At 34.3% G+C, this 72,089-nt stretch overlaps 3 protein-coding genes, 4 long non-coding RNA genes and 1 pseudogene across 13 annotated transcripts; 4 read left to right on the top strand and 4 right to left on the bottom strand.

The window, feature by feature from the left end:
* Positions 1–15,156: 15,156 nt before the first annotated feature.
* LOC146905781 (uncharacterized) lies at positions 15,157–19,737 on the top strand. 3 transcript variants are annotated; one of them, XR_015019563.1, is made up of 5 exons: positions 15,157–15,415; positions 15,657–15,791; positions 16,512–16,592; positions 18,368–18,690; positions 19,101–19,737. It is a non-coding gene; the product is annotated as an uncharacterized LOC146905781 (long non-coding RNA). The 3 variants fall into 3 exon arrangements; XR_015019564.1 differs by having other exon boundaries at positions 18,368–18,474; XR_015019562.1 differs by having other exon boundaries at positions 18,368–19,737.
* Positions 19,738–20,290: 553 nt separating this feature from the next.
* LOC146905782 (altered inheritance of mitochondria protein 32-like) lies at positions 20,291–23,047 on the top strand. Its single transcript, XM_085724517.1, has 5 exons — positions 20,291–20,519; positions 20,885–20,970; positions 21,647–21,952; positions 22,239–22,322; positions 22,440–23,047. Exons 1-5 carry the CDS (start codon positions 20,295–20,297, stop codon positions 22,684–22,686), a joined length of 948 nt encoding a protein of 315 aa, XP_085580643.1. The 5' UTR covers positions 20,291–20,294; the 3' UTR covers positions 22,687–23,047.
* An 827-nt stretch (positions 23,048–23,874) lies between these two features.
* LOC146905783 (protein kinase PVPK-1-like) lies at positions 23,875–35,386 on the bottom strand. The gene is made up of 3 exons (XM_085724516.1): positions 34,790–35,386; positions 30,304–30,692; positions 23,875–24,477 (listed from the first exon to the last, which is right to left on the bottom strand). The coding sequence occupies exons 1-3, from the start codon at positions 35,116–35,118 to the stop codon at positions 24,044–24,046; spliced, it is 1,152 nt and encodes a 383-aa protein (XP_085580642.1). The 5' UTR covers positions 35,119–35,386; the 3' UTR covers positions 23,875–24,043.
* On the top strand, positions 24,487–30,159 carry LOC146905784 (uncharacterized; annotated as a pseudogene).
* Positions 31,736–34,237, top strand: LOC146905785 (uncharacterized). Of its 2 annotated transcripts, none has more exons than XR_015018128.1 (6): positions 31,736–32,309; positions 32,663–32,801; positions 33,032–33,120; positions 33,321–33,387; positions 33,747–33,833; positions 34,003–34,237. It is a non-coding gene; the product is annotated as an uncharacterized LOC146905785 (long non-coding RNA). The 2 variants fall into 2 exon arrangements; XR_015018127.1 differs by having other exon boundaries at positions 31,742–32,250.
* A 12,137-nt stretch (positions 35,387–47,523) lies between the features above and the next one.
* LOC146905786 (uncharacterized) lies at positions 47,524–57,459 on the bottom strand. Of its 4 annotated transcripts, none has more exons than XR_015018609.1 (7): positions 57,195–57,459; positions 53,734–54,293; positions 53,446–53,520; positions 52,326–52,434; positions 52,018–52,150; positions 47,887–48,132; positions 47,524–47,763 (listed from the first exon to the last, which is right to left on the bottom strand). It is a non-coding gene; the product is annotated as an uncharacterized LOC146905786 (long non-coding RNA). The 4 variants fall into 4 exon arrangements; XR_015018608.1 differs by having other exon boundaries at positions 53,734–55,796; XR_015018607.1 differs by having other exon boundaries at positions 54,547–57,459.
* Positions 57,460–66,251: 8,792 nt separating this feature from the next.
* LOC146905787 (uncharacterized) lies at positions 66,252–67,088 on the bottom strand. The gene is made up of 2 exons (XM_085728639.1): positions 67,028–67,088; positions 66,252–66,598 (listed from the first exon to the last, which is right to left on the bottom strand). The coding sequence occupies exons 1-2, from the start codon at positions 67,086–67,088 to the stop codon at positions 66,252–66,254; spliced, it is 408 nt and encodes a 135-aa protein (XP_085584765.1).
* A 717-nt stretch (positions 67,089–67,805) lies between these two features.
* On the bottom strand, positions 67,806–68,857 carry LOC146905788 (uncharacterized). Its single transcript, XR_015018974.1, has 5 exons — positions 68,787–68,857; positions 68,612–68,693; positions 68,423–68,518; positions 68,223–68,336; positions 67,806–68,068 (listed from the first exon to the last, which is right to left on the bottom strand). It is a non-coding gene; the product is annotated as an uncharacterized LOC146905788 (long non-coding RNA).
* Between the last annotated feature and the right edge of the window lie 3,232 nt (positions 68,858–72,089).

Below are 72,089 nucleotides of genomic sequence, written 5' to 3' on the forward strand. Positions count from 1 at the left end.
AAATGGATTATCGTTTGTTAGTGATATTAGGTTAACGTGCTTAAACCTTCAAAGATTATTAGACCACCTAAGGGATTAGGGGTTGTAATTTGAGAAGAGGATTCTAACTCAAGGGATTGATTAGGACTATTTTGTTAACTATCGTTGAACTAGAAAATCATTCTTAAGAATAGGTGCGATATACAAATTAGGGGAACATAGATGATTCGAAAGACCTGATCTCATCTCTCTCTTATTCTTTACAACCAATCTTTGTTTTCTGTCATTAATTTTATGCAATCAAACCAATCAACTCCCTAGTGGCAAAACAAAATAACCTTTATTCATCCTATTTAATAACGTACTAGAATTGTTGAGATTAAAAACAGTCCTTGTGGGAACGATAATTTTACTACTTCGATATTTTTGGTACACTTGCCAATTGTCTATCAAGTTTTTGGAGCCGTTGTCGGGGGGGACTGTTGATCTATTTCAAGAAGGAAATTGCGCAATAATTTAGGATTTCTGCAATTTATTTTCTGTTAAAAAAATTCTTTTATTGTTTCAGTGTTCATTAATTACTTTGTATCGTGCAGTGCTTCTAAGGTATTTGTTGTTTATGCGAGGTAGACGGAGTTCAGACGATCTAGAATACAATCCTGAAATTGAAAGGACTGCAAGAGCCAATTGGAAAGTTTTCTGGTTGTCGAAGTCAGTTCCACCGAGTGCACGAGAACCGATACCAAGTCCGACATTTACTGAAACTGAAACAATCTCTTCTCCTAAATCTAGCACTATGGGAGAACCACAAGAAAGACCCAAGTTGGGAGACTATGGGTTAGCTAATCCCTGTGGTCGCCTAACTCATACTTTCAACCTGCTAATCTTGTGGCTTTTAATATCAAGACATCTATTCAGAATGGGTTGAAGGAGAGACAGTTTGACGGGACCGATGCTATAAGTCCTTATGAGCACTTGAGTCATTCTTGCATACACCATACTCAGATATTTCATAGAACTTTGGTTTCCTTGATATCTATTTTTCAAACTACTTTGTATAACTAACATGAAAAAACTAACAAGAGATGGACGATCCCAACGACAATGTGGAATGTTGGTTTAGGTGTGACTGGCGGCTAGTGTTCTTTGTGAGTATAAATAAAATAGAGTGTGAGTTATGAGATGAAATGATGATGGGAGAAAGTAATATATCAAGGAGTATTTTATGTTGGACTTTAATTTTTAGCATAATCATAAATGTGTGTGAGAGGGGATAATATTACTTAAATGATGAGTGAGGCTAGCATTGGTTCGGTTCATCGGTTCACTGGATATCAAAATTAAAATCCGAGAACCAAACAAAACTAGATCAGTTTAAGTTGGTTTGGTTTGGTTTTGAACCGAACCAAACAAGGTCGGATACTTTTTCGGTTTTGTTCGGTTTGAATTTTCAGTTTCATCGATTTTGTCCGAACCACTTAAACCCCTAAGAGTGTATATTTTAATTAAAAGACGAGGCAGTCCCTGTTAGCACAGTTGATATGGTCCAAAACTTGTCACGATTTGAGGAAACCCTAATTCAGCTGTTTATTATTCAAAGGAAAATGTGTCACAATTTACTTAAAACGTGACGTGATTTTGGGCGAATTTATGTGCCTATTTCAGCTGAAGTTTATTCTAAAGACAAGGGTTACGATTTTAGAAGAGCAAAGTGCGATTTCGAGACTACAAGATGGCTAGAAGAGCGATTTCTTCAACCTTTTACCAGTTCATGTATGTATTGATTCCTATATTGATTATGCTATTTGTAAACTCGATTATGAGTAGCTAAATCTCTTAGAGATTAGGTCTGAGACGATTCTTTGTAACCCAAATTGATCCATGTTGATGTGAAACTCTATTTATTGTGAATGACAATCTAGTTTTTATTCAATTCAATTGTTCTTTATGCTTTTTATATCTTGATCAAATATAAATATGATTTAGAGAGAACGAATGACTACTGACCATAGCTTTCGACTTAGACCTAATTGAATTGTTCTAATAAACATGGTTACTTTAGAAATGGATTATCGTTTGTTAGTGATATTAGGTTAACGTGCTTAAACCTTCAAAGATTATTAGACCACCTAAGGGATTAGGGGTTGTAATTTGAGAAGAGGATTCTAACTCAAGGGATTGATTAGGACTATTTTGTTAACTATCGTTGAACTAGAAAATCATTCTTAAGAATAGGTGCGATATACAAATTAGGGGAACATAGATGATTCGAAAGACCTGATCTCATCTCTCTCTTATTCTTTACAACCAATCTTTGTTTTCTGTCATTAATTTTATGCAATCAAACCAATCAACTCCCTAGTGGCAAAACAAAATAACCTTTATTCATCCTATTTAATAACGTACTAGAATTGTTGAGATTAAAAACAGTCCTTGTGGGAACGATAATTTTACTACTTCGATATTTTTGGTACACTTGCCAATTGTCTATCAAGTTTTTGGAGCCGTTGTCGGGGGGGACTGTTGATCTATTTCAAGAAGGAAATTGCGCAATAATTTAGGATTTCTGCAATTTATTTTCTGTTAAAAAAATTCTTTTATTGTTTCAGTGTTCATTAATTACTTTGTATCGTGCAGTGCTTCTAAGGTATTTGTTGTTTATGCGAGGTAGACGGAGTTCAGACGATCTAGAATACAATCCTGAAATTGAAAGGACTGCAAGAGCCAATTGGAAAGTTTTCTGGTTGTCGAAGTCAGTTCCACCGAGTGCACGAGAACCGATACCAAGTCCGACATTTACTGAAACTGAAACAATCTCTTCTCCTAAATCTAGCACTATGGGAGAACCACAAGAAAGACCCAAGTTGGGAGACTATGGGTTAGCTAATCCCTGTGGTCGCCTAACTCATACTTTCAACCTGCTAATCTTGTGGCTTTTAATATCAAGACATCTATTCAGAATGGGTTGAAGGAGAGACAGTTTGACGGGACCGATGCTATAAGTCCTTATGAGCACTTGAGTCATTCTTGCATACACCATACTCAGATATTTCATAGAACTTTGGTTTCCTTGATATCTATTTTTCAAACTACTTTGTATAACTAACATGAAAAAACTAACAAGAGATGGACGATCCCAACGACAATGTGGAATGTTGGTTTAGGTGTGACTGGCGGCTAGTGTTCTTTGTGAGTATAAATAAAATAGAGTGTGAGTTATGAGATGAAATGATGATGGGAGAAAGTAATATATCAAGGAGTATTTTATGTTGGACTTTAATTTTTAGCATAATCATAAATGTGTGTGAGAGGGGATAATATTACTTAAATGATGAGTGAGGCTAGCATTGGTTCGGTTCATCGGTTCACTGGATATCAAAATTAAAATCCGAGAACCAAACAAAACTAGATCAGTTTAAGTTGGTTTGGTTTGGTTTTGAACCGAACCAAACAAGGTCGGATACTTTTTCGGTTTTGTTCGGTTTGAATTTTCAGTTTCATCGATTTTGTCCGAACCACTTAAACCCCTAAGAGTGTATATTTTAATTAAAAGACGAGGCAGTCCCTGTTAGCACAGTTGATATGGTCCAAAACTTGTCACGATTTGAGGAAACCCTAATTCAGCTGTTTATTATTCAAAGGAAAACGTGTCACAATTTACTTAAAACGTGACGTGATTTTGGGCAAATTTATGTGCCTATTTCAGCTGAAGTTTATTCTAAAGACAAGGGTTACGATTTTAGAAGAGCAAAGTGCGATTTCGAGACTACAAGACGGCTAGAAGAGCGATTTCTTCAACCTTTTACCAGTTCATGTATGTATTGATTCCTATATTGATTATGCTATTTGTAAACTCGATTTTGAGTAGCTAAATCTCTTAGAGATTAGGTCTGAGATGATTCTTTGTAACCCAAATTGATCCATGTTGATGTGAAACTCTATTTATTGTGAAGGACAATCTAGTTTTTATTCAATTCAATTGTTCTTTATGCTTTTATATCCTGATCAAATATAAATATGATTTAGAGAGAACGAATGACTACTGACCATAGCTTTCGACTTAGACCTAATTGAATTGTTCTAATAAACATGGTTACTTTAGAAATGGATTATCGTTTGTTAGTGATATTAGGTTAACGTGCTTAAACCTTCAAAGATTATTAGACCACCTAAGGGATTAGGGGTTGTAATTTGAGAAGAGGGTTCTAACTCAAGGGATTGATTAGGACTATTTTGTTAACTATCGTTGAACTAGAAAATCATTCTTAAAAATAGGTGCGATATACAAATTAGGGGAACATAGATGATTCGAAAGACCTGATCTCATCTCTCTCTTATTCTTTACAACCAATCTTTGTTTTCTGTCCTTACTTTTATGCAATCAAACCAATCAACTCCCTAGTGGCAAAACAAAATAACCTTTATACATCCTATTTAATAACGTACTAGAATTGTTGAGATTAAAAACAGTCCTTGTGGGAACGATAATTTTACTACTTCGATATTTTTGGTACACTTGCCAATTGTCTATCAAGTTTTTGGAGCCGTTGTCGGGGGGGACTGTTGATCTATTTCAAGAAGGCAATTGCGTAATAATTTAGGATTTCTGCAATTTATTTTCTGTTAAAAAAATTCTTTTATTGTTTCAGTATTCATTAATTACTTTGTATCGTGCAGTGCTTCTAAGGTATTTGTTGTTTATGCGAGGTAGACGGAGTTCAGACGATCTAGAATACAATCCTGAAATTGAAAGGACTGCAAGAGCCAATTGGAAAGTTTTCTGGTTGTCGAAGTCAGTTCCACCGAGTGCACGAGAACCGATACCAAGTCCGACATTTACTGAAGCTGAAACAATCTCTTCTCCTAAATCTAGCACTATGGGAGAACCACAAGAAAGACCGAAGTTGGGAGACTATGGGTTAGCTAATCCTGGTGGTCACCTAACTCATACTTTTCAACCTGCTAATCTTGTGGCTTTTGATATCAAGACATCTATTCAGAATGGGTTGAAAGAGAGACAGTTTGACGGAACCGATGCTATAAGTCCTTATGAGCACTTGAGTCATTCTTGCATACACCATACTCAGATATTTCATAGAACTTTGTTTTCCTTGTTATCTATTTTTCAAACTACTTTGTATAACTAACATGAAAAAACTAACAAGAGATGGACGATCCCAACGACAATGTGGAATGTTGGTTTAGGTGTGACTGGCGGCTAGTGTTCTTTGTGAGTATAAATAAAATAGAGTGTGAGTTATGAGATGAAATGATGATGGGAGAAAGTAATATATCAAGGAGTATTTTATGTTGGACTTTAATTTTTAGCATAATCATAAATGTGTGTGAGAGGGGATAATATTACTTAAATGAAGAGTGAGGCTAGCATTGGTTCGGTTCATCGGTTCACTGGATATCAAAATTAAAATCCGAGAACCAAACAAAACTAGATCAGTTTAAGTTGGTTTGGTTTGGTTTTGAACCGAACCGAACAAGGTCGGATACTTTTTCGGTTTTGTTCGGTTTGAATTTTCAGTTTCATCGGTTTTGTCCGAACCACTTAAACCCCTAAGAGTGTATATTTTAATTAAAAGACGAGGCAGTCCCTGTTAGCACAGTTGATATGGTCCAAAACTTGTCACGATTTGAGGAAACCCTAATTCAGCTGTTTAATATTCAAAGGAAAACGTGTCACAATTTACTTAAAACGTGACGTGATTTTGGGCGAATTTATGTGCCTATTTCAGCTGAAGTTTATTCTAAAGACAAGGGTTACGATTTTAGAAGAGCAAAGTGCGATTTTGAGACTACAAGACGGCTAGAAGAGCGATTTCTTCAACCTTTTACCAGTTCATGTATGTATTTATTCCTATATTGATTATGCTATTTGTAAACTCGATTATGAGTAGCTAAATCTCTTAGAGATTAGGTCTGAGATGATTCTTTGTAACCCAAATTGATCCATGTTGATGTGAAACTCTATTTATTGTGAAGGACAATCTAGTTTTTATTCAATTCAATTGTTCTTTATGCTTTTTATATCCTGATCAAATATAAATATGATTTAGAGAGAACGAATGACTACTGACCATAGCTTTCGACGTAGACCTAATTGAATTGTTCTAATAAACATGGTTACTTTAGAAATGGATTATCGTTTGTTAGTGATATTAGGTTAACGTGCTTAAACCTTCAAAGATTATTAGACCACCTAAGGGATTAGGGGTTGTAATTTGAGAAGAGGGTTCTAACTCAAGGGATTGATTAGGACTATTTTGTTAACTATCGTTGAACTAGAAAATCATTCTTAAGAATAGGTGCGATATACAAATTAGGGGAACATAGATGATTCGAAAGACCTGATCTCATCTCTCTCTTATTCTTTACAACCAATCTTTGTTTTTTGTCCTTACTTTTATGCAATCAAACCAATCAACTCCCTGGTGGCAAAACAAAATAACCTTTATACATCCTATTTAATAACGTACTAGAATTGTTGAGATTAAAAACAGTCCTTGTGGGAACGATAATTTTACTACTTCGATATTTTTGGTACACTTGCCAATTGTCTATCAAGTTTTTGGAGCCGTTGTCGGGGGGGACTGTTGATCTATTTCAAGAAGGCAATTGCGTAATAATTTAGGATTTCTGCAATTTATTTTCTGTTAAAAAAATTCTTTTATTGTTTCAGTATTCATTAATTACTTTGTATCGTGTAGTGCTTCTAAGGTATTTTGTTGTTTATGCGAGGTAGACGGAGTTCAGACGATCTAGAATACGATCCTGAAATTGAAAGGACTGCAAGAGCCAATTGGAAAGTTTTCTGGTTGTCGAAGTCAGTTCCACCGAGTGCACGAGAACCGATTCCAAGTCCGACATTTACTGAAGCTGAAACAATCTCTTCTCCTAAATCTAGCACTATGGGAGAACCACAAGAAAGACCGAAGTTGGGAGACTATGGGTTAGCTAATCCCTGTGGTCGCCTAACTCATACTTTTCAACCTGCTAATCTTGTGGCTTTTGATATCAAGACATATATTCAGAATGGGTTGAAGGAGAGACAGTTTGACGGGACCGATGCTATAAGTCCTTATGAGCACTTGAGTCATTCTTGCATACACCATACTCAGATATTTCATAGAACTTTGTTTTCCTTGTTATCTATTTTTCAAACTACTTTGTATAACTAACATGAAAAAACTAACAAGAGATGGACGATCCCAACGACAATGTGGAATGTTGGTGTAGGTGTGACTAGCGGCTAGTGTTCTTTGTGAGTATAAATAAAATAGAGTGTGAGGTATGAGATGAAATGATGATGGGAGAAAGTAATATATCAAGGAGTATTTTATGTTGGACTTTAATTTTTAGCATAATCATAAATGTGTGTGAGAGGGGATAATATTACTTAAATGAAGAGTGAGGCTAGCATTGGTTCGGTTCATCGGTTCACTGGATATCAAAATTAAAATCCGAGAACCAAAGAAAACTAGATCAGTTTAAGTTGGTTTGGTTTGGTTTTGAACCGAACCAAACAAGGTCAGATACTTTTTCGGTTTTGTTCGGTTTGAATTTTCAGTTTCATCGGTTTTGTCCGAACCACTTAAACCCCTAAGAGTGTATATTTTAATTAAAAGATGAGGCAGTCCCTGTTAGCACAATTGATATGGTCCAAAACTTGTCACGATTTGAGGAAACCCTAATTCAGCTGTTTAATATTCAAAGGAAAACGTGTCACAATTTGCTTAAAACGTGACGTGATTTTGGGCGAATTTATGTGCCTATTTCAGCTGAAGTTTATTCTAAAGACAAGGGTTACGATTTTAGAAGAGCAAAGTGCGATTTTGAGACTACAAGACGGCTAGAAGAGCGATTTCTTCAACCTTTTACCAGTTCATGTATGTATTGATTCCTATATTGATTATGCTATTTGTAAACTCGATTATGAGTAGCTAAATCTCTTAGAGATTAGGTCTGAGATGATTCTTTGTAACCCAAATTGATCCATGTTGATGTGAAACTCTATTTATTGTGAATGACAATCTAGTTTTTATTCAATTCAATTGTTCTTTATGCTTTTTATATCCTGATCAAATATAAATATGATTTAGAGAGAACGAATGACTACTGACCATAGCTTTCGACTTAGACCTAATTGAATTGTTCTAATAAACATGGTTACTTTAGGAATGGATTATCGTTTGTTAGTGATATTAGGTTAACGTGCTTAAACCTTCAAAGATTATTAGACCACCTAAAGGATTAGGGGTTGTAATTTGAGAAGAGCGTTCTAACTCAAGGGATTGATTAGGACTATTTTGTTAACTATCGTTGAACTAGAAAATCATTCTTAAGAATAGGTGCGATATACAAATTAGGGGAACATAGATGATTCGAAAGACCTGATCTCATCTCTCTCTTATTCTTTACAACCAATCTTTGTTTTCTGTCCTTACTTTTATGCAATCAAACCAATCAACTCCCTAGTGGCAAAACAAAATAACCTTTATACATCCTATTTAATAACGTAGTAGAATTGTTGAGATTAAAAATAGTCCTTGTGGGAACGATAATTTTACTACTTCGATATTTTTGGTACACTTGCCAATTGTCTATCAAGTTTTTGGAGCCGTTGTCGGGGGGGACTGTTGATCTATTTCAAGAAGGCAATTGTGTAATAATTTAGGATTTCTGCAATTTATTTTCTGTTAAAAAAATTCTTTTATTGTTTCAGTATTCATTAATTACTTTGTATCGTGCAGTGCTTCTAAGGTATTTTGTTGTTTATGCGAGGTAGACGGAGTTCAGACGATCTAGAATACGATCCTGAAATTTAAAGGACTGCAAGAGCCAATTGGAAAGTTTTCTGGTTGTCGAAGTCAGTTCCACCGAGTGCACGAGAACCGATACCAAGTCCGACATTTACTGAAGCTGAAACAATCTCTTCTCCTAAATCTAGCACTATGGGAGAACCACAAGAAAGACCGAAGTTGGGAGACTATGGGTTAGTTAATCCCTGTGGTCGCCTAACTCATACTTTTCAACCTGCTAATCTTGTGGCTTTTGATATCAAGACATCTATTCAGAATGGGTTGAAGGAGAGAGAGTTTGACGGGACCGGTGCTATAAGTCCTTATGAGCACTTGAGTCATTCTTGCATACACCATACTCAGATATTTCATAGAACTTTGTTTTCCTTGTTATCTATTTTTCAAACTACTTTGTATAACTAACATGAAAAAACTAACAAAAGATGGACGATCCCAACGACAATGTGGAATGTTGGTTTAGGTGTGACTGGCGGCTAGTGTTCTTTGTGAGTATAAATAAAATAGAGTGTGAGTTATGAGATGAAATGATGATGGGAGAAAGTAATATATCAAGGAGTATTTTATGTTGGACTTTAATTTTTAGCATAATCATAAATGTGTGTGAGAGGGGATAATATTACTTAAATGAAGAGTGAGGCTAACATTGGTTCGGTTCATCGGTTCACTGGATATCAAAATTAAAATCCGAGAACCAAAGAAAACTAGATCAGTTTAAGTTGGTTTGGTTTGGTTTTGAACCTAACCAAACAAGGTCAGATACTTTTTCGGTTTTGTTCGGTTTGAATTTTCAGTTTCATTGGTTTTGTCCGAACCACTTAAACCCCTAAGAGTGTATATTTTAATTAAAAGACGAGGTAGTCCCTGTTAGCACAATTGATATGGTCCAAAACTTGTCACGATTTGAGGAAACCCTAATTCAGCTGTTTAATATTCAAAGGAAAACATGTCACAATTTACTTAAAACGTGACGTGATTTTGGGCGAATTTATGTGCCTATTTCAGCTGAAGTTTATTCTAAAGACAAGGGTTACGATTTTAGAAGAGCAAAGTGCGATTTTGAGACTACAAGACGGCTAGAAGAGCGATTTCTTCAACCTTTTACCAGTTCATGTATGTATTGATTCCTATATTGATTATGCTATTTGTAAACTCGATTATGAGTAGCTAAATCTCTTAGAGATTAGGTCTGAGATGATTCTTTGTAACCCAAATTGATCCATGTTGATGTGAAACTCTATTTATTGTGAATGACAATCTAGTTTTTATTCAATTCAATTGTTCTTTATGCTTTTTATATCCTGATCAAATATAAATATGATTTAGTGAGAACGAATGACTACTGACCATAGCTTTCGACTTAGACCTAATTGAATTGTTCTAATAAACATGGTTACTTTAGGAATGGATTATCGTTTGTTAGTGATATTAGGTTAACGTGCTTAAACCTTCAAAGATTATTAGACCACCTAAGGGATTAGGGGTTGTAATTTGAGAAGAGGGTTCTAACTCAAGGGATTGATTAGGACTATTTTGTTAACTATCGTTGAACTAGAAAATCATTCTTAAGAATAGGTGCGATATACAAATTAGGGGAACATAGATGATTCGAAAGACCTGATCTCATCTCTCTCTTATTCTTTACAACCAATCTTTGTTTTCTGTCCTTACTTTTATGCAATCAAACCAATCAACTCCCTAGTGGCAAAACAAAATAACCTTTATACATCCTATTTAATAACGTACTAGAATTGTTGAGATTAAAAACAGTCCTTGTGGGAACGATAATTTTACTACTTCGATATTTTTGGTACAATTGCCAATTGTCATTGACTTTTAATTGATGCACTTTTCAGGTATAACAATACATGGAACTTTTTTTTTTTTTTACATCGTTGTTACCCTAAAATACAATATTTACATTAGACCATTGGTTTTGTAAAAAATAAAAACAAATAACAATCGGCGTTTCTGTAGCCCAAACTATATTTATACACATCCGTAAAAAAATTAACGTTTGCATTCACAGACTAAGTGTATACATCTGACACTGACTATTATATAAAAAAATACAAATTTTTTAGTTTTTATGATTTATAAAATACATTATGTCAAAAAATAATAATATACAGTACGTCGGCGTATTTTTGCAAAAATATTATATATGGTAAGTTTAACAATGAGTACATCTTATACTACAAATAATTAGTATAAGTATAAATCCAAATACTTTAATCGTTCTGTGCAATGTATATATATTTCAAAATATATACAAAATTAACAAAATTAAGATGATATTTTTTCATATCAAATTTAAATTATAACCACACTTATAACTTTAAGATAACATAATATAAAATCTATATATTTGATCAAAAAAGTTTTTTATTTCCCCGTGCTTGGCACGGGTCACTATACTAGTAATATCCAATAACTAAGATGGGTTTATAATTAGTCTAAAGTAGTGATTTATGAAGCACGAATACGAACACGGACACCAAACACGACACGGACACGCCGATATAGTTAATAATTTGAAAAAAAAATCATATAATTCAGTGTAACTACAAGTGTTAGTGTCGTGTCGATGTCGGACATGTCACCTGTGTGACACCGGGACACGCCTAATTCCCTAATCTGAAGAGTGTTCGCGCTTCATAGTGATTTATGAACAGTGGTGACCGGGAAGAGTGTGCATCAACACAAAATAAAGCAATACATTATAGAAAAGCTTAGGAGTTCCTTTTCTGCTGGTGCCCTAACCTAATAAGGGAACAAGGAGATACACTCATGATATAACTTTTTTCTACTGTTGAACACCTCTCCTGAACATTCTATCCCATCTGCCACACACCAAGCCACGACCCTCTCATGAATGTATTTGTCTCTAGTCAATGTAGCAAGGGTTACACTTGAAGCCAATAAAGGAAACATAATCAACGCAATACTCGCATCATTATACAAGGCATCACCGAATGACTGGAAAAATAAAAACAAATAAAACATTACAAAAATCAATCCAAATCCAAAACAAAAGTACAAAACAGTAGAAAGCAAAGAAAGAATTGAGTATGAAATACTAATACAAGTTGTTGTTGGGTGGAAGGGTTTCCTCCTATCTTGGGAGCAAGGCCAAGCTGGTTGTTGCATTGATGCACAGAGAAGATCCTTCTTTGCTGATTGCGGATGAGTGTCGTGAGACCAAAGGCGGGATTTGAGAAGGTGGGAAAGAGACATAGTTACCTAAGCAGAAATCAAATTGAGATCCACAGAGCGAGAGATGAAAACCAGATTGAGATCCGCAAAGAGAGGGAATGAGAATGAACAAAAGAATCAGGGTTGCTTCATTTTTATAATGAAATATATATTTTTCATATCCTATAAAATATATGAAAAATATATATTCCTAATATCCTATAATACTTTGTTTTGGATGTGATTATGATCAAGTAATGATATAGTTTATTGTTTACTTCTAGTCTAAAAATTTAAGGAGTCATCATGAGTATAATAAAATTTTACAATTTATTTAACTATGATGATAATATTTTAATCTGTGTAGTGGTTTCAAGAAATAAATCCAAAATATTTTAAGATGTAATATTTAATTAAAAGTACGTAAAGTATATAGAACAAACAATTACATGTTTCATTAACCGTAAATATTATTTACTTCAGATTTTAAAATGAATGGTTCACTTTGGTCATTCAATTTGGATACAAAAAACTTAGCTAATTTGACTTGTGACATTTTTTTCTGGACTTGTGACATTTTCAGAGTTAAAATTGTGTAATTCTGGGTAACGTGTGTGTTAAGACACTCCTTAAATATGGAAATATTTTATTAGAAAATGTGTGTTTTAAAATAATTGCAACCTTGAATATTATTATTTTTAATATTTTTTCTGCAAATAACATAGGTAGTCAAATATTTGGAATTGAAACAATCATCCTAGATTCTAATAATCATCTAGAAGCCATTGACATTATGTCATGACCTTGTCCAGGACATTTTTCATTTTAATACATAAACTTATATAGAACAAATAAATATGTTATAATAATTTGAATAATAATAATAATAATAATAATAATATGAAATAAAAATGTTGACCGACAAGTTCAGAGAGAGGGCCTTGAAAATTGTAAGTTATAAGTTATAACATGACACATTTCCTCTCCAAAAAAAAAAAAAACATGATACATTTTAAATTCTATTCACATTTAACTAACTAATATTCAAATTAATTAATTCAAAATTATCGTTTGTCATCGCATAATCAAAAGCATACATAGTTTACAAAGTTATTTTATTTAAAATCAATAAGTACACGCGGAGCTCTTAAGTTTTCTTTTAATGACAAATGTTAGTATTTAGTTATTAAATTGATATTTACTCATTCATTCGAGTTTTTGAGCATTTATCATGGACTGACTCTCGCTATGAATCAAGGACTGAGACAAGTGATTATTGAGGGTGATGCTCTTAAGGGCTATCAACATCCAAGGCGGTGTTCCTCCGTCTGGTACCAATTACCAGATTGGTCGCTAAATCATTGACATTAGTTGTGTAATTCGTGACGTCAAATAAAAACATGTGGTTCGTGAAACTAAAAGTAGTTGATACTCTCACCAAACATACATTAGCTTAGTTAAGAAATTAATCATACATGTAGCTCGAAATTTGTGTTGTTGCTCTATAGTGAACGCGGGGGCTCTTAAGCTTTCTTTTTTTTGGTAGTCGCCGGGGTTGGAACCCCGGACTTTGCATATTTTTATGCATTGTCCAACCAACTGAGGTAAGCTCACGAGGACAACTCTCTAAGCTTTCTAAATGTTAGTACTTAATTAGTTATTAAATTAATATTTACTAATTTATCGGAGTTTTGGAGCATTTATCATGAACCGACTCTCGCAATGATCAATGGCTAAGGCAAGGGATTATTGAGAGTGATGCTCTTAAGGGCTATCAACATCCAACGTGGTGTTCCTCCGTCGAGTACCTATCATTACCATATTGTTCGCCAGATCTTTGACATTGGTTGTGTAATAGGTCACGTCAAATGAAAACACGTGGTTCTTGAAATTAATCAAGTAGTTGATACTCTTGCCAACCATGCACGAGTTTAGTTTAGACTCTCATTTATATGGTTTTCATGTTGTTCCAGGTTTTCTAGGTGATTTGCTCGGAGTTGTTTTTCCTAAGTTGTCTCAGTTTGTTTTGAATCTTTGACTTCTTCTTTTACCAAAGCTCGGATGATATCTACGACTACAGAGACATTTGATATATTGAAATGCAAGTTCAAACATACAATTCTCTCCATTTCTCTATATATTAAATGTGTGACTTTTGTCACTATACAAAACTAAACAAAACTTGATTTTGATAGCTTCTTCAGCATTATTATACATGGGATGCAAGATTCTCCATTTAATATATCAATATTTAATATAGAGGCATCAAAACTAAACAAAACTTGATGAAAAAGAGGCATGTACGTACAAGTAACGCAGCATGGTGAGTCATTTTTCTTATTCACTACGCATGTACGTGCGACTATTCTCTTTGACTCTGACTGTGAGCTCGAGCATGAGGGAACATTGAAAAGTAGTTGAATAAGTAGCCAACAAGTTTTATTAATTAATTATAATGCCATAAATAAATAATGTTTTTTTTTAAGGAAATGCCATAAATAAATAATGTTGTTAACTCATTTTGTTAGATCAACCTCTCATTTCAAGTTCAAAAACAACTCTCACTTTCTTCTCCATTCCTCCGCACTAGTGCAAAATTGACATAAGAATTATTTATATAATACCTATTTTGTTAAAAAGAGGTGTGAAATATAATTAAGGTGGCAATTTTGTAAATATATTAAAAAATTGATTTAGTGAGTAAATTTTTAAACCTGATTTTAAGATTAAATTGGTGTCAAATATGAAATAAAAACAAGGTGGCAAGCTTGTAAATATTATTCTATACCTGATTTTAAGAAAAAAGGTTTGAAATAAAAAAAATAATGGCAAACTTGTAAATATCATTTTGAATCTTTTTTATTTATTTATTAAATTTTAATAACTTTAATAACATATTAATTATTATATTAGTTTTTTTTCCTTGGCAAGATTTGAACCATTGACCTCCAAGTCTTTATTCCTTTGTTCAAACCAAGTCAGCTATTTAACCTCCCTCAGATCATTCCAAACCTGATTTTAAGAAAAAAAGGTATGTTATATTTTTTCCACTAAAACTCTTTCACTCTCTTGTTAAAAAAAAAAAAGAAAAAAAAGAAAAAAACTCTTTCACTCTTAACCTGATATATATGAATAATTTCTATAATTTCTTTAGTATATCGATCAGTATGTTTCCACGCTTCCTATTTTGCCTCTCTCCCAATCGTTCTGATTCACTTTCCCATTCCTCGTCAAACCCTTCAATCAAACTCTCATATTCCTCAATCGAATTGCCCCTTTCTCTTTCCTCAATCTAACCCATCAATCAAACTCTGCTGCAATCCAGTTTCACAATCGCTCTCCAGTTTCGCAATCGAACTCTCCCGCCTATAAGGGATTCAGTTCCTCAATCGAATTCATTCATCAGAGTGAAGGTATTCTTCAGTTCCTCTCCCATCCCTGATACTTTGATTAATTAACCATATTGTTGGTTGTGTTTTGTTACTCTTTGTTTATGTGTTTGTGATTTTTTATTTTATTTCTAATGGTAGTTTTTTTTGTTAGGTGCTGTTTTGATTGAGTGTATTATTTTATACATGTTTTTTTTTTGTTTTTTTGCTAATGGATGAAGATTGCATCTTGACTTTTTTATGACTGGTGTTGGGACTTTTTTAGGCCGTGGGTTTTTACCTTACTTCAGGAAGAAGTAATGTGTGGTGCCTTTATCCCTACAAGAATGCCGTTTTGGAATCAGTTGAAAATGCATTTGGGCAGGAACCAGTTGCAAATAATGAAGTATCATCAGAAAAGGTATATGTATCATGATATTGATCACTGTATTTCTAATTATTGATATAAAATTAATTTAATATTTTTCTTTCAATAAACCATTGAACAAGTATAAATTAGTAGATTTCAACCTTGAGGAGAAGGTTGTTTTGAGGAGGGGTGTATTGTTAAGATATAGGACGAGCAGGAGGTTGTTAGGATATACAATAAGAGAATACAGGGATAGAGGACATAATTGAATATTTGTAAAGTTCAGTGAATAAGATAGAGGACATAATTTGAATAGAATACAAGGAGAAACCCTTGGAGGAGATATATCTCTTATTTTCGATCTTTCAATAAAATAGTTCATTCTTTTCAATTTAATTCTTGGATTCCTACCAATATGTACCTTGAACCAATTTACATTAATTGAGCCTGATCAATTACTTTCCATTTTCATGTATTTAATGTTAAATTGCTTGCTGTTGTTTGACCTTTGAAGTATATAATATTAATTTATGCAAATGAGAAGAAATAAAATTGCACTACTGTTATATGCTAGCTTCTTTTTGGTTTTGCCTGCAGCAATCAATGCATGTATGTGTGTATACATTTACACACACACATACATATATCTTTGTTTATCTCTTGTGAACCAAAATTCATTTGTTATTTCCTTCTTTTGACATTTTTTATATAGATTTCGCTGTCTTCCATTTGGTGCTTCCAAGTAATCTATTTGTCTTAATTATAAAGCAGTTAAAAGTAGATACAACTCAGCATTTTATTTTGATTGATGGGATATGGAGCAATTCAGCAGCAATGTTTAGGCGCCTTCAGGTAACTTATGGTTGGATTTGTTCTGCGTTTTCTTCAGTTTAAAATTGAGAATTTTCGTAATTTGACCATAGTTGATCATCCCAAAATTAACCTACTGGTGATTAGGTGCTCGGAAAGAATAAAATCTTATTGTACTGCATATTTTTATGTATAGGTTTTAGTTTCCAACTCTTACAAATGTAAGTTGACTTAATACAGAAATAATGTTTAAAACATCTAGCATAGGATTGCAAATACAACTTGATACTATGTATACAATACATATTGAACATTCTACCTTAGTAATAAAACAAATGACAATATGGTAGGATATGGAATATTGGATAATTAGCGTAATAAAGAGTTAGTTAGTAGAAGTTAGTTTAGTAAGTTGATAAGTTTGTTAGGTGGTTGTTAAGAGTTGTTAGTTTGGTTATTCAAAGAAAGTCTTTACATAGCCCTCAAAGGTAGAAAGGAAAGATAGTTTTTTGAATAATTAAGTTTAGTGAATAGAGAATGCTCTAGTGTGAAAGGAGAATGCTCCTTCGGGGTAGCCTTGTCTGCAGGCTTATCATCTCGTTGTATACCTTTTGTATCTTCTGTTTCAATCCCACTTCATCAATAAGAAACCCTTCATTCATTTGCAATCTTTATTCTAGTTGGAACTTTTCTCTGTTTATTCAAATCCGCCCTGTTTTGGGAATTCTTCTTGTAGCAAAAGAAAGGTTGCTAACACAGTAACAAAATTCAATATTATATAACCAACATAGATTAAAATAAGATGGGTTCATAGCTCCAAATTAAACTAGACCAGAATCCAAATAACATACAAGTTCAAAATTGTTGGCAAAATGACAAGTTACAACATTCACAGTTACTAAAGAGTGAAGGATGGTGGGACTGGGTTCCCCTCGTTGGGGCTAGATTCAACTCGGTAGAGCTAGATTTGAGCTCATCAGAGTTTGGTTCCTTCATCTTGTTGGCCAGTTGGGTTAATTGTAAACCTCAAAAGGAGCTAATTTTTTGTGTTTTGGCGTGGCAGTTTAGTGCTTGGGTCTGCTTGGTTGCTGTTTGTTTTGGGGTGAGGGGATTTTTTTTTAATTATGTTCAGGTTGCTGCTTGTTTTGGCGAGGCAGTATGGATAAGTGTAGTGTATAATGTCACTAGAAATGATTTTTTTATGGGGATCTGCTGCATTGGATTAATTATAATATGCACAGTAAGGTAATTTGGAACTATAATATTGATTGGAAGGACTTATGGGCATTGTTGTGTCACACCTTATGGAATTGGAAGAATAAGGAAAAACATATTGATAACTTTAAAAGACCATTGGATGGGAAGGCTGCTGCCATGAGTTATGTTAGCGCCTATCATGCTGCTGATAAAGCCACAAAGATCATTCAAGAAACTCTAAAAGTTATGACAATGTGAGCTAGAAGTGCCCCCAGCGGGGTGGGTTAAAATCAACACCGACGGAGCTCGAAAAGAAGATGGCAGAGCGGGTTGAGGTGGTATCATACGGGGAAATAAGGGTGAATGGCTTGGTGGTTTCTCTAAGTATGTCGGGATGTTTAGCGCGTATGTCACGAAATTGTGGGGAGTTTATGAAAGTCTTCGGAATGGAAGAAAATTGGGGTTCATTTTGGTAGAATTAAATGTTGATTCTTTGGTTGTGGCAAAGACTTTAATGGATGGATTACTTTATTTTACTTTTTTGTATTACAATAGTATTTGTTTGTAGTTGATTATTGGTTTGTTTATTAGGATTGATTAATCTTGTTTGAATGGTGCAGGTAGAGTTTACTTGTTCATGTCCATTCGTCACTTCTCCTTCGTTCAAGCCTCTGCTCACCACTCATTTTCTGTGTGTGGTGAATTCCTTCTCTATTCACAACCTAAGGTTATTATAAGCGACTCGAATCCTTCTCTTCATTATGTCCTTCTATTCGAAACATTTTCAATCCTAGATTTTCCCTTTGCATTAGTAAATAATTTTTTTTTCAGTTTTCCTTCTTTTTTATTAATTCATAGCTTTCAAGTTTACCTCAAAAAGATGTATATGGGTGATTTTGGAATCATATTGCTATCCAAGGTTTTCATTGTTGTTCATAATCAGGTTAGTTATGTTTTACCACGTAAGCTTCTTGCCTTTGTACATAACAGACACTCATATTTTCATATGTGCAATAGCTAAATGGAAGTAATCTTGCAGAAGCATGCTTTGATTTTAGTAATGCAATTGATACTTCCCTATTGGTATAATGTACAAAGGGGCAGAAATCAACGTTTTTCATATCTAAAGTGAAGTACTTAAGGGATCAATGGTCTTATATATCCTTATAATTGTTGTACCCAACTTTATTTATTTTCATTTGTATCAAAATTTGACATTACTAATTAGGTTGCACTAGAATCTCTTTTGCCAAAAATTCCTTTTGTATATGATCAAAAGTCTCCTTTTTAATATTCATATTTCTATTTCTAATTCACTTCAGATCTTGCATCATCTTTTTTAATTCCATTCAGGTTTAAGAAATTTGTACTATTGGCTTCCGATATTGAAGGATTTTGCTATTGTTGAAGATATCCAAAGTAAGCTTGCAATATATAATGATAAATTGTGCTTTAATTGTTGGGAAATAATACCAATAACCAATGCTGATAGTTGGAGTAAAGCTTTTAGAACTGGTTTGGGCTGCTAATCAGTAGCTAGTTAAAATATTAAAGGCAAAATACCTCCTCGTGTTGGCCATGCAGGTTTGTTGACTATGGATGAGAAGTTGAATCCTCTATTAGTGCATGTTCGGATTGGCAAAGCAATAAACGTTGTGGGATGGGCAAGTCGACCTATGACGATCACCAGCTTTCAGACCCATTCCACTCATGTTCCCTTTTCTTATATGAATAAAGCAGCACTGAGAGATTTGTTATCTGAGGTGTGGTGGTTTTAGTTTTGTTAGGATTGATCCACACATTTATGTTGTTTTTGTTTGCTATAGCCTCATAGGGTGCTGAATAAGAGTTAATTGGTGTGTTTGATTGGACAGGGTTAGTGATCTTTTTATTGTTTTTATTTGTTATAGTCATTTGATAGATTCTTTGTTGTATGAAGTTTGTATATGAGGGTTAGACTTGAGTTGTATTTTCTTTTTTCTCCCTTGTACATCTTGTGCTTAATGGGGAGTAATTAATTCATTACCTTTGCTTTTGGAAAAAAAAATGTATGCATTTATCGCAAGGCACCATTGTAGTATAATTAGTTATATATTTATGTTGGTTTATGAAGAAATATTAGATGATGTTCACCGCAAAAAAAAAAAAAAAAAAAAAACTGCACTGTGGAATTCAATAACCTGTAGGTGACTCTTTCAAAAAAAAAAAAAAGAAAACAAAAAAAATTTTTGCAGGTGACAAAGCCTGCAGGTTAATTTTTTTTTTTTAATTTGCTACTAGCTTTCTCACACCGGTTTTTTTTTTATTTAAACAGGTGTTACATACGGAGTTTTGCACCTGTTTTACTATAAAAATGGGGTTAAAAATAAACATATCACACCAGTTTATAAGAAAAATTAGGTATAATATGTAGTTTTTATACCCAATAAAAAACAGGTGTTGTATCTCAAACTTACAACACCCACTGATATAACCCCGGTAAAAAAACAGGTCTTAAATCTCTAAAAAATAGGTTTTGTATCCCTGATTTGCACTAGTGCCGCAACCATGTCTTCTTCCAAAGTCGTCAACACCGCCAAATACGGTTTCTCCCGTTATGAGATGTACAAGCAAAACCTTGCTGGAACCGTTGAATCCTACGATCGTCATGTCTTTCTATGTTACAAGAACCACCAAACTTGGCCTCCGCGTGTTGAAGCCTCCAATGACCATCCCCTTCCTAAAAGTGTTGCAACCGCTTTCAAAGCTCGCAAAAATGACATCGTCATCAAGGTATTACTTGCTAATTCATTGCTTCATAGTCCTAATTTGCACCGACTCTACAAAATTTGTAGAGTCGGTCCAACATTTTTAAAGACTTGAGTTTTGCTAGTCCAAGATGTGAACTTGCATTAGGGAGGATTTGTGGCTGTTATCTTGAACAACTGACTTGAGCAAAATTTATAACTAATTTATCGTATTATATGTTTATAACTAAATTGATATTTTGACGCGTAATTTTTATCCAAAAGCATGTGGCTTAAACCCTAACATGTGTTGATTGGCCTTTAGGTCGACCATATTAATTTGTATCCAATTTTGATGTTATCTCAAATTTCATTTTAGATTTTACGATTTGTTAGTTTGGTTGTTTGTAGACGAAAATCACAGTTTGTGAGATGATTGAAGAGGACGGCTTCTCCGACGGCGACGTTTTGATTTTCCCAGAAATGATCAAATACAGGTATGTTATATTGTTATTACACAAGTAAACCATTATTAAGTAAGAAATGTTCTTTAAACATCATTCTTTTTTTTCTTTTTTTTTTAGGGATTAAACATCATTCTTATAAGATGTCTTATTCCTAGCACATTGGCCATATTTTTTACGATTTCCACTTTTATATTAATTCTTTGTTTCTCATTGGAATATGAAAACACGAAAACTAAGTGTATTTTATACGTACTTAGATATACAACATTAAAATTGTTTATACAAATATCAATGCTCTCAGTAAAAAAAAAAAAAAAAAATCAATTCTCTTATTATGGTTCTCTCTCTAAATGGATTATTTGTTAATTAATTCTAAAAATTTAAGTTTTATTTTTTAGTAAGAATTTACCTCTATCAAGATATATGATAAGCGTGATTAGAATTTGAAAGTAATGTTTGTTAAGGATCTTTGTTACAATTTGAAAGTCACAAACATATAAGCATGCTTGTTAGAAAGATAATTTTAATCAAAATTGAATTTTAGAAAAAGTATTTTTATAATTTACGCTCGTTAGCGCAATAAAATGAAACGACACACGTCGAAACTGATTTGTATTTTATTGTGATTTAAGATTTCAGTGTTGTTACTTAATGTTTTATATTGTGAATGGTGTGTGTGTTGTTGTGTTGTTGTTTGATTGAAAAGGGGTTTGAAGGAATCAAACGTTGATAGTTTCTTCAATGATGTAATGGTGAGTTGTAAACCATGGGATGGTGGAGTGCAAGATGTGATAGCAGGTTCATATATTTTTGTGTGTGCTCATGGAAGTCGCGATGTGAGGTGCGGTGTTTGTGGGCCTGCTCTCATTGACAAGCTCAATGAAGAAATTCAGCTCAGAGGATTGAAAGATCAGATTTCTGTTATGGCTTGTTCTCATGTTGGTGGCCATAAATATGCTGGCAATTTAATCACATTTAGTCCTGGACCAGATGGAAAAATTATGGGTCATTGGTAAGCACTCACACTTGTTTCTTTGATCCTCTTATTTGTTTTGAACAATGAAACACTCACGAACATAGACATCAGACACGACACAGATACGTTGATGCTAGTAAAAAATTTGGAAAAAAAGGACTAATTGAACGCAATTACATGTGTCGATATTATGTGGTATCAGACACCGATACATATCGAACATCAAACACGTCTTTCATCAGATGTGTTGGTGTTGCAGAGGTTTTAAAGGATTTTATTGTTGTTGGTTAAAATGTAGTGCGTGCCTAATATTTAATTACAGGTATGGCTATGTTACTCCTAATGATGTGCCTGCCTTACTAGACCAACACATTGCCAAGGGAGAGGTCATACAAAAACTATGGAGGTAACCACTTAATGTGTGCTTTTGACTTCCACATGGATATTTTGGCCATCATATATTCAATGGACTTATCAAGATGATCAATGTTAAATTTAATTGTATGAATATGAATTGTTTCAGAGGCCAAATGGGGCCACCTATTGCTGAACTTAAGGGAGAAAATGACCAGAAGCTTGCTAATAGAAAGAATATTAATGTAGAAAGTAACAATGAAAACGTTGTTGGTTGTTGCCAAGGTGTTGATGGGGTGGTTTCTTGTTGCAAAAGTCAAAGTTTTGAGCAAAACAAAGTGGTTGATGAAACTGATAAAAACCAAGAGAACAATGTAAGCAGGGGAACAAAGTGGTTCATGAATCTCCTACCATAAGCTTCACCAGGGGGATTTGATTAGTAGTTTACTTGTGAAAGAGACTCAATATTGTCAAGATAATTGTTGTCAAAATCCCGATAAAATCCAGGATTTTACGACTTTTCTCATCTTCAACAACTCAAATCCATAGCAAAATCCTAAAACAGGCAAAATCATAGTAGAATCGTATCAAAATCGCACAAAATCTTGAAATCTATACAAAATCGCATGATTTTAGAGAGATTTGAAGGATTTTATCCATTTTTTTTTAGTTATTTATGTATTAGTATTTTGTCGACTTTAAACTGAACAATATCAGATTAACATAGCCAAATTTCTTGTAGTGTCAAACATAATCAAAATGAAGGATTTTACTCAATTACTTTTGTAGAATTGTAAAATCGTAAAATCGCAGTCAAAATCGATTTATGACTAACATGTTACAATTTTATTGGATGTGTTTATCGATTTATAAAATTAAGAAACTCTGCTATGATGGTACATAAGAAATTACTTGAGTCTAAAATCTTTTTAATGGTGGATGTTCGAAACCAAAGAAAGATGGAGAAAAAACCACTCCCTCTTTTTTTTATTTTTATAAGAGACAAATAAATCGGCCAAAGTTGATATAAATACGTCAATTTTTATTGAAACATTTGTTTATGTATTAACATGAAAAATGTCCTGCACAAGGTCATGGCAGAATGTCAATAGCTTCTAGATGATTATTAGGATCTAGGATGATTGTTTCAATTCCAAATATTTGACTATCTATGTTATTTGCAGAAAACAATACTAAAAATAATAAATATTCAAGGTTGCAATTATTTTAAAACACACATTTTCTAATAAAATATTTTCATTTTTATTATTTAAGGAGTGTCTTAAAACACACGTTACCAAAGTGAAGCATTCATTTTAAAATCTGAAGTAAACAATATTTACCATTAATGAAACATGTAACTGTTTGTTCTATATACTTTACATACTTCTAATTAATAATTACATCTTAAAAATAGTTTTTTTTTTTTTTAAACCACTATATATAGATTAAAATACTATCATAATTAAATAAATCGTAAAATTTGACTATACTCAAGATGACTCCTTAAATTTTTACACTAGTAAGTAAACTATAAACTTTGTCATTACTTTCCCATAATAACATCCAAAACACAGTATTATAGATTATTAGGAATAGAGGTAAATGAAAGAGTATATAAACTTTGTTCCTCAAATCAAGGAATATGGAATTTCTTACAACAGTTCATCAATTGCTGATCAATGTAATTGAACAAAAAATTTGCATTGCATTCTTTTATGCAATAAAGGAAGGAATCATGGTCCACAAACTCTACACATCACATTTTTAGAATCAAAAGTAATCAAATTCTAAATAATTACCAGAAGGGTTCATTCCAACTTCATTTTCAGTTGAGTTTGGTTTCATCATCATTGGTCTTGGTACCTCTGGAGGATTAGCGCAGCGGATCAGTGCCCAGTACACATTGTGAAAGAACGGATGTTGTTTGATTTCGGCAGCTCCGCGTCTATAGGCAAGACGGTGTTGGGGCTCTTTCACAAGTAAACCTCTGATCAAGTCCCTTGCAGCAAAGCTGACAGTAGGAGATTCTGGAAACCTTAAAGGCTTCCCAACAACATTAAACATCGTGGTTCGATTCCCAGAACCTTTGAACGGTGTTCGACCAAACAAGAGTTCGTATAAGAATATCCCGAACGTCCACCAATCCACAGCACTTCCATGTCCTTCTCCTTTAATAATTTCAGGCGCCAAGTACTCGTGTGTGCCTACTGATGGGAATGTGAGTAATGAGGTGGGCCTTGACAAGGGGACCAAGCCAAAAGTGTGGAAGGTTTATACTAGGAAAAGGACAAAAGGAATAAGGAATGATGACGTGGATAGAAAGGCATGAGGATTATGTGCATGTGAGGCTATTTAAGCAGAAGAAGGAAAAGGAGAGAATCATCTTAGAATTCAGTTATCTTTTGTGGGGTCACTTCTATAGTGATTTGGGAGCACTGCGTGCTTAGGGGACTGATAGTATCTCACTATCAGTTTGTTACTTGCTTAATTCTCTTTCTGTTACTTTTGTTCAGTTTTGCTACTCTCTGTAATTGTTAAACTCCATTCATACAATTACAAGTATTTTCCATATTTTTGCTATTCATTTACTGTTTCATTCACAATCAGTTCATACCTCTATCAAATTGGTCCGACCTACCGGATCAATCACACCACCGACCGGAGATCTGTAGATGCCAAGGAAGCCTAAGATGGGTGATCGAATCGATGCGTTGGAGACTCAGATGGGAGCAGTGACAACCACACTGCAAGGTCTAGCGTCTCAAATGCAACAGCACGCGCAACAGATGCAGCAACAGAGTGTGATTTTGACAGAATTAAGCAAACAAATTGGTTACAAGGGAGTAACTCAGGAGGGAGAAACTTCTGTGGGAGATTCGTTGCAGAATGAATCTCGCCTCGCCGGGAAGAAGGTGAAGCTTCCATTATTTGACGGTGAAGATCATGTGGCTTGGATCACGAGAGCAGAAATTTATTTCGATGTTCAGAATACATCAGATGATATGCGAGTGAAGCTGTCACGTTTGAGTATGGAAGGTTCAACCATCCACTGGTTCAACCTTTTGATGGAAACGGAAGATGAATTATCCTGGGAAAAATTGAAACGAGTGCTGATAGCACGTTACGGTGGGAGACGGTTGGAAAATCCTTTTGAGGAATTGTCCACATAAGGCAGAAAGGGAGCGTAGAGGAGTTCGTCGAAGCGTTCGAATTACTCTCATCGCAGGTAGAGAGACTTCCAGAAGAGCAATATCTAGGGTATTTTATGAGTGGTTTGAAACCTCAGATCCGGAGAAGGGTTCGAACACTCAATCCTCGTAACAGGATGCAGATGATGAGGATTGCTAAGGATGTAGAAGATGAATTGAAGGAGGATGATGACGATGGCGACAGACAAAATGGGAAGAAAGGAGGATCTGACCGTTTGGGCCATAATGATTGGGCTGGGTAATTAAAAAATAGAAACGGGTATAACTCAAAGGATCCGACCCGTTTTTCCAACCCATCTCAAAAAACGGGTTCTGTTGGATCTAGTGTCAATTCTTCATCTTCTCTCACATCGACGGCTAAGAAGAGTGAGAACGATCTTCGTTCTGGTTCGTCAGGAACACGTAGCATCCGCAGTGAAGAAATTGCAGAAAGAAGGGCAAAGGGTCTCTGTTTCAAATGCGGTGGCAAATATCACCCTACCTTGCACAAGTGCCCAGAACGTACGCTGAGGGTGTTGATTTTGGGAGACGGCGAGGGGTTGAACGAAGAAGGTGAAATCATCAACATTGAAGATGTCTCCGGAGGTAGTGATGAAGAGGAAGAGGTCGAGTGCAAGACGATGGGGGTTCTGGGAAGTATGGGTGAGCATCGCACAATGAAGATTGAGGGCAGAATCAAAGATGTGGATCTGTTAGTGTTGATCGATAGTGGAGCCAGTCACAATTTCATTTCACCTAAAGTAACTACTGCTTTAGGTCTGGTTGTTACTCCTGCAGCAACAAGGAACATCAAATTGGGTGATGGACACAAAGTTAGTACTCAAGGAGTGTGTACGGGAGTCAGTATGAAATTGGGGGAAATTGAGATAGTTGTTGATGCTTTGGTGTTTGAACTTGGAGGATTGGATATGGTTTTGGGAGTTTCGTGGTTGAGCACTCTGGGAGAGGTACTCACGAACTGGAAGGCACTAACAATGCAGTTTGAACATGAAAATAAGTTGGTAAAGCTACAGGGGCTAGGAAATAAGAACATCAGGCAAAGCTACTTGAATACGTTTCTGGAGGATACTCATAGTAGATTTGGGAGTGACTGGTGGTGGACTCATTTTCAATCAATTGAAGCAGACCAATCTGTTATATCCAAGGGGTTGAATTCCATTCTTGAAGAATTTAATGAAGTGTTTAATGATCAAATTCAGCTTCCTCCTGAGAGGTCTCAGGTGCACCAGATCAATTTGTCCCCCAACCATGGCCCCATCAATGTCAGACCATGCCGGTATCCACATCATCAAAAAGAGGAGATTGAGAAGCAAGTAGGAGAACTGCTAAAGGCAGGTGTCATCAGGCCTAGCATGAGCGCATACTCAAGTCCGGTAATATTGGTCAAGAAGAAAGACAAAAGCTGGAGGATGTGTGTGGATTATAGGGCCCTGAACAAAGCAACAATTCCAGATAAGTATCCCATTCCCATAGTAGATGAACTTCTAGATGAATTAAATGGGGCTACTATGTTTTCCAAAATTGATCTTAAGTCTGGATACCATCAAATCAGGGTGCATGAGAATGATATATCTAAAATTGCTTTTAGGACTCATAATGGTCATTATGAATACTTAGTAATGCCATTTGGGTTGATGAATGCCCCAGCCACTTTTCAAGCTACTATGAATGATGTTTTCAGACCATACTTGAGGAAGTTTGTCTTGGTGTTCTTTGATGATATTATGGTGTATAGTAAAGACATTATGGAACACCAAAATCATTTGAAGCTAGTTTTATCTGTTCTGTTGGATAACTGTTTTGTGGCAAATCAGTCAAAATGCAAGTTTGGGTGCACTCAGATTGATTACTTAGGTCACATCATTTCTGGGGAAGGGGTGGCTGTGGATCCTGAGAAGGTGAGATGTATATTAGACTGGCCAGAACCAAAAAATGTGAAGGGAGTACGTGGGTTTTTGGGTCTCACAGGATACTACAGGAAATTTGTTAAGGATTATGGCAAAATAGCAAAACCACTCACTGAATTGACAAAGAAGGACAACTTTTCTTGGGGTTCAGATGCTGTTCAGGCTTTCACTGAAATGAAACAAATTGTAACATCCCAGACTGCTTACAGGATTGCCGACTAACCCCACAAACCAACACGAGTCTTTTCAGCATGCTTTCTCCTCATGCTTACCGGGAAACTTCCCGGTAGGTCATCCATCCTAGTACTACTCCAAGCCAAGCACGCTTAACTGTGGAGTTCCTATGGATTGAGCTCCCGAAAAGAAGATGCATCTTGTTGATATGGGTAGTACCTAACAATTCTTATAAGCCTTCCTTCAACCATGTAGTCCCATACCTACACGGCCTCCGGATCCCTCTCATTCCGATGTGATTCGGTTCCTCATATCAACGTGGGGTCATCCTATAACAGCCCGACTTCCCTGGGCTACCCGGCCTTGGCCGACTTCCACTATGGGCTACCCGGCACTGTTACTGGGCCACGTTGTGGGTGTTACACAAATCATGACTTCACCTCCTGTGTTGGTACTTCCTAATTTCAACTTACCCTTTGAGGTAGAATGTGATGCTGCCGGTAAAGGAATTGGGGCAGTACTGATGCAACAAAGGCAGCCAGTTGCTTACTTTAGCAAAGCTTTGTCTGAAGGGAACTTAGTAAAATCTGTGTATGAAAAAGAGTTAATGGCATTAGTTTTGTGTATCCAACACTGGAGGCACTACTTGTTGGCTAAGGAATTCATAGTTTATACTGACCACAAAAGTTTGAAGCATTTCCTACAACAGAGAGTGTCATCTCCTGCTCAACAATGTTGGCTGGAAAAATTGTTAGGCTATCAATTTGAGGTCAAGTACAAGCCTGGGTTGGAAAATAGAGCAGCAGATGCATTGTTAAGATGTTATGATGAGGGAGAAATGAATTCTATCATTTCTTATTCCTTGTGGGTTGATAAAAAGAAACTGCTAGATGAAATAGCCACTGATCCATATATTCAGAAGTTGATTGCTGAAGTACAGGAAACACCGGAGAAGCGCCCATGATTTTATGTGAAGCAAGGGGTTTTATTGTATCATGGCAGGTTAGTGATTTCACCTGAATCACCCTCTATTCCTTGGTTACTTGAGGAATTTCACAGCACCCCTGCTGGGGGTCACTCAGGATTTCTGAGAACCTATAGAAGATTGGCAGAATGTTTATATTGGGTAGGGATGCAGAAGGGTGTAAGGGACTTTGTTAGAGCCTGTGACGTATGTCAGAGACAGAAGTACAATGCTACTGCACCTGGAGGGTTGCTACAACCTCTTCCTACTCCCAATGCTGTTTGGGAAGATTTAACTTTAGACTTTATCACTGGACTACCAAAGTCTAAGGGATATGACGCTGTGTTGGTGGTTGTGGATAGGTTGTCTAAATACAGTCACTTCATACTGTTAAAACATCCCTATACTGCAAAGTCTATTGCTGAAATCTTTGTCAAAGAGGTGGTAAGATTACATGGTGCTCCTAATTCCATAATCAGTGATAGAGATCCTCTGTTTGTTAGTCATTTTTGGATGGAGATGTTCAAACTGCAGGGCACTAAGTTGAAAATGAGTTCAGCGTACCATCCGGAGACGGATGGGCAAACTGAGGTAGTTAACAGGTGTTTAGAAAGCTATCTAAGGTGCTTTGCTTCTGACAATCCGAAGACTTGGTCTTATTGGATCGCTTGGGCAGAATTTTGGTATAATACCACTTATCACAGCTCTATTGGAAAAACCCCCTTTGAGGTAGTATATGGCAGACAACCTCCTCCCTTATTGAGGTTTTTGACTAATGAAACCAAAGTGGTTGTTGTAGCTGTGGAGCTAAGTGAGAGAGATGAGGCTCTAAAGCAACTCAAATTGCATCTGCTAAAGGCCCACGAACAGATGGCTAGATATGCAAATAAAAAGAGAAGAGACTTGTGTTTTGAAGTTGGAGAATGGGTTTTCTTGAAGTTAAAGCCTCATAGACAACAATCAGTAGTTAAAAGAATCAATCAAAAATTGGCTGCTAGATTTTATGGTCCTTTTCAGGTGGAAGAAAAGGTGGGGGAAGTAGCTTACAAGTTGAAGTTGCCAGCTGAATCCAAAATACACCCAGTGTTCCATGTCTCCTTATTAAAGAAAGTTGTTGGTGACTATCAGGTGCAAGGGAAACTGCCTATTGAATTGGAAATGAATGATGCTATTGATGTGTATCCTGACAAGATACAGGGATCAAGAGTCACAATGCAGGGCAGTACGGTAGTCCATCAGAGTTTAGTTCAATGGAAGAACAAGTCTGTAGATGATGTAACTTGGGAAGATAATGAGTTTTTACGTGGACAATTTCCTGAATTCAGCCTTGAGGACAAGGCTGTCCCTAAGGAGGTGGGAGTTGATGGGAATGTGAGTAATGAGGTGGGCCTTGACAAGGGGACCAAGCCAAAAGTGTGGAAGGTTTGTACTAGGAAAAAGACAAAAGGAATAAGGAATGATGACGTGGATAGAAAGGCATGAGGATTATGTGCATGTGAGGCTATTTAAGCAGAAGAAGGAAAAGGAGAGAATCATCTTAGAATTCAGTTATCTTTTGTGGGGTCACTTCTATAGTGATTTGGGAGCACTGCGTGCTTAGGGGACTGATAGTATCTCACTATCAGTTTGTTACTTGCTTAATTTTCTTTCTGTTACTTTTGTTCAGCTTTGCTACACTCTGTAATTGTTAAACTCCATTCATACAATTACAAGTATTTTCCATATTTTTTCTATTCATTTACTGTTTCATTCACAATCAGTTCATACCTCTATCACCTACAAAGGACATTGACCGCGCACTTGTTGGCTCTGCGACTAGCTCAGGGAGAGGTGTCATTTGGTGATGCATGTCATTCTTTAGTCTGAATTTTTTCTCTTTGGATTTTCCGGATAGAAACCGTGGCGAAAAGCATGCATGTTGGATGCAGTCAGGCTGCATTGCACAGGCTGGCTGAATGCAGTATCCGGAGCTTTTAGTTTCAGTGATCGGGTTTGATGACTTCACTAGAGTTGGACTGACGGTGCACCTTAGAGAGAGATCGAAATCTGAGAGCATGATATGACCATCTTCTCTCACCAACACATTCTCCGGTTTAAGGTCTCTATAGATTATTCCAAGCATGTGCAAGTACTCCAAAGCAAGGAGAACTTCTGCAACATAAAACCTGTAAAAACCCAAAAATGGAAATTATAGAAATGTTAATACACTTGGACCCTGTTAGGATAAACATCTTACTTAAGTGCTTATAACATAAGTGTTTATTATACAAGTATAAGCTATTTCTATAAGCTATATGCTTTCGTTATTCTGGTTTCATATCAAGAAAGCTATTAGAGAGGCCAAATTAACTGATATCTGTTTCTCCGTAGCTGTTGATTAAGTACAGAAAGTATTGATGAGAACAAACATATACTGGTTATTTTCAGAAGAAAAGTATGAAAAGCATAAATTTTCAACTCAAACATAATCAAGTCAACACTTGTAAAATCCATTATATATATAAGAAATTATATCGACTACTAGGTATAAATCTCAGGTGTCATGTGTTTATCTTATGAAAAGCTCAGTTGGTATAAAGATTTTCGCGATAAGTGCTTAACTAATCTGGTTATCCAAACAGGGCTAATAAATTACAAAGTGTCATGTTTAACTACATATACAAATCACATTGAACAGGAGATAGGTACATTCACTACAAGAAAAACATCAAATTAAGACGGAATTTCGGGACGGAATTATTTTCCGTCCCAAAATAATTAAATTGGGACGGAATTTGCGACACTATTTTGTCAAAAATATTTGATTAAATAAATCTATATTGTTTTGGGACGGAATTGAAATTCTGTCCCCAATTTGAGACGGATTGTTGTTTTTGTCGCAAAATTGGGACGGATTTTTTATTTCCGTCTCATATTTGAGTCAAAATTTGTATTTCAGTTCAAAATTTTGTGAAAAATGAGGGCGGGAATTTTGGCGCCAACATTAAAGAAATTAAATTAAATTTTTTAAGAAATTAAATTATTTTAAGAATTAATTTTATTATTTATATGTAAAAATTAAAATTCATAATAGTTTTAATATTTTTTTGAGCAAATAATAGTTTTAATATTATAGTAAAAAAATTAAGGTTTTTTATATAGGAAAAAATTAAGTTATTTATAAATATTGTAAAAAAATAAAAAATTATATAATTTCAAAGAATGATAATAAAATAATATATAAAACTGAGAAAAAATCCTTTTAAACAAAATAAGTTTATTGTTAAGAAAAAGCAAAAAAAAAAAAAAGTTTATTAGTAAATAAAACAAATGTGATATGTAAAACGGGTTGTTTCTCTATTCAACTGAGAGTAGCTTTCTCTTTCATCCATGAAAACCTAAATCCCCAAATTTCTTACTCCATTCATCGTTCTCTCCCTCTCCCTCTCCAAATCTTCGTTGGTATCATCATCAATCTCGACAAGCTCAAGTTCTTAGACACAAATTGGATTGTTCTCTATCATGGCTTGATTGGCAGGAGGGAGTATCAATGTTTGCCTCAACCATGGCAGTGTAAGCTAGAGGTGCACCTTCTTCATCTTCAACAATGGGAGAAACAACAGTGGCTTGACGACCTTTCCAAAAGGTGCGGTAGAAAAAGGATTCTCGTTCATGGTTACAGGACGGCTACCCTGAGGCTCTCACCGCCATCGCTTTCAACTCAGTCACTATCGTTGACCGCCGGTACGAAATCACTCATCTCCCTCTGCATATTTTGTCTGGGCTTTCTCTTTGCTTCATGGGTAAACTCATCTCTTTTGCTCATGTGTTGGTTTGTTCTTCTTTTTAGTTTTAAAATTTTATAAGCTGCTGAGATTTTTAAGGATTAGGCTGGTCATATTCTTTGCTTCATTAGTGATTTTGTTTTGAATATTTTTGTTGTTGGGTAGTTGTAGAATTAATTGGTTTTTTGAGATTATTGTTTTATGATAAAATGGGAGATTTTTATTTGATGGAATTGTGTTTTCTTGGTGTTTGAAGAAATGTGCAAGAGTTGATGTATGAATGATGAGCTCATTGTTGTGCATTTTATGAAGTGTCAAAGAAAATTTAAGAGATTGTAATTAATTTTCATTGTGGGTGATTGTTGGTTTAGGAGGACTTGGTCACATGGCTGTCAAATTTGGCAAAGCATTTGGTCACCGTGTTACAGTCATAAGTACTTCTCCTTCCAAAGAAGCTGAGGCTAAGGAGCTGATGATTTCATAATCAGCACCAATCCAGACCAATTGCAGGTTTGCTACCTTACCAATATTTCATATTAAACTATACCCATGTGTATTTGATTTATTGGCTGACATATGGTATGTTGCCAATGGTATATGATTGTTTTTGTGTCTCATTTACTATGTGGTCCAAAAAAACTATTTTATTAGTTTAGGCTTTGGCGAATGGGCCATGATATTTAGAAACAATTATTTTGTTTTGTTTTTGTTTTATGTCTAATTTTGAACTATGTTCACAGGAACTTGGATCAACTTGACACGTTATCGAAGAAGCTTAATCAAAGACTGTAAGAGCTGAGGCGTCTTCACAATCCATTGTTGCAACTAGGTAATATTTGGTGGTGGTTGTTAATCAATTAGTAAGTAAGATCCATCTTATTTTTTAGTTTTACTTTATTTCAAATTTGTTAATGGCATATACTTAATTTTTCTAATTTCTATGAATGCTGAAATTAGAGTTCAAAAAGGGCTATGATATCATCAAGGTGAGTTTGGTTTTCAACTTTTTAGTTGTTCTTTTGCTGACAGGAGCTGAAGTAGAGAAAGGAAATAGATCATTTGAATTGAGAGAAAGAAGTTAATGACCAAATTAAGGGTAACGGCTTTAGTTTGTTATGAAATTAATTTTATGCCATTAACTAAACAATTTTTATGCCATTAACCGTGAAAGCATCTGCTATGGTTTAAAAGAATGGTTTGTCTATATGCTTGAATGCCCTCCCTTACATGATTTAGAAATCGTTGATTGAATTTTCTGATGTATAATGAGGGAGAAGCTGTTCTATCATCTCCTTTTGCACTTTTTATCTATTAGATTGTTCAATTTGTTATTGATAGATTTTGACAAAAGGTCCGACTTTTAAATTAGTCTTGGACCTTTATATATTTTTCGTTCTTCCGGTCTATTCCTTTTAATATATTACTCATTATATATTCTTCCTTTTCTGGGTTCAGGGGTTATAGAGAAAAAAAGCATGTGTTACGCCAATGGATCTCGAATAATGAAGAGTAGCTATCATCTTCTAAAGATTGTGTATAATGGTACGTTATTTCTCATTTGAAAGTCAAAGATATATTGTTTTTGCATTAATTGTAAAAGTGGGTACATTTGATATCAAATACATGGATGACGATATGAGTTTTGATAGCTTGACATTGTCTTTGGGGTACACATGTTTATGACTATTTCTTTCCTTGTGTTTTTGTACAGAATCAAACCTTGGATATTTCTTAGACAAATCAACAATTGCTAGTGTATGTGGTTTTTATGTTTCAGCATTGCTAAGACTCAAGGAAGTTATTAGAACTTAAGAATTAATTGAGTTTGATATTTTGTATACCTTCAAGTTATTAGAAGGTTAACCTATTGGATGTTTGATAATACTTTGATATTTCGTTAGATACTTGTATGTTTCTGATGAAACTATTGATGTTTACAAATTGAATTGTACTCTTGGAATGTTTTTTTTGAAATGGTTATGACAATTAAACATGCATAATATAAGGATATTAAAATCGCAGAATAATATTGTAAATAATATTTGACACACGTTATTTATTTGTGACTGAGTTTTATATAAATTTATCCCAACAAAAAAAAATTGTTTAAAAAAAAAATTAACCCAATCTGGGACGGATTTTAAATATTTTGTCGCAAACATCGGGACGGAATTTGAGATTTCCGTCACAATGTTGGGACGGAATTAAATAATTGGAATAAAACAATTAATACATTCCGTCCCAAATTCCGTCCCAAACACGCGACGGACGATGTAATTCCGTCCCCAAAGAATTGCGACAGCAAGAATTGCGACGAAAGTATTTTTTCGAAAATTCCGTCCCAGATTTCAACTGGGACGGAAATTTACACTACTGTGCGACGGAAATTTCCGTCCCAAATCAATGTTTTTCTTGTAGTGATTGAATATACATGTCTTCTTGTTACATACAGATATATAATTGCAGGGAGCAAGCTGAAAAAGAAAGGAATAGCTAACCTGACAGCGTGCTCTGAAAAATACTTCCCAGGTTGTCTTTGCCTGATTGCATGAAGGTCGCCACCGGGACAAAACTCCATTACCAAGCTAGAGAGTGTCTCAGTCTCAAAGTGTGTATATAATGTAGGTAAAAAAGGATGATCTAAAGACTGCAATATCTCTCTTTCCGTCTGAGCCCTCAGTAGCTTCTTACGAGTTGCAAGCTCGGTTTTGTTCATGAGTTTCATAGCAAAAGAAGTCCTTGTGCCACTAAGTTCAGCTAGATATACATTTCCTATATCTCCACTTCCCAATCTCTTCAATATTCTAAAATGCCTCATTTCCAACATCCCCTCGCGAGCTCGTACAGCTTGAATCGCTTCCCGTCTTATATCATTTGCCTTATGAGGTTTATACAAAGCACCGCTCAAACTACTCGTGTTGCTTTCATCACTAACATCACTTCTGGTACTCGCTCAACAGATACTGGTTTTCCTACTCTCATTAAAATCACTGAAATTCGGAACTTCTCCGCTCTCACACGACTTACCATCAACACTCACACACTCACTGACTTCAGTACTGGTGAAACTTTGTTTTGCTTTCGAATAGACAGTGGTTGAATAGTAACTGTTCTGAGGACTAGGACAAAACTATTCTCTGACTGAGAATAGTAATTCTTCGGTTGATTAACAACGGCTCGTTTTGATGGAACTAAGATACTATTGTCAGATTCTAATACTTCAAAACTTGAGTCAAAATTCTCGGAATCATCATCAAACATTTGCTTGCTGCATAATTTTGCCGGCAACCTTTCATTGTTTCTTTCGTGATATGAATGCTTTTAATTAACTACATAGCTGTTTAGATGGTGAATCTTCTTTGTTCCATAATTATGATGATAATGTCTTTGTTCCAAAAAAGATCTGGAAGAAGAAGAAGCTCCTTGATTATTTCTATATAAGGGAGGCCGCGAAGAACGGGGAACCCCTGATGATATAGGAAGGCTGTGGTGTATCGGTACCTCAGAAACTAAATTCTGAACCTCTGATATAGTTTCAACTGCAGTCATAGGAGACTCCATGACAGATATATCTAAACACACCTAAAAATTCAACAAAACATAGTCAATTACCAATATCTAATAATCATTCAAAAAAGTTCTGAATTAGCATAATCTCAAACCTAAAAAGCCAACTCAACACGGTAAATTACCAAAATGTAATAATCATTCAAAAAATTCAGAAATAACATAGTATCAATCTCCTGAAACACACCTAAAAATTCCACTAAACATAATCAATTACTAATATCAAATAGTCATTAAAAAAATTCTGAAGTAACATAATCTTAAGCTCCTGAAACACACCTAAAAATCAAACCTAACACAGTACAATGGGAAATTATCAATATGTAACAAAAATTCTGTTATGAAATTCAACAAATGGAAAAAAGTTTCATTCTCATTAATTGTGAAAAGAGAATACAAGTAGTATTTATACAAAATGTGATAAGATCAAAGGCTTATCAGCCAAAACTAACAGCTTATCAAGCCAAGCCAAGGAAGTTACTTGCAGCTCAAGTAACTTGCATCTCAAGTTACTTGCAGCTCAAGTAACTGCACTCTCTTCTTCTTTTTCCTCTAAGATCCCCCCACAAGCTGGAGAATGGTAAATATTGAGCATTCCCAGCTTGGATAAGAGAATGTTGAATGGTTGAGGAAGCAGGGGCTTTGTGAAAAAGTCTGCCAACTGATCTGTGGATGAAACAGGAAGAAGTTTCATGATGCCAGCTTGAACTTTGTCTCTGACCAGATGACAATAAATTTCAAGATGTTTTGTTCTCTCATGGAACACAGGATTGGCAGCTATGTGGAGAGCACTCTGGTTATCACAATAAAGAACTGGAAGCTTGACTGTTGAAACATGAAGGTCTGCAAGTAAGTAAAGTAACCACTGAAGCTCACAAGTTGCAGCACCAAGTGCTCTATACTCAGCCTCTGAGGAAGATCTTGAAACAGTTGATTGTTTCTTGGTTCTCCAGGAGATGAGAGAGCTTCCAAGAAAGAAACATTGGCCAGAAACTGATCTTCTAGAATCCAAGCATCCAGCCCAATCTGCATCTGAGAAACCAGATAAAAACAAGGAAGATTGTCTGGGAAAGAACAACCCTTGACCAGGACTTTTCTTCAAATACCTCAAGATCCTAGTGGCAGCCAGATAATGTTTCTCAGTAGGAGAAGTAAGAAATTGACTAAGTTGCTGAGTAGCAAAAGTGATATCTGGCCTGGTGTTTGTCAAGTAGATCAGCCTGCCTATCAATCTCCTGTATGAAGGCACATCAGAATATGGTGCACTATTATCTTTGTGAAGCTTGCATGATGGATCAGATGGTGTAGAGACAGGTTTGGATGCAAGAAAGCCTGTGTCAGTGAGAAGGTCAAGACAGTATTTTCTTTGACAAAGAAATATGCCTTGAGAAGAATGGGCAACTTCCAAACCCATAAAGTATTTAAGCTGACCAAGATCTTTAATTTTGAATGTGGAATTCAGAATATCTTTGATGAATTTGAATTCATCAAGAGAGTCACCAGTTATAATGACATCATCAACATAAACTAGTAAAACTGTGAATGAAGTGGCAGTTTTCTTGATGAACAAAGAGTGATCAGCATTGGATTGGACATATTGATGCTGAACCAGAATGGAAGTGAGTTTTTCATACCACTTTCTACTTGCTTGTTTGAGACCATAGAGGGATTTGAGGAGTTTACACACCTGATTAGGTTTGTCAGGAGTGATACCTTGAGGAACAAGCATGTAAACATCTTCTTGTAGGTCTCCATGTAAAAAGACATTGTTGACATCTAACTGATGAATGTGCCAACTATTAATGGATGCCAAAGCAAGGACAGTCCTCACAGTGGTGAGCTTAGCAACTGGTGAATATGTGTCAAAATAGTCAAGGCCTTCAACTTGATTGTAACCTTTTGCTACAAGTCTAGCCTTGTATCTCTCAATTGATCCATCAGCATGAGTTTCTTCTAAGCCTTGTATCTCTCAATTGATCCATCAGCATGAGTCTAGCCTAAATTTTATTACTCTCATTGAGAATCAGTTTTAGGAGTCACATGAAATTGATTCTCAATGAGAGTAATAAAATTTTTGACATGTTGTGATACTTCAGCTTTGGATTTAAGAAGAACAATCCAAACAAATCTACTGTGATCATCAAGTATGGTGAGAAAATACTTATGATTGTGAATGGAAGGCACAGCTAGAGGACCCCAAATATCAAAGTGCAACAATTCAAAGTTTTTGGAAGCAACTGAAGAACTAAGAGAAAAAGGAAGTTTCTTTTGTCTAGCAAAATGGCATATATCACAGGTGGATTTTGAATCAAAAGTTAAAGAAGGATACAAATGAGACATATGAGCTAATCTTTTATGGATACATGTCCCAATTTAAAATGCCAAAGGGCAGAAGAAGGAATAGTAAGAAGCTGATTAAGAGAAACATTATTGACAAGCAAAGATTTATTCAAGGAAGAAGCAAAAAAATCTAAGTTCAATCTATAGAGACCTTCAAATGGTTCACCCAAACCAATCATCTTCTGTGATTGAAGATCCTGTAAGAAACATTTATTGTTATGAAATGTGATATAACACTTCAAAGAATCACAAAGCTTGAAGATGGAAATCAAATTGAGAGTAAAAAGAGATGAAAATAAAACATCTTCAAGATAAAATTCAGGAGTAAAATGAATTGTGCCAGCAATATCAACAGTTACTGAGGATCCATTAGGCAAATTGACAAGTTTAGGAGTGATTTTGTGATAGGATGTGAACCAATGAAGGGAACTGACAACATGTTCATTGGCACCAGAATCTAACAACCATAAATCAGATTTAGATTGCAAAGAACATGAGAAAATAGATGATATACCTGAGGGATTGATGGAAGTTTAACTAGAAGGAGCATGAACTTGATTGGCACTAGGAGATGAGGCAGCTGCAGGAAGTAAATTCACTTGTTGTAACAAACTGACAAGCTGATCATACTTCTCCTAAGAAATAGTGGAACCTGAACTTGAAGAAGCTTCATTGCTACTTCCTGGTTGTGCCTCAACTTCTTCAATACTTCTAGAGGCATTTGCAGAAGCACCTTGCTTCTGAAAATTAGGGTGCCCATGCTTTTGGTAGCAAAAATCAACTGTGTGGTTACTTTTCCCACAAAAGCTACAATGTCTGGGTGGCCTGAAATTGTTAGAGTATCCCCTACCTCTGCCTCTACCATAGCCTCTACCTTGTGATTCAGCAGCATTAACAACTGAGAGTTGTTAATCAATGGGAGAAGGAAGAGAATGATTATTACTTTCTTCCTGAACAACTAATGAATACACTTTGTTGATAGAAGGAAGGGGATCAAGCATGAGCACTTGAGTTTTCACAACATTGAATTGATCATTTAAACCAGTAAGAAACTGAATAACCTGATCTTCAAGCCTATAGTTTCTAGCTTCTCTCATTGCAGCACAACGACATGGATGTGGACAAGTGCAATGAGGCATAGGCCTGTGTGAATTCAACTCTTCCCATAGAGTTTTCATTTCAGTGAAATACTCCAAAACAGTCTTAGAACCTTGTTTCAAATTGTTAATCTTGGAACATAAAGAAGCAATTCGAATACGATCAGCTTTAGCAAAGCGTTCTTTGAGCTCAGACCAAGCATCAATGGCGTTTTCATGGAAAACTAGGGTTTGAGCAATCTGTGGTGAAACTGAATTGATGATCCAAGATTGAACGAGATGATTACAACGTTCCCATGCACTACGATTCAAGTCATCTTCATCAGGAATCTCCATAGATCCATCAATAAATTTCAACTTGTTTTTCGCGCCAAAAGCTCGAATCATGGAACGACTCCATGCGAGGTAGTTTGAACCATCCAGAGGAGGAGCAATAACAACAGAGTTTGGTCCTTCACTTGGATGAACGTAGAAAACCGATTCAGTATCCGGTTGAATTTGGCGAACCATGGTGAAAACCGAAGAAGATGAAGAAAAATTGCAGAAAAAAATGAAGAAGATGAAGATGATGCAACAAGAATCAACAAGAAAATCTACGAAGAAATTGAAGAACAACGCAGAAATCTTCAACAAAGATCAATGAAAATTGATGAGAATTGAAAACGTAACAAACTCGTAACTAACTTTCTCCATGGAAATGGGAGAAAAGGCTCTAGATACCATGTTAGAAACAACAGAATCTTAATCTCCTCCTATTGCATTATAAACTATAATGATTGAGATTAAAAGACATTTGATACTCTTTAACACTGATATGAAATTTAATAAACAAAGTAAATAAAGATAAAAAAAATCAACTCAACACAATGAATTACCATATCAAATAATCATGAAAAGAGTTTTAAAATAAGATAATCTCAAATTCTCAATCACCTATTGTTGCATTCAATATTCAATATGGATAATGAAATTCAAAAGACCAATTTCAGACACAATCAACAATTCATAATGTGATCCAATTTAAAAATTCCCAAAATAAAAAAAGTCTTCAAATTCAGAAAGTTTGAATTCCACAAAAGATAAAAATAGAAACAAACATCAAGAAACTTCATTCACAAGGCATCATCAACATAGCATAAAAATTTGATTTTTACAACTTTTCTCTAGAACCCATGATTGTTCATGAAGAATAATCAAAACCCACCAACGTTTTTGAATAAAAATGCATTAAACAGAAACACCCTGATATAAAAAATTTGATTTTTACAAGTTTTTCCAAGAACCCATTATTGTTTTATGAAGAATAAACAAAACCCACCAAAAAAATTTACAATTTTTTGATGAAAAATGCAATAATAAAAACGGCCCAATAAAAAAAAAACTTGATTCTTTGCAATAAAGAAAGAAGAGAAAGAGAAAGAACGTTACTTTGATGAGAGGAGAAAAATGGCAATGTGGAAGAAGAATGAGGAATGTTGTTTCATTTGTTCATTTCTCGTTGAAGAAGAAGCATGAGAATGGAAAGAAAAACTGAAGAAGAAGGAGAAAAGTGAAATCACTTTTTTGTTTTTGCACTCACTAGCGAATGAACTCAACGCTCTGTTTTTGCAACAAAAAGAAAGGATAATTGAATTTGTAAACTTTAAGCTTTAATCTATAAACAACTTGATTTAGCTTATAAAAACACTATAAGTTCACTAAGATAAACAATAACTTCGTGAGTAAATGACAATCATCAAATGAGTATTTTTAGTTATATGAGTCTATCTATAAACTATTAGTTATAAGCTCAAATGAATATCTCTTATCAAACATAGCTTTAGTTTTTAGTTTTACAATAATTTTTTGACAATAGCTTTTACAATAACAACAAAAAAAAAATTAAATACTCCTTAAAAAAAATTAATACATTCACAATATTTTTTTGACAAAATATTGATTAATTTTTTAATAAATTGATAAATAAGTTTTTTTAATAGATTAATTAAAGGCCGCAAGTTCTTTTTTTTTTATAGATAAAGGCCGCAAGTTCTATTCTTCCTAGTCTCAATTCTGGTGGGATATTTTAATTTCTTAAAAAAAAAAATTTATTTTTAACAGTAAAAAAAAATAATTAGTAACAAATGTAATGAATAAACTTTATATTATGCGGCCTAAAATAAATTTTTTTTAAGAAGTTAAACTAACTCGTCGAAATTGACACCAAAGAGAATTGAACCTCAGACCATAAGAGGAACACACTCTAAGGTCTAACGTCAACACTACCAAATCAACTCCATCGGGTTTGCGACCTAAAATAATTAATATGAATAAAATTAATACTACCAATTAAACCAAAATAATTAATTTAAGACCTATGAAAATGTGAGGGTGATAAAGTTATGAAAAATGATATTTGTACTTATGAGGAGGATCAGATGGGCGTAGGAGTGGGGACTTGGGGAGGAGTTGTCGTCGTAGACGGTTCCGTCCCAGATAGTGGACCCTACACATGATTATGAGGAGGACCCTCACTACCACGCTGCTCAGGAGCACTACTACAAGTAGGTGGCTCAAGAGGAGGTAGAGGTTGACCCTGAGCAGCAGGGGATACCGGAGGTTACACCCGTACCAAATGGTTTTCCCGGGAGCCCTGGTAACCTGTCGCTTCTACCGCCGTTCAGTACTCATGTGATGTGCTTGTTTTGGAGTGACGCCAATGTAAGTATAATTGTTTATTTTAATTTTTTCCATATATTAATTATAAATATGTGTTGTCGAATTATTAATGTGATAACTAGCAACAGACCTGTGCTAAGCACGGGGCCCGTGCTCCGCACGGGCTGATCCTTAAATTGCGATTTATGCGTCAAAACGCATTTACAATATTATTTACATTGAGAAATTAAAAAAATTAATTATAAAAATGAAGATAATAATAAAAATATTGAAATAGTTGTTATTAAATATTATAAAATGGTAGACCAAAAATATGTGAAAATATTATAAATAATAAAATCACAATAATGATAACGAGGGCGTTAATAAGCCCCGTGATTTTTATATATCATTGAAAAATATTTATAATTTTTTTAGCATTTTTTTATTTTTATATGAATTTATAAACAATAAATATGTGTATCGTGCAAGATTCTTATATCAAATTATAATTAGTATATTATAATTACTCCCACTATTATTTAGAAGATACAATTAGGCATGGTAATGGGGCGGATGGGGACAAATTTTACCTTCCCCGTCCTCATACCCTACTACCATATACATATCCGCTACCCTACCCATATCCCACAGAGATAAGAAATCGAATCTTATCCCCGTCTCTGACGCGTTCGAGTATCCCAGCCCCATCCCCGCAATGGATAATTTTTTTTTTTATATAAAATAGAAGTATTTTTCTTTCTCATGTGCAATGTTGCTTTGCATTATCCTGCAAAGAAATGACGATGGAGAATATAGAGAACTCTGAGAAGTGGGTGTCATCTAATAGACATAGACTCTGATTATGTGACTGAAATGATTTATGGTTTGAGTTTCTTTTTATATAAAAGGGGCAATAAAATGATTTTCTACATTCGGGACGAGTTTGGGTATGGGTTTGGGGTGGGTATACCTATATCCCCTTTACTCATCCCGTACCCGTATTTTGAAATCGGGGAAAACCCAAACCGAGTCAAAGCGGGGGAAAACCCGTCAAATTGAGTTTGGTTTGGATGAATACTCGCGGGTATGGGTTTTGTTGTCATGCCTAGATACAATACATAAAAAAAATCAATTTAACTAATTAATATGTGACTGATTGTTGTCCCATGTATGATTTGTGCTCCTTCCGTCCCATATTATAAGCTAAAAAAAAATCACACTTATTAAGAAAACTAAAACATAGTTTTTTGTGTCATCTTTGAAATAAGTTTTATAGGAAGATGTAAAAACAATTTTCATTGGTAGTTGATTATAGAGAAAATTAAAAAGAGAGCAAATTGAATGCACTTTGCATTTAATTTTCCTTTGGAAAAGATAATTTTTTGAAAAAACATAATTAAATATGATAAAAGTTGATCTTTTTTCTTATAATTTGGGATAAAGAAAATGGATTTTTTTTTTGCTTATAATTTAGGACGGAGGGAGTACAACAATATTAGTTAGTGTCTAATTAATTAGAGAGTAACGTTTGTCTTGTGTTTTTTTTATAGTCATTCTTTAAAAGGATATAATGATTAATAATGAATAACGGTTAAAAATAATAATTTTATAATATGACATTAAGATAAACAAAAAAAACGTATGAAAATCATTTATACAAAAGAAGTAATCTTGAAGATGTGTAATTTTATGTAAAGTAGTTGTATTTCTCATAATAAACACTAACCCCGTGTATAATTTTCCCTAAAAAAAAAACCGTGTATAATTTATAAATGAGAAAGATTTTGTAACTCTCCCAAATTATGTTATTTGTGATCATTCAATTGGATATAATTGAATAAATTTAAATGAGTGAGAAATAGTCCTATGCTTTTTTCTTTTTTATTTACCCTTTTTATTCCCGTGTTTTTTTAAGTATCAGTATAAAATGTATTTATTAATGTTTTTTATTAGAAACACATGATGAGATGAAATCACATGTATGCCATAAAGTTTATTTTTAGTAAATGTAAATTAAATATATGACAAATTTGTTACGTATTAAAAAAACGACATTCAATAATTTATGGATTTTTTTATCATGATAAAAACCACCTCTTTGTAAGAAAACAATTCAGGACCCGTTTTTTTTATGAATGGGAAAATTTAAAAAATAAACTAAGCAAATCGCTGTCTAAATATTCCAGAGGCATCCGCAAGCAGAGAGATATTTAGCTAAGGTGGAGGAGACATCCATATCTTCAAGGAATCAACATTTTTAGCACCAAACTTGGCCAACCAGTTAGCACATTCATTGCCTTCTCTCAAAGTATGATTAAAGGAGACCGACCAAGGAAGAGAAGAAAGCTTCCTAATGAGAGAAAGCAAGTTTGCATGAGGATGAAAGTCATTCTGATCAGTATCCGCAATAAGATCCAAAGCTGTCCGAGAGTCAGATTCCATGATGATAAATCGATACCCAAGGTCCCATGAGAGTCATGACCCGTTTTGTTACTAATAAATAAAAGTGATTTTGATATCTATTAATCAAGAAAATTTATAAAAACAAATAACGATTTATTTTGTTTGGTTATTGTAATTAAAATCGCATGTTTTAAATAATTTAATTTGTTTGGATACAACTATAAAAAATAGTTTTTTTGTTACAAAATAATATCTTTAATAATTAGAGAAAGATTAACTTTAATAATTAGAGAAAGATAATAGATTGTAAATTGTTTTTAACTATGTAAATATTTAGAAGTTGAATTATAGAAAAATTTATTTTGATTGGGATTAAAATTAAGTTTGTTTGTTCTTTTAAAATAGATTAATTTAGAATGTTTTATCAAGTGTGTTTGTTTTAATTTTTTTTTAAGAGAGAAAATATAGGAGGAGGTTAAAGAAAAAGACACAAAAGGATATATTTTTTATGACGACTCAAAAAATTAAGAAGGGGTAATATTGTATTTTTGGTACACATTAAGTTTCATAATTAGAGAATAGATAATTAGAAAATAAAAGATTAAGTTTGTTTGTTATTTAAAAAAAGATTAAGTTAGTGTTTTTTATCGAATGGGTTTGTTTTAATTTGTTTTTAAAAGAGAAAAAATAGAGGGAGGATGAAGTACAAGACACAGAAGGATATAATTTTGATGACGTGTCAAAAAATTAAAAAGGGGTAAGATTGTATTTTTGATAGACATTAAGTTTTATAATTAGAAAATTAGAGAATAGATGTCTTATTACCTACCATTAATGACCCATTATATATAGAAATTTGATTGAATTTTCAAGAGGGAAAGAATTGAGATTCTGAATCTCGCGCCTTTCTTGTAACCAAAAAAAAAAAAATCTAGCGCCTTTCTTCTTCAACGCAATTGTGTTAGGGTTTCGTTCAATTTCTCCTCTCTCTCTTGCGATCAACCAACAATCATCAATCACTCCTCCTTTGTGATGGATTATCTTCTGACGAAATTCGAATTCAATTTACCAATTCAATTTGTATGTATGTTGGCAGAAAAAACCTACAACAAAACTCCTCGTGATGCCGAGGTGAGTCGATCGTCTCCTCCTTCTTCTCCAAATTATTATTATTATTATTATTATTATTATTATTATTATTATTATTATTATTATTATTATTATTATTATTATTATTATTATTATTATTATTGAATCTTTTGAATATTATTCTAATGATCCATTTATTGAATTGAATTGATTCCGCAGAATTTGACTCGATGTGCTATCGCTTTGTTAAGATTATCCTCGCATCAGTCTTTTCCTGATTCATTACATACCGTTGAAGGTATTATTATTATTTCCTGTTTTATTCTTAGAAATATTATTATTCATTGCATGTATAGTATAGCGAATATGCTTCGTGATTGTTGGCATCACTGTTTTATTTCGATCATTCCTTCATCTTGCCTCTCTCAATGATCGGTTTTTTTTATTATATGCTATTTTGTTTCGATCATTCATTCGTTCATCTTGTTTTTTTCAGAATCTATCTCAAAGCTGTTAGAGGCTTTTCCTCTCAATCCCAAAAACACCGATGTTCTTTGGCTTCTAGGAATGGCTTTCACTACGCAGGCACTTTTAACCCCAGATGACAAGGATGCCAAACTATTCTTTGACACTGCAGCTGTTTACTTCAAACGAGCTTTTCGTCAGGATCCTTCCAATCCATCTTACCGGTTCTCATCCGAACTCGCTGATGTTAAGGTATTATATCTTTTAGTAGTAATGCTTTTCTGTTTTCAAATTTAACAACACAAATCACTAACTTATTATTATTCTTATACTTTTTTTAAGTTTCATGAGCAAACCCGAGGGCTTTGTACTCCTACAAAGGTAATTTCTATTCTTTCTCTTTACTTTACTTTTCATATGCTACCAAATTTCTTCCACTAACTTATTCTTCTCATACCTTTTTTAAGATTCGTGGTCCAGAATGGCCTTCTTCTGCAAAAAAGGTAACAAGCTAGACATTCAAATTTCTCTTGCTAGCTAATATTATGTAATAATAATATAATAATGTTACTCAACCATTTCATTTACCATTTCTTTTTATAGGCTCATGAGGGTAAACATGCCAAAATCCATACCCATGGATTAATTCAGCAATCATCACGGGCCATCTCCTGCTTCAAAGGTAACAAGACATAAAAGTTTATGTCGTTTTTATTCACCAATGCTTTCTCTTGATCTCCCCAATAGTATATGTTTTTGCACTTAGATATAACTTCAAAAATTAGTGTGCACAAACTGATAGGTTAAGGTCTTGATTCCGTAATCAGTTTATATGTGTCTTACATCTTCATATGTAAATTGTGTTCACTTTTCGCCTAATCTATTTTGTTATTTTTCAGGCTCAAAAACAAAAATACAAAAATTAGTTGGTTACTGAGATTGATAATCACATCTGATTTGGGCTGCCACTTATTATTTCATTTTTACTGTTGTAATGTTTTTCATGGTGTGATCATTTACCTATCCATATGTAATTTCATCTCATTATTATAAGAGAAATGCTATACGGGTAAAGATATGCTTTTGACTAATAACTAAGTGTTTGTTTGGTAATTCGTCACATTTCTCAAAAGCATAATAGTTTTTCACGTTGACAGAGAAGCTTGTGTTTATCACTTCTGAAAATCAAGGCAAAAAGGTCATTGGAATGCAAGATTGAAGTAGAAAACGTGGAACCAAACATGCTATAAGAGATCCTAGTTCACAATCTATTTGTTATTTTAGTATTTGGATCAATCATAGTAGCTAGTGACACTCCAACAAATACTGGTTAATATAAGTTGGAAATAAATCAAGTTATCAACGTCCAAATTGTTGAAACAAAGCCCTTTTCAAATACTCCACCCAGAATATTAGCCAAAATTGATTAAATTACATATATTAGGAAAAGTAATTGATCACATTTAATCAATACATTCGATGAAAAAAATATCTTATCTAAGTCATCCTCTAGGACTAATAAATTTAGTCATTAGAAATATATAAAATTAAATTAAATGAGGGATAATATAGATTTTGCTTATATATATCATTCTACAAAATGAGAGATTTAGTCATTTTATTGAAACAGCTTAGAAAGTGGAATATCAATTGAAACAGTAACAAAGTCGCCACATGGGAATAATGTTACAAGTTAGTAGCTCATTAAGACATGACAGATAAGAAGTGCAAATTTTTGAAGATGCACCATTCATTTTGAGGTTTGTAAAGAATAAGTCGGAAAAATAACTAGCACTAAAGCGCCACTTGAAATGCTTTGTTGTTACAAAATGCTACAATGATCGGACCAACCAAATCACCAGCTGCACATCCTGAAATGAAGAACAAGGTTTTGCTTTAGGAAGTTGAAATGAATAAAAATCAGGCCAACACAATTCAAGCAAAAAGATTGAAGCAATAATTTTCTGCATGTGTTGTTTATTATATGATCTTACCAATCCACCGACCAAGTGATGGACGAACAAGGGTAGCACCGGTCCCTGCCCCTATGGGAGGCAGAAACTAAAGATGAACCACGCCTTATTGAAGTAAGGGAAACCTTCTGTCCAAGAAATATTGAACTTGCTTGGTTGTAACGACATTACTGCCTTCATCACCGGTATTGGAAATGGATCTAAAGAATCGATACAAATACATGCCTACTTGGAAAACGCATAATGCTGCAACTCCTAGCATGTGTTCTGTGCATAATGAACAAAAAGTTAGGACTATATAGTTGATATTAAATGCTCAGGTTATCTAAAAAATGCACGGATTATTCAAGGCAGGGCCGTCTTAACAAATTCATAGGCCCGGTTTTAATTTTATAAGGGATGCAAAAATAAATAAATTCCGGGCCCCAAAAAAAATAAATAAGCCATTTTAAAAAAAAAATTATAAATCACACTTTGGTGGGTCTTGAACACATGACCTCACACTCAACAAAAAGCGGCCATGCCACTAAAGCAAGCTGCCCAAACTGAAATAAATCGCTTTTAGTAGATATATAACCATTATTTTCGTGTCTTGCATATAAAAAAAAAATATTTTGGGCCCCAAAAAATTGGAGGCCCGGAGCGAGTCATAACATTTTTTCTTTTCATGACGGTTCGGAGCGAAACACGAGTCTCGCTCGTAACTTCATACCCGTTTTCTAGGCACCATAATTTTTTTCTTCCTTATGTAGGAGTTAAGAATCTTTGCAGCTCTATCCCATGCTTCAGTTTGGGACAAGTCAAAATTACTGTAGTGGCGATCATTTACAACTATCTTAGCAAATTACCTCATAATACCATTTCGTACTTTTCTCATTGAAACTTTGAGGGTAGAAAGCACGACTGCCCCCCAAGCATAACTATTTATATCAGCTCGTTCAAGAAAAGGTAAATACATAACAGAAATAGTTTTAAAAGATGAAGTGCAAAAAAGAACATTTTCTAATAAATATAATAGGTATGCCTTGACATGTGAATCTAAACTCTCATTAGAAACAGGAACATTATGGAATTTTTCTTTCAATTTATCTAAACTTATATCATGGATTGTTTTTTCCTACTACTAAACATTAGCAAATTATTAGCTTCGTCCGGATTTACTGAACACACGGGGATGCTATTAAAACAATAATAGATCATTTGTCAATAAAGGTATATAAATATTTTTCTAATACGATCAATAAAAGAGAAAATAAATCAACACAATTTTTTGTTTCTTAAATCATAAGGGTATATAAAAAATTTTTCTCTAATATATGTATAGAAGTTTTAATAGAAATTATTCAAGAAAAAAATACCTTTCAACATATCCACAACGGAAGCCTTGCCAAGTACCGCATCCGAAGCCAAAGACATGCGATCAGATGGTAGACAACTTGACACTATGGTAAAAGATACCCTCGAATCATGTCCCAAACCTCTACATGTTGCTATACACTTATCAAAAATAGGTTGATTATCCAGATTCTGAATCATCATCGGAGCTTGACGATCAACAGCGGCCAATACATTCAGTGCCGTAGAACATTCTCGGGTTCTAGCTGGTGAAGAAACTTCTCGGGTTGGTGATCTGGTTCTTTCACGATGGGCATCTCTAAGTTTAGGGATTAAACTTAGAGATCCGAAACAATTAAAAATAGCAGGTCACCAACCCGAGAAGTTTCTTCACCAGCTAGAACCCGAGAAGTTTCTACGGCACTGAATGTATTATCCGCTGTTGATCGTCAGGCTCCGATGATGATTCAGAATCAGGATAATCAACCTCTTTTTGATAAGTGTGTAGCAATATGTAGAGGGTTGGGACATAATTCGAGGGTATCTTTTACCATAGTGTCAAGTTGTCTACCACCTGATCGCATGTCGTTGGCTTCAGATGCGCTACTTGACAAGGCTTCCGTTGTGGATATGTTGAAAGGTATTTTTTTCTTGAATAATTTCTATTAAAAATTCTATATATATATATATTAGCAAAAAAAAAAAGTTTTATATACCCTTATGATTTAAAAAACAAAAAATTATGTTGATTTATTTTCTCTTTTATTGATCGTATTAGAAAAATATTTATATACCTTTATTGACAAATGATCTACTATTGTTTTAATAGCATCCCCGTGTTCAGTAAATCTGGACGAAGCTAATAATTTGCTAATGTTTAGTAGTAGGGAAAAACAATCCATGATATAAGTTTAGACAAATTGAAAGAAAAATTCCATAATGTTGTTGTTTCTAATGAGAATTTAGATTCACATGTCAAGGCATACCTATTATATTTATTAGGAAATGTTCTTTTTTGCACTTCATCTTTTAAAACTATTTTTGTTATGTATTTACCTTTTCTTGAACGAGCTGATATAAATAGTTATGCTTGGGGGGCAGCCGTGCTTGCTACCCTTAAAGTTTCAATGAGAAAAGTACGAAATGGTATTATGAGGTAATTTGCTAAGATAGTTGTAAATGATCGCCACTATAGTGATTTTGACTTGTCACAAACTGAAGCATGGGATAGAGCTGCAAAGATCCTTAACTCCTACATAAGGAAGAAAAACTATGGTGCCCAGAAAATGGGTATGAAGTTGCGAGCGAGACTCGTTTCGCTCCGAACCGTCATGAAAAGAAAAAATGTAATGACTTCCTTTTTCTTTTCTTTTTTGTATCCTTCGTGACACAAATGACATGCACTGTTTTCTGCAAATTTAACATTAAGCTTATTTGGTTTGTTTTATTCTATCAGATTCATGTACCTGCTGATTGACCAACTCTTATTCAGCCAAAGATTTGTTTCAAAATAAGAAATTCACAATCCCAAAATTAATTGGTACAAGTGTTCAGGCAAAGAGCAAGACTGCAAGTACCAGCAAGACTAAAACTATGAGCACTAGATTTGCTTATTTCACACATGTCGGCTGTTAATCCGTTGATGATGGGCCAATAAGTGGATGATATGACTCTTCAGAGTAAAGTTTTAAAGATTTGCAAAGACTTGTAGCTTGAACAGGAACCAAAATGTATAATTTGCACTCTAGCTGAGAAACGTGATCTCATGTTTTTGGTAGCATATGAACGAGTTGACAAGCGTGTGGCTGTGGATGAATTGTTAGTTGACTTGAAAAAGAGAATTATTTTTCTTGAATAATTTCTATTAAAATATACCCTTATGATTTAAGAAACAAAGAACTATGTTAATTTATTTTCTCTTTTATTGATCGCATTTGAAAAATATTTATATACCTTTATGATTTAAGAAACCAAAAACTATGTTGATTTTTTTAGAAATGTGTTAATTAATTTTGATTTTGAAGGGTATTTCTTTCTTTCTAATTTGTCCTGTTTTCTGTCTTTTTCTGATGATTATAGATAATCACTACTGATCGTGGAGGAAGAAGGAATGATGATGCATGAATGGCTTTTTTTTTTAACTTGATTGTAATTATTTGTAATCAGGCATAATGCCTTGACAATCAAAAAAAAATATACAACCTTTGTGGTATGCTCGTTTATTTTTCTTTTATTAATTTTGTAACAGTTTGTAACCAGGCAGAAATGCCTTAACAGTATGCAGCATTTGTGGTCTGTTTGTTTATTGTTCTGATTGTGCGCCTGTTTTTTTAATGTTCTCTATAATTAATTGCATCTACCTTCTAGATTTCTCATGATTTATGTCAAGTTTTGCTTTTCCTAATAAAATGGTTTACTAAGCCATTCAAATCATTTAGAATTCCACTATGCAATATAGTAGTAGTATATGAAGACTTTTGGTCTCAGATGTGATATAAACTTAAGTTTGATAATCAGTTGATTAATTATAAATATATTATTTGATATAACATTGTTTGATATAACAATAAGTAGAATCTCTTAAAAACGTGTATTGAATCATTTTGGTGTAAAACTAATTGGATTTGAATCCCTTATATTATCATTTTTATGCAATCTGTCCATGGTATGAATGTAGTTTAATAAAAAGTTCTACATAATTGAAATTTGGAAGGATATTTGTTGCATTATCTCATGCTTTGTAAGCAATTTACAATAGCAGTCAATTGAATTGGACAAAAGGACACCATATGATATGTTGGGTGAGTATATGATTACCTTCCTCTTGTAAGTGGTGAACTCCAAACAAAACAAGAGCTGCTCCTTTTCTAGAAATAACAGGTGTTGTCTTCTCTCCTTTATGTCATCTTTTCTCCTTTATGTAATCCTTCATTATCTTTAACACAATCTCCTATATCATTGTAAAATTTCAGCATTGCATTAGTAAGAAGACACTCCTAAAGAGGGTTTTGAAGTGCTAGAAATGTGAGTGTTATGTTCCAAATGTTTTACATTGTGTTTCTTTATTATGTTGCTAAAATGTGTTTCTTTATAACTACCAATAAATAACTTGGTACTGTTATTACCTCATGTGAGTCATCAGTTTAGCGTTATCATGGTTTAATAATCTTCTATTTTCCTTTCAAGTTCTCCCTCAACTCCAAGCAGTTCATGGTTGTCCAATAAGCTTTTATACTGCACAAAACATAGAAAGTGATTGATAAATGAAATGAATATATTGATGCATAGAGATAAAAAAGATATCAGGCATCCAAATAAAACAAAGGTATTGAAAATTTTACTAGCATAACCATTAACATATGCTTCTAAAACTTTCACTTAAAATACTTAATTCATATAAATACGTTACAACTAAATACTTGCACATGTATATGTTATAACTATTGATTCAATTGCTCCTACAATGAAATTTTTACTAAACATGTTCAATTGTTTGAACGTACTGCAGGTACCATGAAAGATTAGATATGAGCTCTTACCATGAAATGAATTGCTCTTTTTACAACTTACAAACATGAAAGAACTAGTGTGTGTACCCATGCATAACTTATGCATTGTATTTTAAACTTAACTTATTTTTTGTTTTTAACGTAAGATTTTCGTTTTTATGCATAAAATAACTTATGCATTGTATTTTAAACTTAACTTATTTTTCGTTTTTAGCGTAAGATTTTCGTTTTTCAAAAAAGGAAGAAAAAAGTTAGAATTTTGAAAGACTATCAATTCTAACAAATTGTTTTCTTTCTAAAAAAGGGGAAACTGCCGGTTGTTTGCGTCGGGTTTCCACCACCTCATCTGCATGACTGAAACTTTGACAAAAAAAACAGTAAAATATATTAAAAACATTAATCAAAGCACAAATATTTAAAAAAAATTAAATTAATCAATGCACAAAGATATGTCAAGATTAGGAACAACAAAACATGTACACTATCAACATTTTCAATACTTTGGCTTCCACTACTGAAAAATAAAGACAACAATAGGCAGAAAATTGCTTTAACCTATTCCCTATTGTCAAATTAAACACACATTTACACTACAAAAAAATAAATTAAACACACATTTATATCTCTCCTATCATAGAAAAAATGATTCTGCCACTTGAAATTGTTTAACCATAATTTACACGTGCGGCTTCATTGATTCTGCAGATCCTAATAAACATAATAATTTTAGCAAAACCTGAAGTAGGAAGCCTCGTGTTGTTTGCTTGATGCTCCTTTTCAATAGCATAGGCACTAAAGAAGTAAGTTGAACCTATAAAAGCAACAAAAGGAAGAAATAGTTTTAATACATAAAAGTCCAAGAAGAAAAAATTGGCAAAACATTTCTAACATCAGAGATGCAAGAAAATACTTAAAAATTCTAGAAATGTCTTTGAGATTTAACTAAACCAAACCAAATATATTATCAGAATTAATGGATCCTCTCTCCACATAGATAAGTGAAACATAAATGAAATAAATTTACATGAGAAGTCTATTGGAGTGCTTTCATTTGATGAAACTCAGCAACCTTAGAACCAAATTCAGCTTGGTTAGGCTCCTCTTGTTTCTTAAATATTTCAAAAGCCTCCTAAACATGAAGCAAAAGGAGAATTGTATAGACATTAGAAATGAAATAAAGTTTTTGACAAAAATTATAATAATTATTTTTATAATTATACTTTTAACACTTTATTGTCTTATGCAGAGACTCATCATTCATAACATTATTAGTGCAAAACAGAGTTATATGGCTAAATATGCATGTGTGTGTGCGTGTATGCATATATTATTATTCAGTGTAAAAACATGATATGCATTATCCTGTTCTGCACAAAACAATCAAAAACCACATGCAAGCTAAAAATAATAAACTTTCTTCAAATTCGTAAGAACGGCTTAAAGTTGAATGATAAAGTAAATGAATGAGAGAACTCCAAAGTGGAAAGCCAATATCAACAACTCCTTCATCGTACAGTTTCTCAAAGTGTTTAGAAAGCAGCCAGGCAAGCATGTAAGCAAGCATATCAACAGGAACATGATCACCTGCATAATTTTATAGATTAGGAAAGTAGCATCAGCCATAAGATGTCTCCAAAAATTATGATTTTGTCGATGTTACTCAACATGTATCTAAAATAAAATTAATTTTTCAACAAGCAACTATAACAGATGATGTTACCATCTTACTTATTTTTGTGAGAGAAGCAGCACAAAGCCAAACATCAAAACAAATCAAAAAGCATATCAAGTTATTCACAAGATCCACATGAAGGAAAGAAACAAAAAAGAAACTTACACGTTTATAATTGTTTCGGATTTTCACTAGCCTATCACGCACATCATTACCCGTTTTCAAGCGAAGATGACCAAATCCTTTCTTTTAAATATAAGAAATCACAAGCTCCACAGCTTCATCCCAAGATTGTTGTTGGCTCAGATCAAAGTTGGCAACCTTGTCTAACTTTCTCGCGACTTTTGTAAACAACTTCATGAGATAAATGTCAATTTTAAGTTCCCAATCAGGTATTCTAGCCAAACTTGCATAAAACTGAAAAATCAAAAGCTAGCATATAAACAAGAATAAATATATCAAAAAAAGCTAGCAAAAAGAATTATGGCGTCAACGTGAAAATAAAACTTACATTTGCACTTTTTTCACTTTTTTTTAATGATGTTTCAGCCGTCTCAATTTTTATCTTCTTGGTTGGTCTATAAGTATATGAAGCACAAAAGAATGTGCTATTTGTGGTTCGTTTCCTCGGATTTTGTTTCTAGTTGATGGATATTTGATATTGTATTGTTTTCCATATGCAATAGTTCTAATAATCTATTGCACATTTAACACTATATATAGAATTGTAATATAAAAGAATGTATTAATTAAAGGGTAGATAAGTTGTTGAATTGTAATGAATAAAATTGAAAAGAACGAATGAATGAAGTTCTAATAAAGAACGGGGATGAATGGAAGCTCAAACAAAGCAGCAACGGAGTTGAGAATGTAATCAATATGATTCTCAACTCCATCGCTGCTTTATTCATTCATTTTTCCCAATTTTATTCATTACAATTCAATCATCTATCTACCTTTTAATTAATATATTTTTCTATATTATAATTCTATATAGTGTCAAATGTGCAGTAGATTATTAGAACCATTGCATATGGAAAGCAACACAATATCAAAAATCCGGCAACAAGAAAAAAATCCCAGGAAAGGAACCACAAGTAGCACATCCTCTTGTGCTCCATATACATACAGACCAACCAAGAAGATAAAAATTGAGATGACTGAAACATTATCCAAAAAGAAAGTGAAAAAAGTGCAGGTGTAAGTTTTATTTTCACGTTGACGCCAGAATTCTATTTGCTAGCTTTTTTTTATATATTTATTTTTGTTAATATGCTACCTTTTGATTTTTCAGTTTTATGCAAGTTTGGCTAGATTACCTGATTGGGAATCTAAAATTGACATTTATCTCATTAAGTTGTTTATAAAACTGTTAAATCTCTCTTAGATGATTGATTTCACATTCCTCTTTTTTCCTACAAGTTTCCTCCCCCAAATAACAAAATCACGTAAGACAATACTCTACCATCTTTTTTACATTGAGAGCTACCTCCATTTTATCTCTAATAATTATATCTATAATTATACTTGTAACTGTTTATTGTCTTATGCATATAGACTCGTTATTCATAACATTCTTAGTGCAAAACAGAGTCATATGGCTAAATATGCATGTGTGTGTGCGTGTATGCATATATTATTCAGTGCAAAAACATGATATACATTATCCTCTTCTGCACAAAACAATCAAAAACCATATGCAAGCTATAAATAATAAACTTTCTTAAAATTCGTAAGAACAGCTTAAAGTTGAATGATAAAGTGAATGAATGAGAGAGAACTCCAAAAGTGGAAAGCCAATATCAACAACTCTTTCATCAGACAATTTCTCAAAGTTTTTAGATAACAGTCACGCAAGCATGTAAGCAAGCATGTCAACATGAACATGATCACCAGCAGATTTTTATAGATTAAGAAAGTAGCATCAGCCATAAGACGTCTCCAGAAATTATGATTTTATCGATATTACTAAACATGTATCTAAAATAAAATTAATTTTTCAACAAGCAATTATAACATAGGATGTTACCATCTTACTTATTTTCGTGAGAGAAGCAGCACAAAGCCAAGAGCAAAACAAAGTACAGTATTAAGTATTAACAAGACTTTTTTTTAAAAAAAAAAACAAATGCAGCACAAAGCCATATATCAAAACAAATCAAAAAGCATATCAAGTTATTCACAAGTTCCATTTGTCTTTATAATTTTCTTGAAGACCAAAAAACTCAATTGATAAAACGATTTCTACTTAAATCAAGTACAACTTAGATACGCGTATTAATGCAAAAAAAGAGAAGTATACATATTGTTTTTAAGCCTAAAAGGTTTGACATGAAAAATGGTTACTTTGAAGCTAAGGAAAGGAAAAAGACCACATTTATCTAAAAAAAAAGGTTGGGTCAAAAGGGTTGAACCAAGAAAAACTATACAAATGAGTTGAACATCACATTAATCCTAAACTTTGAGACATTATGTGAAAACAACTTTAGGATAATTTTAACATTAAGAATATATATGTGAGTAAACTAATAATCCCAAATAAAACTAAAAATCACATCTTTATAATCAAATGGAAATCTTCTATGTATATGCAATAACAACACAGCAGCCACCATGTTTCGGAAGAATCTTCAAGATCTAGGGGAAAATAAATAATCTAAACACAACACAAAGACAAGAAAGGGTAGATCTCAAAAGCAAGAGACATAAATCAAAGAGAGATAGAAGCACAAAGACGAAAGTTGTAGATCTGAAGAACTAGGTGCAGGACAACAACGTTTTTGTTTGTGTCTTCATTGGTTGGAAATAGTTACCTCCACCAGCTGATAACCTTGTGTTGTGAGAAACTAGCTGAGAGGATAGAGAAGATGTTGTGTTCACCATGTTTATTGGAATTTTGAAAGAAGAAAGAAAGAATGAGGAAAGAGTGTGAAGAAGATGAAGTAGAGTTTGGAAATGGACAACGGTCGGTCGATCTGATTGGATTATTAATTACTAGCTTCAGCTTTTAGCACTCTATATCAAAAACCTTTAGCAATAGTGCTAGAAGAAGTTCAAAAAAGCCTCAAAATTCAACCAACCCACCTCTCTCCTCCTTGTATTGTAATTGTAATTGTAATTTAAGAAGAAAGAATATTAATTAGATTAGATAGATAGGTAGGTAGGTTGAATAGAGAACAAGTATTGATGGTGTTGTTTTTCGTTTTAAAATATACCGAACGAAATTACTGGGTGAGTCACGACCAGGTCGCTTTCTTTAAGACGTTTCGCGGCACTACCCTAGTTTGTGCAAGGTAGACTAACAACCACGCCGTCTCCAGGATAAAACAGCCCAGATCACTGTTACGAGTATATACTGCACAGTATATAGTCGCTCGAGAATTACACCTCAAAATATGGTTCAATCGTTTGATCGAAGCCACTCGATACGGTACGTGACCGCTCTATTCGAAACCGTATGGTTCAATCGTTCGATCGAAGCCACTCGATACGGTACGTAACCGCTCTATTCAAAACCGACGGGACAGAAAGGAGTAGAAGCAGAAGAACGATTTGTTAAAATCGAAAGGGAGAAGAGAGAAAACCGCACAGGAAGCATCAACTGTGAGATTTTGGTGTACAGAATGAATGGGGCGAGCTCTCCTTTTATAGGGAGAGTTTGTAACAAAAAACGAGTGACTTGGGGATTAAGTCTGCTTAATCCTTAAGCAAACGCGTTTTGTTTCTTAATTGGATATATCCGGAAGTTTCTGGATACGCGTTTTGGATCGGGTCGGATCGTAACAAATTTATTTGTTACGCGTAGCGCTTACGGATAATGATTAAATTAATTAATTAATTAATTTAACATTTTCAAGTAACAAAAAATATATATTATTTTTTTAACCCGCGACCCAAGCCCAAGCCCGGCCCGGCCCGACCCGGCCGGTCGGTCGGACGGACGGCGGCGTCGTCGTCGCGCGTGTGATATATATATTTTGTAAGCGTTCACCCGTTCACAAAATTGGGTACCCCAAGGGCACACCCTTGGAGGTCACTTTGCCCATATATAAACACTTACTAGTTGGGGTGACCCTCCAATGTGGGACATTTTTAAGTCACACCCACACACTAGTTCTTTCATAGTGTTTTTCTTTCCAATTTTCTTCACTAGAATGACTAGTGTTCCAACAATCCCCCACTTGACTTCAAAATGGTTTCGAGAAATAACGTAAAACGTTTCCATAAGATCTGCTAATATACAAAGGTGTCGCCAACAACTTGAACCTTTGCATAGTGGAAGGTATTCTGATTTAACAAGAGTTGCTTACAGCATTGAACTCTATCTCAGACATAGAATCCACACACAAACCTTTTCATAGGTGTATTCTAAAAGCCCGTGCGTTTTAAGGCCCTGCACGTGTATCCCGGTTTTAACGAATGCTCTAGGAATTCTGCCTCAAAATTCCATAGGACCGGCCTAAGTTCCACATTCGTATAGGTGAGTCTATCAAGGGTACTCCTGTAGCTGTGTACCCCACTCAACATAGAGTATAGATCTCATTAAGAGTTACTATTACCTCATCCTTCTTTCGCTGCAGGATCATGCTTTCTATATTCTTTCTCTCATAGCATGTTCTACCACTTCATGACTTGTTTTTACCCATTGAACCTAAATCTTGGGATCTCCAGTCATATAGGTCGGGTTACCATCATTTAGTGGGCTATAGACATTAGTCCCATCCTACTGGATGTTTCTCGGACTTTCTCTCTATTAAGTCCTTTCGTCAAAGGATCAGCTAAGTTTTCATTCGTACGTACAAAATCAACTCTAACCGCTCCATTAGAGATACACTCTCTAATCGTGCTGTGTTTTCGCCTTATCTGTCGTCTCTTACCATTGTAATAACGATTCTTAATCTTTGCAATAGCCGCGGTACTATCGCAATGAATTAACACAGCTGGCAACGGTTTATCCCATAAAGGGATTTCAGCTAGCAAGGATCTTAGCCAACTTGCTTCTTCACTAGCAGTAGCTAGTGCTATCATCTCAGATTCCATTGTGGACTGAGCCAGAATGGTCTGCTTTCTTAGACTTCCAAGAAAACAGCTCCTCCAGCTATGCTAAATATATAGCCGCTGGTCGCTTTGGAATCATCCGACAAGGTGTTCCAATCTGCATCACTGTACCCTTCAAGTACAGCAGGATATTTTTGATAATGCAGTCCTAATGTCATAGTCCCTTTCAGGTATCTCATGACTCTCTCAATAGCATGCCAATGCTCCTTGCTTGGCCTACTTGTAAATCTGCATAAGAGTCCCACGACATAGGCAATGTCGGGTCTAGTACAATCAGTGGCATATCTGAGACTGCCAATGATGCTCGCATATTCAGTTTGTCTAACACCATCTCCAGTGTTCTTAAAAAGTTTTACACTTGGGTCATAGGGTGTGCTTGCAGGTTTACAATCAATGTAGTTGTATTTCCTTAATATCTTCTCAACATAATGAGACTGATCCAAGGAAATTCCTTTATCTGATCTAGTAATCTTGATGCCAAGAATTACATCAGCTTCTCCTAGGTCCTTCATATCAAAGTTGTTACTCAACAGTGATTTCACAGAATTTATGGCAGGAATGTTTGACCCAAATATGAGTAGGTCGTCTACATATAGACATATGATGGTGCAAATGTTTTTATCATACTTGTAGTAGATACATTTGTCACTTTCATTCATTTTGAACTCATTCGTAATCATTAAGTCGTCAAACTTTTCATGCCATTGCTTAGGGGCTTGTTTTAGACCATACAGAGATTTGTCTAACTTACAGACTTTGCTTTCCTGTTCATGAACTACAAAACCTTCAGGTTGTTCCATATAGATTTCTTCTTCCAACTCACCATTCAAAAAAGCAGTTTTCACATCCATTTGGTGTACTATCAAGTTATAAACAACAGCCAAGGAAATTAGTACCCTTATGGATGTGATTCGAGTAACTGGTGAGTAGGAATCGAAAGAATCTATATTTTCTCTTTGTCTGAAACCTTTGGCTACAAGGCGTGCCTTGTATTTTTCAACAGTTCCATCAGGTTTCAGTTTCTTTTTCAAAATCCGTTTACAACCTATTGGTTTGCAGCCTGGAGGCAGTTCAGCCAAGTGCCATGTTTCATTAGACAGTAGAGAATCCATTTCATCATTTATGGCTTCTTGCCATAAGTCTGCATCCAAGGAAGACAAAGCTTCTTTGAGATTTGATGGATCCTCTTCTAATGTATTGACCACATATTTGGGTCCATACTCTTTAGCAGTTCTTGCTCTCTTACTTCTTCGAAGTTCTGTTACATCAGTTATGATGCTCTTATCACTATCCCTAATCACTGGATTGTGATCAGGTGTAGAGTTCATATTTATGCCCCCACTATTGCCCCCACTATCTCTTGATAGAAAGGGAAATTTCGTTTCATAGAAATCGGCGTCATTTGATTCTATGATCACTTTAGCCTTTAGGTCATAAAACCTATATGCTTTACTGTTTAAGGCATACCCAATGAATACACATTCATAGGCTCTACTGGCTAGTTTTACTCTCTTGGGATTAGGAATCCTTACATAGGCTAGACAGCCCCATGTTCGAATGTAAGACAAATTTGGTTGTCTTTTCTACAAAATTTCATAAGGAGAAATTTTGTTCTTAGTTTTAGGTACTCTATTTAGCACGCAGCTAACAGTCAGTAAAATTTCTTCCCACCAATGAGGCGCTGCACCAAAATTAAGCATGATAGCAACTACTAATTCGGTAAAGGTTCTATTTTTTCCTTTTCCGCTTTACCGTTCATCTCAGGAGAGTAAGGTGCAGTTGTTTCATGAATGATTTCGTGCTCTTTATAATACTCATTGGATGTGTGTGATAAATATTTGGTGCCTCTGTCACTACGATAGCGCTTGATTCTATTATTGAATTGATTTTCAATTTCTTTTACAAAAAATTTAAACATATCAAGCGCATCACTTTTGTTTTTCATTAAATACACAAAAGTGTAATCAGAGCAATCATAAATAAAAGTTATAAAGTATCTTTGCCCGTTTTTAGTCAGATTACCATCAAGTTCACATATATTAGAATGTACTAATTCAAATGGTTCGGTTTCTCTTATTACAAATTTATGAAATCCTTTTGTTATTTTTGCTTGACTACAAAACTGACATTTTTCAAATTCATTCAAAGAAAAACTAACATTCATTCAAAGATAACTTAGGAATTAAACCGATATTGCTCATATTAGAAATGATTCGTTTATTAACGTGACAGAGTCGTGCATGCCAAATAAGAACCAACCATCAGATTCACACACCATGTTGATCCACCAATCATCAGATCCACCCACCATGTTGACTTCAGTTGTCATTGCAGTATACGGCTGCTCCTCATTTGTTGTAAAGTGAGTCTGAGCTTGAGCCGGTCTAGTGGATGGGTTTCTACACTTTCGTGCCATATGACCTGGTTGTCCGCAATTGTAGCAATTAACCGGTTGAGCAGGGTCATTCTTTGATGATTGAGCTCTTGGGACCTTTGGTGGGTTCCCATTCTTATTCCGATTGGAATTCTTATTTGCAGGGCGGTTCTGATTCTTAAATTGTTTGCCAGTAGGCTTCAGAACAGCACCCACAGATTTCTTTTTAGTGTTGTTGTTCGAGACAGCAAACACCTCTTCATTCAGTTTTTGTTTTCTTGCCTTTTCTTCAATACGAAGTCGAGTAAACAGACTTTCAAGAGACAACTCCTTAGTCTTATGCCTAAGGGCATTCTTGAAGTCCTTCCAAGCAGGGGGCAGTTTATCAATTATCACAGCAATCTGAAACTGCTCAGGTAATTGAATCCCTTCAACAAAAATCTCATGAGCTATATTCTGAAGCTCCTGAGATTGTATTTCGACAGATTTCTCGTCGTTCATCTTATAGTTTAGGTACCGGCTCACAGCAAATTTCTTTGATCCAGCCTCTTCAGTGTTATACTTATTCTGAAGAGAATCCCAAACATCCTTAGCTGTCTTATGAATAAGATGCAGATCATATAGATGATCCGCAAGACAGTTCAAAATATAATTCTTGCACATGCAATCATCATCTTGCCAGAGGAGTATATCCTTTTCAGTCTGTTTCACCTTTTCAGCATGTTCGGCCGTAAGCCTTTCCAACTCAGCATTTGTCGCAGATACAGAAGCATCTGTAGCCACTGCTGTCTTACCGTTACTAGTCGTTTCCATAGGAACCGACATCGATGGTATCACAGGTACGTTATTCTTCAAGACGTGGGCAACCTTTTTAGTATTTAGAAAAAACATCATCTTTGTTTGCCAACGCTTGAAGTTACTACCGTGAAACTTAAACGGTTTGTTGAAATCGATAGTTGTTCCAGATACAGTAATTTCGTTGTTGGTACTCATGTTTTTCAGAAACGTCTTAAAATTGTTGTTTTTCGTTTTAAAATATACCGAACGAAATTACTGGGTGAGTCACGACCAGGTCGCTTTCTTTAAGACGTTTCGCGGCACTACCCTAGTTTGTGCAAGGTAGACTAACAACCACGCCGTCTCCAGGATAAAACAGCCCAGATCACTGTTACGAGTATATACTGCACAGTATATAGTCGCTCGAGAATTACACCTCAAAATATGGTTCAATCGTTTGATCGAAGCCACTCGATACGGTACGTGACCGCTCTATTCGAAACCGTATGGTTCAATCGTTCGATCGAAGCCACTCGATACGGTACGTAACCGCTCTATTCAAAACCGACGGGACAGAAAGGAGTAGAAGCAGAAGAACGATTTGTTAAAATCGAAAGGGAGAAGAGAGAAAACCGCACAGGAAGCATCAACTGTGAGATTTTGGTGTACAGAATGAATGGGGCGAGCTCTCCTTTTATAGGGAGAGTTTGTAACAAAAAACGAGTGACTTGGGGATTAAGTCTGCTTAATCCTTAAGCAAACGCGTTTTGTTTCTTAATTGGATATATCCGGAAGTTTCTGGATACGCGTTTTGGATCGTAACAAATTTATTTGTTACGCGTAGCGCTTACGGATAATGATTAAATTAATTAATTAATTAATTTAACATTTTCAAGTAACAAAAAATATATATTATTTTTTTAACCCGCGACCCAAGCCCAAGCCCGGCCCGACCCGACCCGGCCGGTCGGTCGGACGGCGGCGGCGTCGTCGCGCGTGTGATATATATATTTTGTAAGCGTTCACCCGTTCACAAAATTGGGTACCCCAAGGGCACACCCTTGGAGGTCACTTTGCCCATATATAAACACTTACTAGTTGGGGTGACCCTCCAATGTGGGACATTTTTAAGTCACACCCACACACTAGTTCTTTCATAGTGTTTTTCTTTCCAATTTTCTTCACTAGAATGACTAGTGTTCCAACAGATGGGAATCAATCAAGTCTGATGGAAAGATGGGATGGGATGGAGGGAGTCAGTGGCCGTTGTCTGCATGCAATTGCATAAACAAACTTGTATGGGCGCGTAAAATTTGAATATCAAAAACATTTTATACTCCATGGATTATGCTAACTTGTGCATTTATGACACATATAATAAAAGATTTCTACATTAACTTGTGTCTTAAGGTACAAGTTAGCAATTCGTTTTTATATTATTCTTTTGTAAAAAAAAATAAAATAAAATCAAATAACCTCAATCTAACATTTGAATCTTAAACCTATAGTTACATCAGTTTGATGTCCGGTCTGATTTTAATTATCTTGGTTTAAACCATATAATTTAGTCTGTTGGATTAACCAAGATAGAAATTAACTACCTAATCAATTTAGTGTACTCCAAACAATAGCATAACCATTTAAGATTCAATACCTAATAGGTATCCTATTGGGGAGAAATTTTTTGGGAGTCTTATAAGACTCTGGGCCCGTTTGTTTTAGATTTTTTCCAAAAAAAAAAACTATTTTTCCTTAAAAAAAATCACTTTTTTCATTTTTAAATGTTTGTTTAGGATTTTTAAAAAAATCATTTTATCAAAAAAAATCTATTTAATCATTTTACAATGTTTGTTGGCATGCTTTATTTTTTGGTGGAACTCGTTTAAAACTTTTATCAGAGATACTGCATTAAAGTAATTGAATATTTTATTAGCATAGTTATTAAAATGAGCATTGATAACTAGACACAAATTTTTAAACACAAATACAACACCAAGGACGTTCTAGTCATTTCCAATAAAGTGTAGGGGCATAATTGATTTTTCAGCTTAACCTTCTCTCACTTTCATCTTCCTCCTCTTTCCTTCTCTGCGTTTTCTGTTTCTCCTAACCACCGTCCGCTAACAGGCTCAGACCACCTTCCTCCACAACACCTCCGTCGTTCTCACCGTCCTCACCACCATCAATCTACTCAGATATGTTCTCTCACGTGTCGCCGTCGGCGACATCCTCTTCTCCCCCATGCTGCCAGAGAACCATCACCACAACCATGCCGGTGAAGACCTTCTCGGAACACCGCCTTCCCATCATCTCCTCACGCCGTTAATGACCCGTTCAGACCCGTAAGTCACGGCGGCGTGGAGGATCAGATCGGAGAAAGACAACACCGGTGACGGTGCCGGTGGACGCACGCGAGAGAGAAAGGAGTGCAGAGTGGCGTTTTTTTTTTTGTACAGGCAGAGAGGCGTGTGAGAGAGAAGAAAATGATTTTTATTTTATTTTATTTTAAATACAAGTATAAAGGAACAGTAAAAAAGGTGTCTGTATTGTGTTTGTATTTGTGTGTTCAGTTATCATTTTTGTATTAAAATATTATGTATACATACGGGATCTGACTACTCAAAATTAAATCATTGTAAATGCTTTATTGTGTGATTGGACCCCGTATATTTACTGAATGCACATTTTATCAAGAGATGGCTTCTTTGTCAAATTAAAGTCATAGAATGCAGAAAGATTCCCTGGCCAACTAGTGATGTTCAAGATGAGTAATTGAGTATTGTGTTGAAGATTGTTGAGTACTGGTCGAACTCATCACGTCTGTTAGCTCTCTTTTTCCCTTGCAACCCCTCAACTTTATAATTAAATGAACTCGCATAAAAAATTAAATTGGATATGACAAATATTTTTGAATCAGGGATATTTTAGAACTTTTAAAAATAATCAACATATCTTCCTTATCTATCTCTTTCATCTTTCTTTTATAACAACGAATTGTAAAAGGCCCGTGTTTTTGCACGGACCACGTAACATTGCGATAATTATTTTTTTTCTTTTTTTGTGGTGGCCGGAGTTCGAACCCCGGATCTTGCATATTTTATGCATTATCCATATCAACTGAGTTGTGCTCACGAGGACTGCGATAAATATATAAAAAGTAAGCTAATTGTTAATATTGTCAAATTTTTAAAGACATTAAATGAAAACTACCGGTATTAATGTATGGTTTCTATTACATATTTTTCTCTTAGATATATGTTAAATAATTTTTCTTTGAACAAGCAAAAATTAATTATATTAACAAAACCATAGTAATCCCTTTAGCACAAGGTATGCCAAAAAGACTACTAAAAATACAAGTTGTCCAAAGAGTAACAAGAGAAGAGTGCTAGCTAATACCCAAACACATTAGGGGATTAGACCACCACATTTGGGTACCGAAAACAAAAGTAACCTGCTTTGCTTTCAGCCACCACAAAGAATAATACTTAACTTTTTCTAGTAGCTGATAACTAGTACATTCCTGATTTTTAAACAACCGATTATTTCTTTCATTCCACAAAATCCAAGTGAACAAAAGCCATATGAGATGAAGAAAATTACGTCGCGCTTTTAGACGACCTGTATAATAAATAAATTGATGGAAGTGATCGTGAATAGCCTAAGTGTCGACACCATCAAACCCGATCCACGCTCGCACCATCGGCCAAAGGGAAGCGAAGTGAGGACGCAGAAGAAACACATGGTGTGCGTCTTCTAGATGGACACAACACGCCACACAATAGCGAGCCTCTGGAGAAATGACACCGCGAGTGGCCAAATTTGTCTTTGTTGGTAATCTATCACGAAGCATTCGCCAAGCAAAAACAGAGATCTTTAAGGGAACCTGCTTATGCCATATTACATCCATGTTGAGAGGGATGTGAACATGCTCATTAGATGTCAGCAACTCATAAACGCCACAAATAAAGTACCCTCCTATAGGATCCAGATGCCACTGCCACGTATCTGAAATAATATCCTGTAAATGAACTGTAAGTACTAAAGCCCTACACTCTAACAACTCCTCCTCCCACACCCACAAACGACAGCTCCAACTCCACGCCACACCCCAGCCTCCCACCCAACAAAAACATATCCCTGACCGTAATCAACTTGTCAACAGCCAAATCATAGAGGCGCCGAAAACGATCACAGAAAGACACACCTCCACATCAAACATCACAACAAAAAGACCAGAGTTGTGGCAGGAAAAACCTCAAACTGATACTCGATATTTATAATAAAATTTTTAATTCGTTCTTTTTCACACTATTTGTTTGAGACTCGGATGATTATCCACATTTGGACAAGAAGTTTTCCCCTCTCAATCATATTTTTCAATCCAAAATGATTGAATTTGAGGGATTTGGATATGCTACTGTAGCAAATTCACACAGTTTGCCGCAGTAGCAAATCTCAGTCGTCCGATCTGAAATGAACGGTCAAGATCTGACATTGTGTGAAATTGTTAAAATCTATGCTGTGAATTTGGAACCGTCAGATCATGGATTGATGGCTGAGATTTGCTACTGCGACAAACTGTGTAAATTTGCTATAGCAGCAAATCCAGATCCAAATTTAAGACCTTATAAAATATATTTGAGTATTTTTTTCCTCTCGCACTAATATATACGATTAGACATACACATATATGAAATTGATATTATTTCCATAAAAAAAAAACTCCTTTTTATTAATAAATATGCCAATGAGAGATCAAGAACTACAATATCCTAGATTTATACTACAAAAATGAGCTTATATAGCGCTTTTTTTTTGCTTTAGATAGCGCTTTTGAAGCGCTACTATAAATGGCGCTGGTAAAAGTAATATAGCACTTTTTTTTTCTGTATAAAGTGCTAGCTAAAGCAGGGCTTATATAGCGCTTTAGGTCAAAAAGCGCTAGCAAAGGTTCTCCTTAGATAGCGCTTTTAAAAAAAAAACGGCATCTAAGACAGGTTTAAAGGCAGCATTTTTGTTTTAAAAGCGCTATGTAACAATATGTTCAGATAGCACTTTATAAAGGAAAAAAAGCGCTAGGAGAAGCATTTATTTTTATTTTTTTTGTCAATCTTTTTTTCCTTTGCAGATAGCGTTTTTTATTAATTTAAAGTAAAATATGTATAAAGTCAAAAATTTAAAGGGAAATATATATAATTTTGGCACATTATAATTGGGACTATTATTTATCAAATAAAACTTAACCATATCATAAAAAATGTATGTATATATAGCATAAAAGTCAGAAATGTATAGCCTCTAATATGGTAACATAGATATTTCTAGGAGTTACAACTAATTAGTTAACATAAAGATCAAAATCTTCTATGGTATCATGTGCAGTCTTCATCTATCTTCTTGGTCTTCTCAACATTTTTATCCAAAACAAGCAGGCAAATCATCATTCATTACCAAATTTCGTTCACTCTCCTCCACCTGAATATATACCAGAAAACACCATTAAGCAATAACACTATATTATATTAAAGATAAATTCAAAGTACTACTGATCATGAGTACAAATTAAAGCAAGATTATAAATTAAAACAACTACCACTTCTAGCAAATATATTTAGAAACATGAAACCACCTTATCATAAAAATATCATATAAGTTTTAGGCTGAGCATGAACTGACACCATTCTTTTTGGATTTCTCTTAGTTTATCTTTTGAGTATGTCACACACTTGAAATCATCAATGTACTGCATATATTATAACAAAAAAAACCATGTTACTTAATAAACTTAATTACATACAAATATTATACTTTAATATAAAAATAACATACCAACTTTGGAATCTCGTTTAGTTTTGAAATGAGAATCTCTTTCATAAACCTCATCACAAAGTACCCGCAATCTATACCATTTTCTTGGCGAGGACACTACAAAAAATAAGATAAGTTTGTATCAATCAAATTATTTATATTATTCATACACTAATTTTTTTAAGGTTGTTATATGTTATATTATTAAACCTGTACTCGAACCCATGATATGTTGTTAAATTTATTCTTTGATACTTGAGCGTCCCTTGCAGAGCGAAATACCTGTAGAACTCTACAAGATATAAATGTAAACTTAGATTACATACAACTAACCATATATATTCAGTTTTCATATACATCAATATATAAATATATATACACTTACGTGTCAAACATATTCTTCGTTTTTTGTCTTCTGCCTCTAATGCAATAACTCTTAATGCTATCTCATCTAGTATTTCCGCTCATAAAATGCAACATTGTCATCTTTGCTTTTACTCAAATTAAACATACGCCTAACAAATAAGGGAAAGAAAAACATCATGCACAACACTCCCTCATATAGATATCATGAGCTAATGGGTTTTCAAAAAGTTTAAGCAGTATATACATTCAAGAATCCCAAAGTACTTGACAAATTTTGAAAACATAACACCAAGGGTATATTCCTGGAACTTGCTTTAGCTTATAAATAAGAAAGTAGAGATTGAGGGAATGGAAAAATTGGTTACAAATCATTTTGCATGTGACTGCAACATTGAAGAAAAATAATCGTGACATATAAAGCAGTATGTTAAAGAGCTCAATTTCAATTTGGGTCCACAATATCTGCTACTTCTCCTCTAAGGTGAAAATGATCTGACAATGAAGGATGGTGCTTTAACGATAATTTTTTTCATTGTAGTATCTACATTCCCTACTGTTCAATCAGACCAAGAGTAAAATCATTATTTTCACTCATTTCCATTATTTTTACCAAGCGCTAGATCAGGGAGTCAAAATCAAAAGTATTCGATTCCATTCCACTTTCACTACCCTCTATATAGTAGCATTCCAATCCTAAGTGGCTCTGTTGTTGTAACAGTCTATATTTTTGCTTTATGGCTCATCTTGTGCTATAGTTATAGAAAATGAACATATTGTTCCTGACTAAAATTTGTATAATCCATATCAACAAAATAAGCACAGGAACTTAATCACAGGTTTGAATAAACAAAATAAACTTTTGAGCCTACTCAAATAAGGCAGAGTCTGTCATAATGGAATTTTTGAGTGGTTATGTGACGTCTGTGACATACTACGCACTATGCCACATTTGTACAGATAGTAGTATTTATTTTTGACATGCTATACACTATGCCCCATTTGCATCTAAACTAAACGTGTCACAATAAGATAGTGTAATTAATTTTGCAACTAATTATCATTTACAATGAGGTTGACATCAGGATTCATCAACCTCCTAACTTGCAAATATCATATGTTTTATAAACCAGACCACACATCGTACCGAGAGGCCTCGAGTTGAGTCATGATTCAACTGCTTTAAACTGCTTGAACTAAGATAAAACCACGATGAAATAACTCAAATAACCGAATTATCGAGGATTCTAATTTATTGTTTAACTGATAGACTTGATCTTAGTCAACACAATTAAGTAAATCCAAATACTGCCAACAGTTCAAATTTAGAAAAAACAATAAATCAGGACATGATGAACAGTCTCAAAAGCAGTACAATACCAACCACCCATAGAAATTAATGTCATCAAAACACCATTCAACCCAAAAAATTCATATAGCAGCTTTTCCCTTTTTCAATTGTATTGTTAAATTGCAAAAATTAAGTACAATTGCTTATCAATTTTCCAATTATTCATTGTTTTGTTCTTATGATTGTCTCAAAACATAACATCCTTTCAAAAAAAAAAAATTGTGCCAATTGACACGTCTAGTTCACTATTATATGCTTAAAAATTAGGAACATAATCTTGTTGGCTTCAGCTGCTACTAAACGACATTAAAATGCAACTAACAGCAACATCACAAACACAAATTGAAAACTAGAAAAAGAGAGATACCTGAAAAAGAAATTACAGAAAAAAGAGAGAGAAAGCTAACTCCGGTGGCCGATAACGAACTCCGGCGACGTTTTCCAGCGATTTGAGTTCAACGCTTCAACCCAATTCGTACGTTTTCTGGCCGGCAAGGTAGAGAGCTGTGAGGGAGAGAGTGATGGAAGGGGAGGCTAGCGATTTTTGGAAAAAGGGTTTATGGAACGTGAAAACGTGAGAAACGTGAAAAAGAAAGCTGTGTGAGAACTTGAAGCCAATTTTCTTTTTGACGATATGAATTATGAAAAAGTAGGATTTAGTAGGACCAGGACATTTGATTTGTTTTTTTAGTTTGGATTTGTTTTTATGAAAAAAGTTTAGATTTGTTTTTTTTAAAAGTTTGGATTTAGTTTGTTATATATAATATATATAACAAAGGTTTGTTATATATATGATAAAAGAATTAAAAAAAAGGTTTGTACCGAAAAAAATTAAAAAAAGGTGTGCTTTGTTACTGCAATCCATTTTTCATAAAAATTCAAAAAATATTTGAAATATGCTATGCAGGGGATCGAACAGGGGAACTGTTAGTTAATGTACATTAAATCACTTAATAAAATGGCGCTTTTTTCAACCTATAAGCGCTATCTTTCTCAAGCATAAAATAGCGCTTTTTTTAACCTATAAGCGCTATTTAAGGTTGATTTATATATAGCGCTTTTCATAAAAAGCGCCATATACGATTAATCATGTTTTTTATTTATATAACTATTATTTTTATTTAACCTATACTGACGCTTTCAATACAAAGCGCTATATATACTTAAAATGATAGATAGCGCTTTTTCAAAAAAGCGCTAGCTAAGACCTCCGTGTTTTAATTTATAGCGCTTTAGTGTTAAAAACGCTATTTATGAGGCGCTATATTTTCCCAATTTTGTATATTAAAAAAAAAAAAACTACAATATCCTAGATCTTTAAAGAAAAAACACTACAACATCCTATATCTTTCAAAAAAAAAAAAAAACTAGATTACATAAACATCATCATCAGTTGCTACTCACATGTGATAGGTGTTTTTGGTCATAGAAAGTGATGTACTATACTATACTTTATCCATTGTGCAAGCGGTAGGAAAATCAATTCAGCGGCAAAAACCCACGTTTGAGGAGAAGCTACCTTTTGAAGCTTCTTGGAATCACGGTGGAAAATGCCTCGGAACGCGTAAAAGGTGTTTTTGCCGTGATTCCAAACACACGCTAAGTAGTTAACAAATCATTAAAGAGTGAAAGCTCTTTCATTCGAAAAGTTTGCAATGGCAAACTTGTCTGTGTGTCTAATTAAACAATGCATGAATCTATCTATCTATCTATCTTTGTAATAGAAAGTTGGATTGTTTATAGGCCTCAATTGTGCTGATGTGGCATGCTTTAGAGAAGTTTTCTATCTCTCTAATTAAACATCCAAAGCAATTATACTCAAATTTTACAACTTCTAAATTTAAAAAGATTGAAACTCATATTTTGGATGTAGGCCGATTTATGAATTACTCTCCAAAAACAATAAAAAAAAATGTATGTCATCCTCTATTAATTGTTTAAGTTACAAAAACTCCTCACATTTCTTACCTAAAT

Source organism: Medicago sativa, chromosome 7 (genome assembly GCF_051527215.1).
Source record: "Medicago sativa cultivar Bolivia chromosome 7, Bolivia_mono, whole genome shotgun sequence".
NCBI lineage: Eukaryota > Viridiplantae > Streptophyta > Magnoliopsida > Fabales > Fabaceae > Medicago > Medicago sativa.

Excerpts from the sequence above, each read along its gene's own strand:
- LOC146905782 (XM_085724517.1), top strand. The coding sequence starts at position 20,295 with ATGTCTTCTTCCAAAGTCGTCAACACCGCCAAATACGGTTTCTCCCGT. Across the intron at positions 21,953-22,238 it reads GGAAAAATTATGGGTCATTG|GTATGGCTATGTTACTCCTA; the intron begins GTAAGCACTCAC and ends ATTTAATTACAG. Across the intron at positions 22,323-22,439 it reads GTCATACAAAAACTATGGAG|AGGCCAAATGGGGCCACCTA; the intron begins GTAACCACTTAA and ends GAATTGTTTCAG.
- LOC146905783 (XM_085724516.1), bottom strand. The coding sequence starts at position 35,118 with ATGTTGGAAATGAGGCATTTTAGAATATTGAAGAGATTGGGAAGTGGA. Across the intron at positions 30,693-34,789 it reads TTTTCAGAGCACGCTGTCAG|GTTTTATGTTGCAGAAGTTC; the intron begins GTTAGCTATTCC and ends GGGTTTTTACAG. Across the intron at positions 24,478-30,303 it reads GCGGTCAATGTCCTTTGTAG|GCACACACGAGTACTTGGCG; the intron begins GTGATAGAGGTA and ends TCCCATCAGTAG.
- LOC146905787 (XM_085728639.1), bottom strand. The coding sequence starts at position 67,088 with ATGTCAGATCTTGACCGTTCATTTCAGATCGGACGACTGAGATTTGCT. Across the intron at positions 66,599-67,027 it reads ATTTGCTACTGCGGCAAACT|ATACGTGGCAGTGGCATCTG; the intron begins GTGTGAATTTGC and ends ATATTATTTCAG.